This window comes from Phyllostomus hastatus, unplaced genomic scaffold, assembly GCF_019186645.2.
Source record: "Phyllostomus hastatus isolate PE091 unplaced genomic scaffold, TTU_PhHast_1.1 phas_scaffold_93, whole genome shotgun sequence".
Taxonomy (NCBI): domain Eukaryota; kingdom Metazoa; phylum Chordata; class Mammalia; order Chiroptera; family Phyllostomidae; genus Phyllostomus; species Phyllostomus hastatus.
Genome location: NW_025334042.1, coordinates 7,468,692 through 7,540,780, shown reverse-complemented (window position 1 = coordinate 7,540,780; position 72,089 = coordinate 7,468,692).

Sequence of the window (72,089 nt, the reverse complement as noted above, 5' to 3'; positions counted from 1 at the left end):
ATAAGTATAAGCAATGATAATAACGACAAATTAAGATAATGTTCCTCAAATGTATTCTATCTAATAATAAAGTACTTGAAAATGTTAATAGGTATACTGTGAAAAAGTTTTGGAGTCACAGAGAACATCAATGCACTAAAGGCTCTGTGGGGCTGTAAAGTAAAGAAATCAGTTGAATTTTGTTTAACCTAGCTTTTCTCAAATTTATTTGAGGACAATGGACAATCCTTTTTTTTCTTTTTTTTTTACTGTTGTAATACTACTAACATCTGTGGATCGCTAGTGTCCCTAGAACACTAGTTGGACAATGCTGGATTATGAAATAATTTTCAGTTATGTGACTAGTTAAAAATCTTTCACCAGAAAGCAAAACAAGAGTTAAATATAAAGATGCTTAAGTGTAAAATCTGGCCCCAGTGAACATTGGACCGATGCTGCAGCTGGCTCTCGGCCACGCTGGGAGCAGTGCGGGCCATCTTCCCGGCCATCTGCTGTGACAGGCAGTGGGCAGTGTGGCAGATCAGGCTTTTCAACCCTGAATCCCAACTTACTGTTCTGATTGCTGGCCTCACTCTTCAACGGAAGCCACCCAGAGCTCTCTGCTGTCCTCGTTAAGAACACCCAGGCCAAACCCGGACTTTCTTTCTCAGCCAGGAGTGGCCACACATATTTTATACTTTTGTGTATTTGAGTTTGTTTTGTAGGAAACCAGATGAAGTATAAGCCATGTTGGCCTTTGCTGGTTTCAGTGTAGGAGAAACTCCACACAATGATGCATTCGAAACAGAAAATTATAGCTTGTCAAAGAATATGTGATTGATTCCTAAAGCAGAATGACTCATAAGGATGCCTGGGATCTAATGGCTACCCCTCTTGAATAACAGCAGGCTATTCATTCTAGGGACACTTTTTTAAAAGGGGGAAGTTCACAGAGTGTTACAGAAAGTAGGTAGAAGGTCCCAAAGACAGAGTGAAAACAAGTCTTTTTTGCTGGGTAAGGAAAAAATGTATTTTTTAAAATATACTATTGCATTGATGTGTAGCATAATATTGAGTTAATCTAATGTTAATATTGAGTCAATGGAAGGGAATTTACAAGAGACACACGAAATTATGGTACTTTTGTGATAGATAGTCTGTACCTTTTGCCATTAAGAACACAATTTAGTCTCATGCTTTATGCTCTATTACATGGCACAGAGAAGCAAGGAATACTTACCATTCACTTTACGAAGCGAGCAAAACTAAAACTACAATACTAAGTTTTAACAAAGACCACAAAAACAGACCCTTCCCCAAGACAATGAAAACCAAAACTCTTCAGACACAATCAAAATTGACTTAGGGATACAAGTTTAAAGGGAACTGCAATACTGAAAAATTAAATCCAGCAGCAGATGAAAGGAACTACAATCTGACCAAGTAAGGTTTACCCTAGGAATGCAAGAAATGGTTTATTAATAGGAAATCTATAAATAAAATATTTCAGTAAGTCGAAAGAGAAAAATTATATAATCATCTTAGCAGATGGTAACCATCAATGATTTAAAATATACTAAAGTGGGAATAGAGAATAGCTTCTTAGTAGTATTGGGTAGAGATTCTTAAAGAAAACTCAGTAGAGTTTTTCCATTAGAACTAGAAATAGGATAAAGATGTCCAGTATCATTTTTATTATTTTCCTGAAAGTTTTAGACATTGAAATAAAATAGGAAACAAACAAGTAATAGTGTGAGAGTTAATTTTGTATGTCGACTTGGCTAGGCTGGTGCTGAGATGTTTGGTCAAACACCAGTTTTGATGTTGCTGTGAAGATATTTTTTAGATCTGAATGACATTTAAACTATTAATATATATTAAAAAGTAAGCAGAGTACTCTCTATACTCATCTAATCAGTGGAAGGCCTGAGGAGAAAAAGACTATGGTCCCTGAAGGAGAAAAAATCCTGCCTCTAGACTGCCTTTGAACTTGAGACTACAACATCAAATTTTCCCTGGGTCTCCAGCCTGCTGGCCTGCCCTGCAGATTTCAGATTTTCCAGACCTCACAATGTGTCAGCCAGTTCCTTAAAATAAATCTCTGTTTACAACATGCATACAGATTCTATCCATTCTGTTTCTCTGGAGAACCCCAATGCAAATAACAACAGTGAACTACTGAAGGGTTTCTAGGTGCCAGGCAATATTTGAAGGGCCACACATGTATGAAGTCATTTCATCCTCAATAGTTTTAAAAGGCAGTGTGGGTTTTTTCCTCCCTATTAGAAAACAATCAGTATGAAATTCTCTAAGGACTCATAGGAATGTTCTGGGCTAATTAAAGGATAAGAACCAAAAGCCTAAATTTTCTGCCTTTTTACTTTTTAGGCAAATGACTCCTGCCAGCTCTGTCTCAGTAACATCAGTGTTCTGAGACCATGCATTGATGGTGGAATCAATATTACTATCCTGGCAGTAGCCAATTAAGTAGTACACAGGCTGGGGAGCAACAGTACTTAGGAGGCATTTCACTTGTACTTGACTTGCACTCTCACAATCCTGTATTAGTTTCCTATGGCTGCTGTAACACGTTACCACAAACTCAGTGGTTTAAACAATACAAATTTATAATCTTACAGTTCTAGAGGCCAGAAGTCCTGAAGTCAAGGTGTCAGCAGGACAGTATTTTTTTAGGAAACTCGAAAGGAGAATCTATTTTCTCGACTTTTCCAGCTCCTAGAGGACACCTGCAATTTTCAGTTCATGGCTCTTTCCTTCATCTTGAAAGTTAGTAGCATAGCATTTTCACACTTCTCTCTTTCTTTCTGACTTCTGCTTACATTGTTCATGGCCTTCTCTCTCTAATTTTGGGCCTTTTGTCTCTCTTTTATAAGGACTTTTGGATTACTTTGGGCCCACTTAATAATCTCCCTATCTGAAGATCTTTAGTTTAATCACATCTACAAAGTACCTTTTGCCATGGAAGGTGACATATTCACAAGTTTCAGGGATTAGAATGTGGGCATCTTTGGGGGGAATTATTCTGTCTACCATACTTATGGAATTAAGTGAAAGACCTCATCATATCCTTCCTATGCAGAAGTGTCGGTGCTTATAAAACAAACAGAAGCTGGCTTCTCAACACATATGACTACCACAAAAGATGTCAACCTTCAATGTTTTCCTGTCCTTGTTCCCTGGTGAGAAGCCTGCTGCACAGCTCAGTTTTAGGAAAACTGTACCTCTGGAGAGGGGAATTTCTTTGCAACACTGCCTTCTAACCTTCCCATATACATGTAATATAAGAAGAAGCTTCTATAAAACAAGAAAGAAACATGCATTCCTATTTTTCTCATCTTGTTGTTTGGCAAGGCTATTCCAAATGCAAAAACAAACACCAAATTCACAGTGAACAATATTAATAGCTGTGACTTACTTAAAACTCAAAACCCACTTAGGTTTTTCAAAAAACAGAAACAGAGACTTTCAGTTTCTGGTTCCACATGTAAGAAGTCACCACTCTGTCCAAACAAGTACCAACCTGAACAAACTGCAAAAGCAAAAATTTGTCTTGTATCCTTAACAGAGGGGAGGACATAGGGAAGACTGCTGCTCCCAAGATTGGACAAGCAGGCTAATACAGGGAATCAGGACTTACCAGAACAGAGAGAGACTCAGGGGCCAATACACTGTGGGGACAAGTGTCAGGCCAGGAACGCCTAAAATGTAACCAATGAATTTCTGAGCGCTCAGTCAGTGTGGACAACTCTGAGAGTTAAAAACTTCAGGACGACCCAGTTATCAAGGGGGACTCCACAGTTTTGTGAGTTTTGCCTCCAGGAGCCCAAGCAGGAGCAAGGAGAGGAGAAAGGAGCCATTTTGAAGTAGCAGAGCAAGGGGTTCTCTTAAGTAGGTCTGCCCTCAGGGGAAACTAATCAACCAGGGCTCACCCCTTGGGTATTAGTGGAGCCTAACTGGCCTGGGGGAAGGGGAAACACTAAACTTCAGCCCAATCTTGCCATCTTGTCCTACCTGAGTGGGAGAAAAACCTAAGAAACACTTGTAAGTTCACAGTTTAGAGACACAAGCTCCCCAAATGTCTGAGACCTAATCCAAGGACAATGAAGCACTCCCTCCCCCTCACAGGTACATTACTAAAGGGCTATTTACAGAAATTCAATTCACCTGATCCATCATGTTCAACTAGTAAGAAAAATTCAAAGACATACAAAAAGGCAAAAAATAAAACTTGAAGAGACAGAGCAAGCCTCAGAAGCAGACAGGCAAGTGATGTTGGAATTATCAGAGCTGAAATTTAAAACAACTGTGATTAATATGTCAGGAGCTCAAATGGATAAAGCAGACAGCGTTTAAGAGGAGATGGGCAATGTAAGCAGTGATGGAAATCCTAAGAAATAACCAGTAAGAAATATTATAGATGAAAAACACGGTAACAGTCCCAAATTACTGTGTTAATACTCATTAATAGACAAGTGGCTAAAACAACTATGGAATGTTTACACAATGGAATACTATTGGCTATAAAAAATAAGAAAATTTTACCCTTTGCAACAATATGGATAGACCTGGAGAACATTATGCTAAGTGAAATAAGCCAGTGAGAGAAAGACAAATACCATATGATTTCACTCATATGTGGAATCTAAAGAACAAACTGAACTAATCAGGAAAATGGGGACAGTCTCATAGAGAGCAGATGACAGCTAAGGGTGGTAGGGAAGGTTAGAGGGTAGAGGGATTGAGCAAAAGGTAAAAAGGATTCATGGCCATGGGCAACAGTGTGATGACTGTAGGGGCTGGGTGAAAGGGGACTAAATGGTAATGCAAAAAATACAATAAACATTTTTTAAAAAGAAAAAAGCACAATAACACAAATGAAGAATATATTTCATGGGCTGATTAGTAGACTGGACATAGCTGAGAAAAGAATTTCTGAGTTTGGGAATATCTCAATAGAAACCTCCAAAACTGAAAGAGCCAAAAGAGTTAAGAGAGCAAGACTGTGGGACAACTACAAAAGGTGTAAAATGCGTAATGGGAATATCAGAAAGAAAAGAAAGAGAAAAGAACAGAAGAAATATTTAAAACAATGACTGACAATTGTCCCAAATTAAAATCAGAAACCAAAACACAGATTCAAGAAGCCCAGAGAACACCAAACAATATAGATGAAACAAAACAAAACAAAACACCCAAAATTGACATGTAAGCATATCATTTTCAAATTACAGAAGATCAAAGATAAAGAAAAAAATCTTGAAAAAAGCCAGAGGAAAAAAACACCTTAGCTATAACAAAGATAAGAATGAAATCCAACTTTTCCTCAGAAACCAGGCAAGCAAGAACAGAGTAGAGTGAAATAAAATGTTAAGAGAAAAAAACTTCACACTAACTTAGAATTCTGTACCATGTGAAATTATCCTTCAAAAGTGAAGGAGAAATAAAGACTTTCTCAGACAGACAAAAACTGAGGGAATTTATTACCAGGAAACCTGCCCTGCAATAAATGCTACAAGAAGTTGTGTAGAGAGAAGGAAAATAACTTAGTCAGAAATTTAGATGAAAGGAGGAGCAACAAAAAAGGAATAGGTATAGTTAAAATAAAACATTTATTTTTTCTTATTCTTCACTTCTCTAACAAATAACAATTTGTTCAAAATAATAAAACATGTATTCAAGTATTCATGCATATATATTTTATGTATCTACACTTATGCAGACTTATATATAAGTTAAATGAATGACAGCAAAGATACAAAGAATGGAAAGAAGGAATTAGGATTATTTTATTATAAATTCTCATATTACTGGTGAAGTGGTACAGTGTTATCTGAAAATGAGCTTGGATTAGTTGTAAGTTATATTTCAAATTCTATGCCAACCATTAAAAAAGGCAAAAATATAAATTTAACTGATATCCTAAGGAGAGAACACGGAATAATGTAAAATGCTCAATTAAAACCACAAAAGTAGAGAAAGAGTGAAAGACAAAAATAGAAAACAGGACAAGGGAACAAGTAGAAAACAGTAACAAATATGGTAGATCCAACTATATCAATAATCACTCTGAACATCAAAGTCTAAAAGCACCAAATAAAAGGCAAAGATTGTCAGAATAGATCAGAAAACAAGTCCACTATATGTTTCTATAAGAAACCCACTTTAAATATAAAGACACATATATATTGAAAGTAAGTGGATGGAGGAAAACTATACCAGGATAACACTAATCAAAAGAAAATGAGAGTAGCTATTTTAATTTCAGAGAATGTATTTCAATGCAAAGAAAGTTATCAGTGATAAAGAAGGGCATTACATAATGAAACAAGATCAATTGTCTAAAAAGACAATATTCTTAACATGTACGTGCCTAACAAAAAAGTGTCAAACTATGTGAGGCCAAACCTGATGGACCTGCAAAGAGAGATAGATGAATCCATTCTCATAGTTGAAGACTCCAGCACCCCTGTACCAGAAGTGGATGGATTCAGCAGGCAGAAAATCAGTAAGGACTTAGCTGTATTCAACAGTACCATCAATCAACTGAATTTAATGGACATCTACAGACTACTTCATGGAACAACAGCAGAATACACATATTTTTCAAGCTCACACAGAACATTCACCAAGATAGATGACATTATGGGCCATTGAACACATCTTAACAAATTTAAAAGAATATAAACTATGCAATGCCTAATTTCAAATCAAAATGGAAGTAAAGTAGAAATCAATAACAGAAAGATAACTGTAAAATCTTCAAATACATGGATATTAAACAACATAACATATGGGCTGAAAAAAGAAAACAAAATTAAAAGACAAACAATAAACTAGAAAAATATTTGCAAAATGTATAGCAAGGGGCTAATATAGTGTCAATATGTAAAGAGCAGTTACAAATTAATAAGAGGAAAAGACAAATACCACAGATGCAAAATGGGCAACTGAAATAGACACTTCACAAAAAAAGATATCAGATGATTTATACACATGCAAAAATGCTTAGCCTCATTGGTGTAAAGGTAATTTAGACTAAAGTAACTTGACAAATGCAAAAATAAATAACTAATTCTGGAAAAGATGTGGGCACAGTCTTGATTGCTGGTAGGAGTGTGTATGGTACAAAATTGCCAAAGTTACACTGGCAATATGTATTGAAGCTTAAAAATTGTACATCAATGACCCAGAAATTTCACTTAAAGGAATTTATCTAAAGGAAATCAGAAGTACATGCAAAAGTTGAACTTCGAAAATTTTCCACTTGATAGTATGTATATACTTATATTCATACAATCTAAATATAAAAGGAAGTAATCTAAATATTGGAAGAAAAGGTTGGTTAACTTTGGTTAACTACATTATAAACTGCTATAAAATAGAATATAATGCAGTCATTTAAAATGAAAATTTTATCAATTCAGTTTTATTTATTATCTAGTATGTTTATTGTTTTCCCTCACTAAAGAATGTTTTCTTAACTGCTGTACACTTGGTGACTAGAAGAGTGAATGACACTCTCATAAATGTTTGATGATTGACTTGTTATTATAAAATGAGTTTTAAAATAATATAGCAACATGTAAAACACACAATTAAAAAACAAATCAAGCCCTGACTGGTGTGGGCTGGACACTGGCCTACAAACCGAAAAGTTGCTGGTTTGATTCCTAGTCAGAGCACATGCCTGGGTTGCAGGCCGGGTCCCAGTTGGGGAGGCAACTGATCGATATTTCTCTCTCACACTGATGTTTCTCTCCCTCTCTTTCTCCCTCTCTTCCCCTCTTTCTAAAAATAAATAAATAAAGTCTTTAAAACAAAACAAAACAAATCAAGATAAAAAACTTATAGAGAGTGTGAGACGAAAACAAGTAAACAAAAAAGATTAGAACAACGGGTGGAGGGATCAAGCAAAAATGAAAAAGAACTCATGGACATGGACAACAGTGTGGTGATTGTGGGGTGGGGCGGGGGTGGGTGAAGATGAGAGAGAATGTAAAGAGGATAAAGGGTAATAAAAATACAATAAAAAATAAACTATTAATAAAATGTAGGAGGGACTTCTGGTCAAGATGATAGCATAGGCAAACACACTTGCCTCCTCACACAACCAAATCAAAATTACAACTAAAATATAGAACAACTATCACTTAGAACAATCAGAAATCAAATTGAATAGAAGTCTGACAACTATGGAATTAAAAAAAAATCAGTCCAGACTGGTAGGAGGGGCAGATGTATGGAGTGGCAGGTCCCACATCCACATGTGGTGGATAAAAATTTGGGAGGGATATTTCAGGAGTGAGGAGTTCCAGCCTCACACCAGGCCCCCCCAGCCAAAGGTTCCAGTGCCAGGAAGATAAGTCTGCATAACTACTGGCTGTGAAAACCAGCAGGGATTGAGTCAGTGAAAGAAACCTCTGGAGTCCTCAAGCAGTTCCCTGTAAAGAATCTACACATGGACTTACTCAGGTTCACTCCCTCTTTCAGCACCAGGTTAGCAACTTGAAAGGCACCAGTGGGGCCCTGGCTGGTGTGGATTAAACTTCGGCCTGCCAAACGAAATGTTACTGCTTTGATTCCCAGTCAAGGCACATGCCTGCGTTGCAGGCTAGGTCCCCTTGGGGGCATGCAAGAGGCAACTAGTAGATGTTTCTTTCACACATCGATGTTTCTCTCCCTCTTTTCCTCCCTCCCTCCCCTCTCTCAAAAAATAAATAAATAAAATATTTAAAAAAGAAAAAAGAAAGGCACCAGAGGCATACAGGGAGGAACCGAAGTGTCTGACATCAAGGTGAGAGCTGGAGGACAGTTTTCTCCCAGACAGAAACAGGGCAGAGAGTATTGTCTCTCTTCTGAGCCCTCCCCCCCACAGAGCCACAGAGCTGGCAGGTGGGTGCCATATCTGAAACTCTATCAACCTGGCTAATACTGTTTGCCCTCCTTGGAGATCTCCTGAGGCTTCATCCTGCCCAATTTACAGACCCACTCAGACTGTTTACTGTGACTTTAAATGAATGACTGATCTTGGCTCCTGCTTCACAACTTCCTAAATTCCATCAAACAAGCAATAGCCAGCCTCAGTGATTCCCCAGCCCCATACCTCTTGCTGAATGGCCCCAGGCTTGGCACTAGCAGCAGCTACGCTGATTCACAGCTTGGCTTCCTTAGGAATCTCCAAGCCCAGCATGAATAGCAGCCATCTCAGATTGCTTTATAGCTCATGCAGGGTGGCCCCAGGAAGAACACTGGTGGGGCTGACTTTGGCCAGCACCACCCAGGAAACCTCAGAACCTGTGCACACAGTGGACAGCTACAGACCACGTTGGAGCACCTCCACCTTGCCCCTGCACTGCTGATCCTCCATAGAGAGCAGAAGTTAATGGTTATTGGTCACAGCCAGTTCTTACAGTTGACTGGCTTGGGTAAATCCCTTCCATTAATCTACCAACAGAAGTCAAGGCTCAACTAGAAGAGGAGGGTGTGCTCATCCTACACAAAGGGGTCACTTCAAGTACCCGGCTTGGGTGATAGGGGAGGCTGTACTACTGGACCCTATAGGACACCTATTACATTAAGCCACACTGTCAAGACATAGAGTCAAAGCAGCTCTACCTAATACATACTAACAAGCACTGCCAAAATGGGGAGACAAGGAAATATGGACCAAGTTAAAGAACAGATCAAAGAATTCCAGAAAAAGAACTAAACAGAATGGAGATATCTATCAGATGCAGAGTTCAAAACACTGGTTATAAGAATGTTCAAGGAACTTAGTAAGGATCTCAACAGCATAAAAATGATCCAGTCAGAAATGAAGGGTACACTAATTGAAATAGAGAACAATTTACAGGGAAACAACAGTAGAGTGGATGAAGCTGAGAATCAAATCAATGATTTGGAACATAAAGAAGCAAAAAAAAAAAACTAATCGGAACGTCAAAAAGAAAAAAGAATAAAAAAAACAAACAAGGATAGTGTAAGCAGCTTCTGAGACAACTTCAAGCATTCCAACATTTGCATCACAGGGGTACCAGAAGGAGGAGAGAAAAGCAAGAAGTTGGAAATCTATTTGAAAAAAATAGTGAAAGAAAACTTCCCGAATTTGGTGAAGGAAATAGACATGCAAGTCCAGGAAGCACAGAGAGTCCCAAACAAGATGGATACAAAGAGGCCCACCTCAAGACATATCATAATTAAAATGCCAACGGTTAAAGATAAAGAGAGATTCTTAAATGCAGCAAGAAAAAAGTAGTTAGTTATCTACCCAGGAGTTCCCATAAGATTGTCAGCTGATTTCTCAAAAGAAACTTTATAGGTTAGAAGGGATTGGCAAGAAATATTCAAAGTCATGAAAAGCAGGGACCTACAGCCAAGATTGCTCTACCCAGCAAAGCTGTCATTTAAAATCAAAGGGCAGATAACAAAAAACTTCCCAGAAAGAAAAAAAACTAAAGGAGTTCATCAGCAGCAAACCATTATTATATGAAATGTTAGAGGGACTTATTTAAGAAAGAGATCAAAACTATGAACAATAAAAAGGCAAAAAGTACATATCTATCAATCAAATCTAAAAAACAAACTAAGCAAACACAAGTACATAGACAACATATGGGAGGGATTTGGAGGAATAGGTGAAGAGGTGAGGTGATTAAGAATTACAAAGATATAGTTACAGAATAGCCCTGGGGATGCAAAGTACAGTATATTAAATGAAGTAGCCAAAGAACTTATAAGCATGACCCATGGACACAAACAATGGTGTGGGGTTTGGCTGAGGGAGTTGGGGGGCTGTTGGGTGAGGGACTGCAAAGGGGGAAATTGGGACAACTGTAACAGCATAATCAATAAAATACAATTAAAAATTAAAAAGGATTAGAAAGAAACACATGAAATGTTTACACTGGTTATCTCTGGATGGTAAGATTAAAAGTGATTTAATTTTTTTCCTTGTACATTTTAGAGTTTCCAAACTATGATGACCATGTATTAATTCCATAATTAGAAAGTTTTCAATAAATAGTAAAAACATAAAAGGAAGAGTAATAATGTATTTTGTCAAAGTCACAACTATTCTTCCTGGTCTCTTTCAGAAGTGGCTACTCAAAGTGAGGTCTGTGGACCAACAAAATCTGGAAACTGATTTCAGATACAGAATGTCTGCTTTATCCCACTGCTATATCAGAATATGAATTTTATCAAGATACTCACATTCTTGGTATATACATTAACATATTATTAACTAATCATTTCATTACTGCATAGGGTTGGCTAACTACTATCAAGATGTAGTATTTGTCATTCTGTACAAAGAGGTTAATAGCATTTTAAATACCTTTCCGGCATGGAAAAAACTTCAGCATATTTTTAGTAGTTTGGGTGTCAATGATTCAGAAATGCCTTTGGGAAATTTGCCTTAGGACTAGTCAGTGTCCTGGGCCTTGCTGCTGGCTGGTTTACTCTCTGATTCAGCCACTGCTCCAGGCCCTCACTGCCTTCTCTTACTCACCTCATTGCTTCCATTCACTCATCCCTGAATGAGCTACCTAATTCAGCTTTTGCTGGCCTGCTGAGCCATGCTCTTCTGTATGCTCCTGTTCCAAACAGTAAAATATGCTGTCACTTCTGAGATTGCCCAAACAGAGATTTATGGGGTTAGGTAGACAACAGTTGCTTTGGTAGAAATTGATTTATTTCAATCATTGAACATTTACCAGGTAATTGATGAACAGGACACTCCACGACCTTGAAACCCTTTTAATGAAATGGCAGGGATGGCAGGGGTGGAGAAGCAGCCTGTAGAAAGACCATGCAGTGAGCTGATGGGATATGTGCCTTTGAGAAGACATGAGAGTGGAGCAAAAATGGTGCCTGGGGAAAGTCAGGAAGGATTTGGGGAGGAGGTAGCATCCTTCTATGATCCCCAACCCCCCAAATGAGGTTATTCCCAAGGCAGATACATGTCTGGGTATGCATAGATTCCTCTTTCAATTGTCATCTTACCAGGTAGACTGATAATCCAATGAGGGCACACTATGCGGGTGCTTAAGTCTTATTTGTTGAAAGAAAGGATATGATCTGAGTCTTAGGGAGGGTTGAACTTGGCCCTGATGATGGGTGGTTTCTCCGGGGCAGAGGAAGTAGACGGCAAGAGGAATAGTGTAGTACAGTATGCTGTAAGGATTGTTGGCATACCTTGTCCAAAATGGATATCAAGTGGATCAAGGAAACATTTCCATTTTGAAGCAGACTTTTGTAGATCTACCATAAATGGAGGTTAGGGAGAAGAAAACCTTTTGGCCAGTGAGCTGTGACAGATTTAAAGTTAAACTGCCAGCCACAAGTACAACTGAGATATTCTGAAATATGGTTTCCTCATTCAAAGTAAGGACTGCAACCGTGCTGAAGCCTGTGCTGAAGCCTGGCCAGGATTCCCCACCCTGTGCTTTGTTTATGGCTGTTCCCTTCAAAGCAGCGTGCACATGTGCTCTGAGTGAGTAGGCAGCACAGCTTGGAAGCTGGGCACCTCGACTTTTCAGAAAAGGAAGCAGAGCTGGAGCACTGCCAAGACAGTAAGTGTCTGCAGCATGACCAGGAAAAGGAAAAGCTAGGCTTCTGTCTCCAGCGCCTCCTCACCAATTCCCCAATATCCTTTGGCGTTTGGACAGGATGCTGTTGCTTTGGGGGAGGGTGACATGCACAGTGACATTTGTATTAATGTTTTTCCAATAAGTGCCTTGTGTTTACCAAGCCATAACAGAAAGGTGGCATTATTCCAGAAAACTTAAAGTTTATGTGTGCTGAGGGCGAAGAACTCAGCAGGGTCACATGGGAGATGTGTCCTGTGGCTTCTTGAAAACAGCCTATCACACAGCCCTCTGTGCCACCACCTATTTGCCTGATGGTTGGGCCACTGGGCAGGTTTGTTATGAGAAGTTCTTTCTGTCAGCGAGCACTGTGTCATCAGGAACGGCCAGCTGATGGTGAGCAGGCCAAAGGGAAGTCTGCAGGATCCTGAATTGCTGGTTTCAGGAACTGCTCCCTGGTGAAGGCAGCCACTCCCCAGGGCTGTACCACACTGCCTAAAGGCTCATGGGGCTTTGACAGACACAAACTCCAGGTCACCCCCCAAAAATCATACCTTCTGATTCTGTAGGGGTCATTGCCTCTAATTCCAGTAGCAGGATGTGAAAAGAACAATTGAAGTATAGGCATCTGTGCTGAGCCCAAGGACATTGCATAGGTGTTTGCTTCAGTCCCAAACCAGTGTCATTGAAACTTGTGGTGAGAGTGATTCCTTCTATGTATGTGTCAAGGTAAAGTTCCCAGCAAAGTATGATGGGCCCAGGACATATAGAAACCAAGGTAGGGAGGGAGAACTTTCACTTATTCTTCACCCAGAGCATAAACTACCTTTTCTTGTTTCTCTTCAGTACACTGAAGAGGTCACAATGTTCAAATATTTTTGGAGCATGGCCCCCAAACTCAGTTCTTGATCACGGGGAGCTAAGAACTGTTTTATAGAAAACAGCTCTGTTTCATTGAAAATGTTTTATGCACTCTTAAATATTTTTATGTATTTTCAGTCTCCTTGGAAAGACACAATCCACCCATGAGGTGCCTGGGCTCTATAATGTGTTCCTTCCATGCATGTGGAAATGAAGGGAGCTAGGGAGAGCCTTATCTGTGATAGACCCAGGACTCCAGATTCTGGTGCCTCCCACAGCACCATGAAGACTTGTCTTCACCCTGCATCAGAACCCTAGAATAGTGCTGCCTCTGGAGAAGGCGAAGACAGCATGGTTTGGCAAATTCACTTTCTCTACATCTGTGACTCACACCTCAAGCTTTTGGTGGGATCTTAGGTGCTATGTCTTTCTTGGTTTGGTTTAAAAATAATCTTCAGTAGGCAGAAGAGAAATGCTTAGAAAGTATACAAATTGCTGATGTTAGGGTGGAAAAGATTTAATTTCTGTTATCCCATATAATTCAGCTTTTATTCCATTACTCATATTTGTTTATTCAGCTGCCATTGTTCTAATTCTCATCTGCATACTGCCTAAAATAATTAATCTTTGGGTCTTATAGTAACTACCTCCTTTGGCAACCCTGCCAACATATTCTTGGAAGAATCTTATTTCACCAGCCTCCAGGGAAGGATGGTAAGGCTCTGAAAAGAGCTCAGTACAAAAGAAAATGACTGCATTCTAGGAAGGGCATTCTTCAATGAGGGCTGCTTTTCCTAATTTACACAAAAGCCCCCAGTGGGCCAATGGTGTCCCTGGAAGAAAGAGAACTCTGGCCTGTGATTCATATACATAATTCCTTGTCTGTGAGTACGGTGCTTGTGAAAGGGAGAGCCATGCCTTTTCCCAACATCCAGCACCTTTTAATTGTTAAAATACTATAACAAACATGCTAAATTGTCTTGAAAAAAGAAAGAAAATTAATAATGCCACAGTTACTCACACATATTCTGTTGTTCCTATCCATATGTAATTTGCAGATTATATCATAATGTATTCACAATTTCTGTGCTCCTTTTTTTTGATTTAACATTATACCACATTTCTATGGGACTGTGTTTTTCATAATTATAATTCTAGTAGTACATAATTTCCACTGAATAAAAGAATGACAACAAACTTAGCTACTGCTGTATTTATACTTTGACATTACTTGTGCTGTTTTATCTTCATAGAAAACACACTTTCATAAGCATCAGTGGATCTATAGCTTATTCTTCTTTTGTATTTGAATAAATTCCTAGGAGTGGGTTAAAGTATTAACAATTTCATGGTCTTTGATATATGTTGCCATATTGATTTCTTAAAGAACTATGAAAATTTGCATCCCATGGATTTTTTGTGGTTCAGTAATGCACAAGCCAAGGCAGGGATGGTACTCAACATATTTCAACTAGTTGCAGCATTGGTACTTCCTGATCCACACTGAGGCCAGCTGGTCAACCTGCCCGGGCACACTGCCTGAATAGGGGCCCTGCAAGGACAGCAAACTGAGTTGCCTTCAGGGCACCCTTTCCCTCTATTTTTTTCTGTCAACCTGAGTTTTCTTCTCTGTTTCTTATCCTCTAGTTATTGTCTGTTCTAGTTCATGATTTATTGAGTGTTTTTTTCTGCCTTTACAAGAGTAAATTTCATGTATTAGCCAATTAAGCCTTGGAACAAGCCTATTAGGTGGTTTAGTTCCATTTTATAGACATAAACACAGAGGCTTGGAAGGTTAAACTACTTTCCCAGGCACATCCTGAAGGAACATGACAGAGCTGAGATTCCAAACCAGTCTGGCTGTCTCCATAGCTCTTAGCCCAGCAGCTGCACAGCCTGCAGGGTGTTGGGCTGTTGGCTGGATGTGAAGGCAAAAGAGGGAGAGAAGTTGAAATCCTGAAGGGACTGAAATGTTTTTTTTTTCAGTTTTCTTTTTTGCTGTTTTACTTCCTGCATTATTAAATTTTTTGATTAGCTTCTCCTGGTGTCATATTTATTTGCAGCTGTTAAACATTAGAAGACTTTCGGGGGGGATTTATTTAAAGCATAGTTATTAAAATGTCTATTTTGATTTAAGGTTTTCTTCTGCTTTATATTACTTACTTGTCTCATACTGCTTTAATCTATAGTCATTTCTAATAAAGAACTTTCAGAACCTACCAGCCAAAGCACTTTAAGTGATTCTTGCCAAGTCTCATTTAAGCATATTATTTCTCAGCCGAATTATTACTCAGCCATACCCTATCCTTTTATCATTTATATATACTTGGCCATGTGTCCATTCAAGTCCTTTACAAAGTCATTTATGCACTTTGAGACTATGTCTTTATAGTATCCCATAATCTTATGACTAGAAGAGGTTCCCGATTATTTTTTCCTATAACATGCAATTGTTTTCAGTTGAATTTTCATAAGCTGGCTATAGATGTCAACCTTTGAAGTGGGGACGGATGATGGATGTTTTGGAGGAATTGAGAAAAAGCTCTGTTTTTGGTTGTAAACCTCAGAGAAAATTGGAAGAAAATTAGAAACGGGTATATGAGGATTGTATATTCTGGGTGTTTCCCTCAAGAGCTTTGGGCATGCAGAGAGAGCCATGGCTGCTGAGGGGCAGACCTTGGTGGCAAGTGAGGAATAGGTAGAGTGGTCAAATTTCATACCATTGTTTGAGTTCTTCCAAAGCACAGACAGAAGCAAGGAACTGAATGATGCAGTTTATTTGGGAGGTAATCCCAAAAGTCAGGAGTGAGAGAGTGAGGAGAGCAAGGGAAGGAGGACAGGTTAATATGAGAGGGTGTGTTCAAGGTGGTTGATGGAGGTTGGACTTCTGAGAAGTACATGGTATGCCTTCTAGAATCTTCCCCTTGAAAAACAGAAGGCTGGTGCCTTTATGTGGCTCCAGTGCCCTGGTGGTTGAGGGTTGCCCCAGTGTAATAATGTTCCCAGCATGCCCTCCCCATTGGCACTTGAGAAGTATCACAGGTGAGGATGGGTTCCTGGGAACTGTCCTTCACAGACACAGCTGACATCAGAGGTGAGCCAAAGGCACATGACTTAGTCACCAGAGGAGTTCACTACACAGCCACAAAATGAGATTTAATTTCAAAATATATCTCGAACTTGACTACTTCTCTTCACCTCCACCATGACCGCCCTGGTCCCAGCCACCTTTTTCTCTCATCTGGATCCCTATGAAGCCTCCCAACTAGTCTTCCTCCTCTTGCTCTTGCCTCCTTGTATTCTTTTTGCCTCAGCATCCCTTAAAACACATCATATAAATCTTCAGTACAATATCCTCCAATGCCTTCCTTTCACCCCAAGGGTACAATACAAAATTTGCACCTGGCCCATGTCTCCTCTGACTTCATTGCCAACAACCCTTCTGCATGCTCACTGCTCAGAGTCTCTCATCCTCCAGAATGATTCTCCTGTTTTCCTTCCCTCCTGCCCAGTATAAACTTTCCTCCAACCTTCACTTGACCCATTGTCTCAATTCAGTGCCTCCTCCTCAGTGTGGACTTACCTGAAAACATTTCTTAAATTAAAATCTTGTACTAAATACCCAAATTCTGGATTTCTTTTTCTTCATAGCATATTTTTTTTACCACCTGCCGCTGGCTTGTATATTATTGCTATGTTTGTTGTTTTTTTTCCTCACAAAAATAAAATTCCACAAAGAGAGCAGATGACCACTCTGTTGCCAGCATCAAGAATGGTCCTGATGTATTACATGGTGTGAATAAATGAATGACTCCAGAAAGAATGGTGCTGCCTCCTTTAAGTTATCCCTTCAGAATGTTCCTGTTAATGTGACCTTCCCAATGACTCAGGAGGGCATTACTTCGGTATATAATTAATCCTTTATATTAGTGCTGTAAGAACCCCCATGGGAACTGGTAGCCTGGGGTGGGAAGGAAGTGGGTAGTACTTCATGCAGGAGAAGAAGGGCAGGCAGGAAGGCACAGGCATGGGTCCAAACTTTAACCACTTGCCACCCCATGGTCGGTTTGGGCCCAGCCCAGCTGGGTGGGTGGTGTGAGAGCCAGGGCTGGGACTGGCAAATTCTAAGTTTCTTACCTCTTCTCTAACTCTCTCCTGTCTCCCACCCCCTCAGAAAATGTCAGAGAAGGATAAGCGAGACCATCTGGGGCTGTGGGAAGGTCTGGCGGAGAAGTTACTTGACAATGATAGTACTTGGGAGGCCTGATTTTATCTTCTTGTATCCAAGCACACAGACAAGGGCCATTTATGGAAGTGAGAATAGAATTGCAAGAATGTGCTTTTAGGAATTTTGACAGAAATCTGCATTTTGAAGGAGATACAGGGTTTATGTTAGGAAGCAAAGCCTCTTTCTGTGCCCTTTCTTTCCTCATCTGCACACCAGATGCCAACACCAAGGAAATGTGGCATTTCCCCCAGTGGTGCCCCAACATCCTAATTCCTCTATAGTTTTCTCTTTAAAACTTACCTGTTTCCCTTAAGGCTCTGTTGTTATTTTAATGGAAAAAGGCCATTACCCTATTCTTCTACTCAAGTAAAAATGTAACAGGAGCATTCTAGAAACAACACCTCCAACTTCTTTTTCTAGGTCAAGAAATCATTCTAAATATGGACACCCAGGCTTGTGGCAGAAGAGGATGGAGCATTTGGAGCTTGCAAGATGTCATGGTGTAGGCATAGCTCTGGGCAGGCTCTTGAGCCTGATTTCCAAGGTCCAGATCCCGGTTTTGCCATTTGGTTAGTTGTGGAACATTAGGGAACTGTTAATCTCCTCATGTCTCAATTTTATTTTCTGTCAAATGGGGGTGATAGCTGGACCTTTCTCATAGAATTGGTGTGAGCATTACATGGTAATAACTGGACCTTTCTCGTGAGGTTTGCATGAGTGTCAAATGACTTAATGTGTGTGTGCAAGTGTTTATAAAAATGCTAGTGCACACAGAGCTTCAGAAGTGATGTCAATGATTCCATGGAACTTTGAAAGGGAACTCACAGAGAGCCAACCGTTCTTATACTGGCTTTGCTTTGTTACTTACTCCAAATACAACACTGCCTTCATGCAGTTTTTGGTATGGAACTTCAAAATCCATTGCTTTCCTTAAAAAGCTACATCCCATGACTTTTTGTTGACTGGAGCATAAAGTCTCATGATGGGGCAGTCAAGGCCCTCTCCACTCTGACCTCAGCTATACATTGTGATTCTTGTGGTTACATTTGACAGAAAACAATTTAAATGGGCAAAACAACTGGGGGATGTGTTATCTACTGTATCTGAAAAGTTAAGGGGCAAATTGTTCTAGACATGGTGAGATCCAGATGTACAAATGTGTTGGCCTTTCTCTATAGCAGGTATTCTTCTCAGAGAGACTCTTGGTAACTCCAGATTTTTAACATCCTTATAGCTACCAATCTCATGGAAGAGAATGTCTCTTAAAATTCCAACAGAATTCCTGGGATTTAGTTTGGGGGCATTAGATAACTAGAGTCTTGTACCCAACTCTGAAACAATTACTAGATGCAGGGAGATGGAAGGTAGTGATTGGCCGAGTGATGATCACAGGCCCTTCCCTGACTCCAGGAGAAGGTTAACTCCACTCTTCAGATACTAAGAGTAGAAGAGTTTCCCCAAAGAAAATAGTCACTAACACAAAGAGAAGAGAAAATGGATATGGGGTAGGCAAAAGTAACAGGCACCCACCACAACTTAGTCTTCCTGCACTACCTATCATTCTCGGAACACATGCTGCAATTTTTCATTTCCTGCCCTTATATGGGATGTCTTCTTTGCTTGAAATGCCTGACTCACACCTCCACCTATCAAAAGTTCAAAGTACAACTTAAAATTATACTTCCTTTACATTGCCTACTCCTTGACAACCATAATTTATTACCTTTATCGTAGCACTCATCATCATCCAACTTGTATTTTATTACATTGTGTACATGTCTTTCTTTTGTTACTGGATTGTAAGCTCCCTAAGGGAGATAAAATCATGCTTCATACCCTATCACACACGTGCACATTGTTTGTAGATCAGTGGGCCTCTTTTGCCACGTGAAAAGTTTTGTGTCAACAGTGAAGTACCATAGTAAATGTTACTTGTTGTCATCATCATTATTTTCTAGTACAGGGTCTTCTATATTGCAATCTTCTAATAAATATTTGGTTGATGTACTAGAATATCTAATTGTAATCAGAAGCAATTTTCAGCAGTCCCAAAATTCTTCATATTCAGTCTAGCTCTTTCTAAACCCGAGATTACCATTTTTTCAGGTGCAGAAGTGTGCCTTTCCCAACATGCTCCAGGCATCTAGGCCAAGTAAACAGTTTTAATTTTATTTTGTGTCTGCATTTAGATTGAATTCTTTGGCATTGCTTTGGTTTTATTTCTTAGCAGAATTTTACACTTTAATACTCTATCCTTTGTATCTCATGGACTTTAATCAAATGCAAATCTGGGTTTTTAAAGAGCTTTCCTAGACCCAGGGAGCACATCTTTCCTTGGCCTGGACATTCTGACAGTCTGTGATGAGCATGCCTGGCACTGGCCCTTTGCTACCCAGGCCTGTGAGCTTCATTTGACCCTACTGGCTTTGACTTTCCTCTGAGCCTGCAGCCTACTCACCAACCTAGAAATGAGTGTTGAGTGTCACTAGGCACAGGAAGGCTGATCCCTGGCAAACCTGAAGTGGGCTACCCTTCCTTCTCTGTCTTCTCTGCCCCTCATTTTGTGTATTCCCTTCTTTCCTGAGACAGCCCACAGTCTACCATCCTTTTGCTGCTCAGGCCACATTTTGAGAATGTCAACTAGCTCTTGGTTTTGTCCTCTGTACTTTCCCCTTTTTTATTCATAAAAATTCTACTTGATGACCCTTTCTTTGGGGCCAGTAACCTTTTATTATAATATAGTTCTTGGTCATAAGCAGTAAATTATGGTCATGTGTGACTTGATATGTCAATCCTTCCAGATCACACTGAATTCATACTTTTAGGGGGGTGTGCTAGAAATAACACTCAACTCAAAGAAAAGATAAAAATGAGTGGATCATAGGCAGCAAAGCAGCTGTAAAAAAAGGCCTATATATGGACTGGAGCTGGAGAGCAGGACAGGGTGGGGTATGCCTTTAGCAGCTCATTATGTCAAATGATCATCCCCAATAAGACTGAGCAAGCAGTAGTGAGAAACCAGAGCAGAATACACCCATCATTACTAGTCTGAGAAAATCACTGAAAATATGGGTCACTCTGTCCTCCTGGGAAGCTTGTTGTACTGCTCCCAACTATATTTGAAGAGGTAAGAACTTTGGGCTCCGTTGACAAGATACAGTGTGGACAGTACTTTTGACCAGTTTGACTTTTTAGCATTTCTTTTTGGTAGTTTTAATAGCTGCTAATTTAAATCATGTGCTTGTTGGTTATTTTGCATCTATTAACCTATTTAAACCATATCTGAACCGTCCAAGGAAGTTGATGGCTGAAATGATCCCATTTTTGGGGGGGTGAGGAGGCTGAGACTCAGAGAGGTTAGGTTATGTTTCCCAGCATTTCTCAAGTAGCATATTATAGACTTAATATTCAAATCAAGGTCAACCTTACTCCAAAGTCTTTGCTATAACCACTTGTTTCTCATACTCAGATCTGTCCATAAATGACTTATTCATCTACAATGTGCCATCACTGTTTTGGGGGCATTTTTGAGCATGTTGCAATCAATGTTAGTTGTTGAGAATCCCACGATATGTAGCAAGTGCCCTGGGAACAATGGTAAGGATGGAGCAGTGAGTTACACCTGGGGGTTAGTGCATTTGAGCTTAGTGTTGAAGGAGGAGTAGGAGTTTACAAGCACAGAACAAGAGGAAGGATGCTTAGGAAAGAATTATGCTGTTTCCCTTTGAGATTCTCAGAACATGCCCAGCCTAAGAAAGGGAGCATTGGGTATGTTAAATGGCCCTAGCCATGGGGCTTCCCAACTTCTTGTCCCTGGAAGAGATTTATGAGGTCTCTGAAGGGAGGGGGAAGGGTGAGTGGATCTGGGGTGACATGACACAGCAAGGAACAGTGTGGGGAGCCTGAAATCTGTAGAGGGAGAATAAGAAACAGTAATGGGGATTTGGCTTTTGGAGAATTTGGAGAACAGAGAAGTCAGGGAACAGATTATGAGGAAGGTAATTTAGGTCAAAACAATGTGAAGGAGGGTTCAACTAAAGTGAAGACCCTTAAGTAGAGGTTTAAGGGAGCTTATCCCAGTTAATTTATCTTACCAGGAAAAAATTAATTGGTTTGCAAAAAGTGCTATTAGTCAGTGGCATCTACAATTCCCAATATCTAAACATAGGAGAATTGTTGGGTAAAATTTGGTTCATCATTTCAATTGGATTTTACACAGCTATTTAGAACAACTGGGTAGGGATGCCAAAACCACTTACATTAAAATAGCACAATACAATATTATATTCTCACTCTGTCTTAGGACCTAGAAGTTAATATACAGAAATGGAAGTGGCTGTGTTGGTCGGTATCATTATTTTTACTTTTCACAGTGTAAAAGGGAAAGATGATCTCAAAGTGATTTTTCTGAGTCTCTGTCATTACTCTGAGAGTAACAGTCACCACCATGTATTGAACGCAGCCTGTGTGTCAGACACTGTTCTGTGTTATGGATCATCTCATTCAGTTCTTACAGAAGCCCTAGAAGGTGAGTGTGGTTTTCTAGGGAAGGCCACTGAAGTCTCTGGCCCAGGATCTCACAGGACATAAACCCAGGTGGTTGGACTTCAGAATTTATGCTTTGTCCACCAGGCTATGCTGTCTCATCTTAACAAGAAGGTCATTTTGACATGAACAGACTTGTCGGGTCAAGGTGGCCTAGTGCCATTCTGAATTCCTCTCTAGGGAAAGTGGTTTTGTGGAAGTAGACCTTTAAGAAAGCCCATGCCTTTGGGACCAGTGGGTGGAGCACCAGTCTGCACATAAGAGAAGATGGATTCCCTGTTCTCTTTAACCATAGAATGGCCCAGATAATTTAGTAAATTTCATCAGGTCCTTGCCCCCAAAGCAATTAGTTAATCTCTCTGCATTCTGCTCTAGCTCCATTTACACACAAACCAATGTAGCTACTAATTCAACAGAATGGATTTTTCTCCGTTAGTGGAGGTGAAGCAATCAATTACTAGGGATAGATTTAGAACTAAACAGAGCATCCACTTTAAAGAGTCCCTAGACAAGCTCTGTTAACATCATTTCCTGGCCATCTAGCCATGTTTGGCCACGTTCTGCCTGGGTGCTGCCACGACGTGGTTATTAGGGGCTTTAAGATGTGCTAATTTGGGACAAACACAGACACTTAGGTTCCATACTCCTTACAAAAATGTAACAACACTTCCATGGATATTATTTTAATTGATCTCTGTTAGCAGTTGAATTGTGTCCCCTGAAAATTCATATGTTGAATTCCAACCCCAGTATGTCAGAATGGGACCTCATTTGAAAAAAAGGTAGTTTCAAATGTAATCAGTTAAGATGGAGTCATACTGGTGGAAGTTGGACCCCTAATCCAGTACGACTGGTGTCTGTACAAAAAGGGGAATTGGGGGATAGACAGGCACACGTGGAGAGCACCATGTGGAGATGAAGGCAGAGATTGGGGTGGTGCAGCTGAAGCCAAGGAAGACGAGCCTCGGAACACCAGCTACTGCCAGCAACTGCCAGAAGCACGGAGGGAGGCTGGGAACAGATTCTCCCTTACAGCCCCCAGGAGCGATCGACCCTGCCAACATATTGATTGATCTTGGACTTCTCCCTAAAGAAAGGTGAGACAATAACTTTCTCTTGTTTAAGCCTCTCAGTGTGTGTTACTTCATTACAGCAGCTGGAGGAAACTAACATAGTTTCCAAAAGTAGTCTCTTAAGACAAGTAACTATTATTTTCAGCCATTATGTAAATATAATCGTGCACCACTTAACTCTGGGATTATGTTCTGGAAAATGTGTTATTAGGCAGTTTTGTTGTTGTAAAAACATCGCTGAGTGTACTTTAAGTAACTCTAGGTCATATAGCCTACTATGCTCTTAAGCTATATGGTAAACTTAGTGCTACAGACCTGTGTACCATGTTATTGTGCTGAGCACTGTACAAAATTTTAACACAATGGTGAATATTTTTGTATCTAAAGGTATTTAATAATAGAAAAGATACAGTAAAAATAGGCTAGAAAAGATAAAAAATGACACACCTGTATAGGGCACTTAACATAAATGGGACTCATAGGACTAGAGGTCGCTCTGGGTGAGTCAGTGACTGATGAGTGGCCGTGAAGGCCGAGGACATTGCTGTGCACCACAGTGAACTTATAAATACCGTGCACTGGGCTGCTCTACATTTGTAAAAACAACACGGGGTTAAATCCAGCACAGGGGAAAATGACACAATCAGGAGACGATGTAAACACCAGATGCATGAGGCTGCCGTGGGTATAACACAGCATAACGTTTCACAGCAAACGTTTTTATAGGAAGAAAGAGTATACTCTAAAATAATGATGAAAAGTATAGTACAGTAATAATACCTATAAACTAGTAATATAGTCATTTATTAGCATTACTAGGTATTATGGACTGTACATGATTGTATGTGCTACATTTGTGTATGACTGGGAGCACAGTAGGTGTCTTTACTCCGGCATCACTGTAAACATGCTGGCAATGTGTGGTGCTATGGTGTTCCCGTGGCTGTGGTGTTAATGTGGCTGCGACGTCAGCTCAGCTCTGCTATAATCTTACGGGCTCACCACTGTAAAGGTGTTCCATTCCAGACTGGAACGTCCTTAGGTGGCACATGACTGCACTCACCGCCCTCCTATGAGGTGAGGGAATTAATTCTTCCATTTTGTACATAGAAACCAAAGCACAGAGAGGTGCCCCTCAGATACAAAGTACTAGGGCCAAGATTTCAAATTGAGTGTTTTTTTTTTTCTACTGATGCTACATTGTCTCCATGATAGGAAGACAAGGACATGTGTGAGCCGTGTGGAGAGGTGGAAATAAAATGACGATGAGTCGGGTATTGATAAGGAAGTGGAATTTGTGGGCAGAGTGAGACGTGAGTATAGAGGCAGAGGACGGGAAAATAAAATGTTAGGGGCACGTTTCGCAAAACATATATCACAGAAACTAATGAAGAAACGGCCCAGGGCCACTCGCGTGGGACAAACGCTGCTCACTCCAGTTCCTGCACAGAGATGCACAATACCTGTAGCATTTCAGATGCTCTGACAGGTTTTGCAGAAAAGAACTTTACACACTGATTTTGTCTAGCCCACCATTTCAGTTATTTAGGCACGGAGTCTTTTTACTACGGTTGGTGTCTAACAGCACGGAGCTGGTTCTCTGGGCCAGCCGCGCGAGGCAAGCGGCCCCACAGGGGAGTGTCATAGGGGTCAGCGTCTCAGTGTGTTTTTCCTTCCAGCGCCACCACCTCTTTTTCTCTCTCATAGCGAGACTCTTAAATATCCACTTATTCTTCAAACTAAACACAGACACGTAAATAAGGTATGGAGATAACAGAAATCATGTTGACAAAACACCATTTGAAAAATGTTTCGGATGCAGTTGAAAGCTCCTGTGTACCTTCCCCAGAGACATTCTCTTCCTCGCTACCTCGCCTGCTCTTCAGAGGTAACTGCCAGCACTGCCCTGGATGTCTGATGTGCCGTTTGTATGCGTAGCTTCATGCTTTTACTACCCAGGTATGTATTCCTAAACAACATGGTGTGATTTAACATGTTTTTAAACTTTATATAACAGCCATCGCAATGTGCACACCTCCTGTGACTTGCTTTTTGTTCGGCATTATGTTTTTGAGATTTTTCCATGTTGATATATGACCTTTAGTTCATCCATTTTGACTGGCTGTAGTGTAGTATTCCATTGTATGAATATGCCAATATATATTATGCATGCTCTTATTTATAGGCACTTAGGATGGTCCCAATGTTGCCGCTACAAATCATCCTGCAGTGAATAGTCTCATGAATGAACTGAGAAAAATGATATTGCCGAACTGCTCTCCGAAGTGGCTGTGCGGATGGAGCTCATGCCTATCCCACTGTGTCTGAGGGATCTCGTGGCTCCACCTTAACCCTTGAGATTGTCATCCCACATTATCCTTGCCCAGTTAATGGGTGTGAAATAATGTTTCATTGTGAGTTTAATTTGCATTTTTCCACTTACTAATGAGATTGATAGTTTTATTACGTGCTTATTGGCCATTCAGATTTCTTTTTCTGTGAATTGCCTCTTCCTTTGCACACTTATTTCCATTTATTTTTCTCTATCAATTAAAAACTTTTTTTTCATTGGTTTTAGAGAGTTCTTTGTTGGTTCTCAATACTAATCTACTTTGGTTGTTTGCTTTATAAATAGTTTCCTGAAGACTGGGGCTTTTCTTATCACTTTTTACAGGCTTTTTTGCATAGAAGTTATAAATTATAATAGAATTTGTCTACAATTTTATTATGGTTTGTAGTTTTTGTGTCTTATTTAAGATTTTTTTCAACACTAAATCTGTAAAAATACTCTCCTATATTTTCTTCTAAAAGTTCTAAAGTTTTGTTTTTTACGTTTAAGTCTTGAATAACTTTGGAATTGATTTTTGTGTATAATGTGAGGTAAGAACCCCCTTTTCTGCATTGAATAGCATATTGTCATAGCATCATCTATTGAATGCTCTATTGTTTTCCACGTACATAATCTTCAGTGCCACCTCTGTCATGATATTTTATTATACAAATCTCTCTTGGATCATAATACTACATCATTTTGTTTATTTCTGCACCAGTATCATACTGAATTAGTAACTATAGTGCTATAGTAAGCTGATTTCTGGTATGGTAGGTCAGTTGCATTGGTAGGTATAATTAATAGCTTCCTTGTATCTGTGTCCTTAGCAATATAACTTTGAAGCTCATCGCATCAAGAAGTTGAGTCTATTTCTCCATCCTTAGAATCAGAACTGGATTTGCTACATGCTTTGGCCAGTAAAACATGGTGGAAATGACAGTGTGCAGTTCCAAACCTAGGCCTCAAGAGATCCTGCATGCTTCCACTCCCTCTTCTGGAACACTGCCCTCACTGTGGGAATAAGCTCGGGCTAGTGTGCTAAAGGATGAGAGGACAGGTGATGCACGGAATGGTCAGTCTGAGGTAAGACCATTCTAGCCCAGCAAGTGCCCAGCTAACCTACCAGCTGCCTGTTTGAGTGAACCCAGCCAACATTGCCACTCTGGGCTTAAAAGCAACATATATGCTTATTGTGTTATTTCGAAATAAAGGCTTATTTTGTTATGCCACTGAGGTTTTGTAGTTGTGAGTTCCATACCATAATTGTACTAAAAGATTACTGACATGTAGGGCAAGTCTCATGTCTTGTTCTGTTATTTAAAACCATCTTAGATGATCATAGGCTTGTGTGCTTCCCTATACAGATTTTAAAATTGGTGAGTCAAATTTCCATGACTTGGTTACCCTTGTGTATAGAACTCGGGTTCTAGGACAGCATCCTCTGAAGCACAGAGCCCCTTTTGAGGTTTCAGTTAGATTATCCGTAAAGGTGAGGCCAACTGGACCAGTTGTTGCTCCATTTCCCATCAGTTGTTCATTTATTTGTGTTTGCTTTATCTTATTATAACACCATTATTGTAAAATGGGGGTTCTGTTGCCAGGGCAACCAAATGCAATACAAGAGCTTTCAGCTTTAACTAAAACCTTCACTCTCTCTGGCTACATTCCATGTGCTTTCTTGGCTCCCTCCATTTCTGACACTGGAAGAATGGAAGATGTCCTACAATTCTGCCAGCATCTTGTTTTATATGTTATCACCTCTATGCTCATTGACATGTATGATGTTCTCTAAATTTATTAATTTAAGTAATTTCATTCCTGCTATGAGCCCTTGATAGCTCCTCTCTTTCAGAATAATACTGCCCAATATTCATTCAACATGCACTGAATGGTCCCCTAGCATATGCCTGGCCCTGGGGTTACAAAAGTAAATGAGGCAGATGTGGCCTGTACCTTTCTAGAGTTTACCAGTTTAGGCAGCCAGGGACATGACAGATAGAGACACAGACACTTTACCAGTATGATAAGTACTGTGAGAAGTAAGTGCAGGCCAGCAGGTAGGGGCCTGATCTAATTTGTATCAGTGAGGGTTTCTGTAAGGAATAAACCACTAAGGTCAGAGACAGCTCCAAAATACATCCATTTTTTACCCCTATTTCAATTCCATGTCCCTGTTCTTACCACCGGAAAATTATTTCAACTTCATGCACACCTGCTCTGCCAAGTCCCCCTTCTACCTTGGCTTCCTTATCATTTTAAATGCGGTGGGTTCAAGAAACAGAATTTGTATCAGTTGCTTTCCCAGAAGAATTGAACTGCCAGGGACAATGGTACCATCATAATTTGGTTAGGATTCCTTGAAGGAAATGGTGCTGAGATATCATAGGCACAGAGGGAAATCCAGCTGGCATCAGTGAGAGCTGTGTTTGAATAAGGACTTAGAACCAGGGTAAAGCAAAGATCCTCATTTTCGACGGAACTCACACTGGCCGTAAGTGGGAAGCGGTTGTGGCACAGCAGCGTTCGCCCAGCATCACTGTACGTCCACAGCACCTGAGCTTCAGGGGCCTTCAGAAAGAGAACGTGATGGCAGCAGTCATCTGGGTTCCCTCACCACCTCCCCTGACTCTAAGATTCATCACCAATTGTTTAAAAAAGTCTGTTTCACAATTCATCAAAATGTTGTCCTTCATATAAATTTGTCATTCAAAAATCTACCGAGTACCAAGCCAGTGCCAGGCACCCTATTGGATATCATCAGATGATAGTGATGGAAGAATATGCAGTCTGGTCCAATGAGCAAAAACTTACCCAAGGAGTAATTTTTAAACTTATATTATTAATAATGAACACAGTTATCATTTGCTGGATAACTGGTACATTCTCTGGACTATGCAAGGTGTTGACGTATGTGAGAATCCTCCTGGCAAGCTCAGCATACTGAGAGTGGAAAACCATGCATCGTTCTGTGCACACCTTTGAAGTTATCTGATTCTGATCCGATGGTGTGTGTGGGGGGGAGGTGTAGTCTGAGTCTTTCATTGGCTTTAAGCTATTTTACAACTCTGTGGGTTATAGATAACTGATGGCAGTGCAAATGATTCTTGTGTGTAGATACACAAATATGCAGGGTCTGGCACAAATAACACACTTTTTATTACAAAAATTTTTATTGCAAAATAATAAGCATGTAATTCTGTAATATAACAATATCACACTCAAGCACATCACATAACATTTTAGATGAAATGTTCAAATTAGAACTATAAATTATTCCACCCATATGATTACTCTACCAACCATACTCAAGTAGGCATTACTTCTGCCAGGTCCTATATACCAGCTGGATGGGATTAAATTGGCTTCTCCACCCACTCATTTTCCCCACCATTGGATTAAACCAGTTTCTGTCTATTTGTAAACTTATTTCAACATTCCTTTATACCAAATAAATTTGTTACTTTTTTTCGCTTTTGAACCAATCTAACATTTATCTGCTAAAATATTTAGCATGTGTTCGTTTTATATCTCTAAGAGTCATGATTTTATTGTTTTTAAAAATACCATTTAACACTATAGAACTCTATTTTACAGTTGAAAATATTGTGGCTCAGAGTGAAATGACTCTTTTAAGACCACTAATGTTCAAGTGACTTAAGGGGAAAGCCCTGTACTTTCTATAGCACATCTATGTGCTTTCTTCGAATTATGTTCCTGCTCTGTTCCAGGCATGTGCTAGAACTGTGGGTACATTCTTTTAAGTCATTCAGCCATTAATAGCCTCTTCTATGCTGGCACTATGGGGCTATGAAATATTCATGATAGAATCTCTACTTGCCAGATGATAATCGAGGTACACAAAAAGGAAGAAAAATATGTAACAGGAGAGAGGAGAGTAAGCAAGTAGTAAGTGTACAATGGAATTAATCTTGAAAGCTTTTAGGAAGTGATAGCTTCTCAATCTGCATTGCCTAAGTGGGAAGGGTATTAGGAAGCCGCCTGCAAATGAAAACCAACAGTGTGTAAACTTATGTCCTGGAGCCTCAAGTACTGTCACTTAAGGAGCAAGCAAGGAAATAAGATTATATCACCGATTGTACATTTCTTACCTAACAATGTAAAAAAAATGTGGCAAATGAAACAAAGCACCTATTCTAACATCTTAATCATTTGCTTATACAAGTACTTTGCATGAAATTTCCATTGGCCCAAATTTGACAGGTTGTGCTTAAAACTGGTTATTAGCTTTTCTGTGTTTGTAGCCTAAACTCTTCTATGGCATACAACTTTGATGTGGCCTTTACTTATTTTTCATCTCTTCTGGTATCCAACAGCATTTCTCCACCGGCCCCCCCCCACACACACCCCTCACAATCTAGGTTCCTGACTCCCTGAAGTGCTTGCAGCTCCCCACGCCACCATGCTTTGCTGCACCTCAGCCTCTGTGAGGTTTTGTCTGTAACACCAGCCTTCCCACCCCACCCCACCTTGGCCAGCACTCGCTCAGCACTCAATGCTCAGTTTCACAGTCACCTTCTTTATGAGACACCAGTTATCCTGATTTGCAAAAATTGACTTCCCCCTAAACAAATGCATGTATTTGTAAAACCCTTGCTTGTGCCTGTGTTTGCACACTTGCTCCCTGGGACATGTCTGGCCTGCTTTGGTCTCCCTTCTCTCCCCAGTTTCCCACATCATCCAGTGTGTAGGGTATGCTCAGTAATTGATTGCATTCAGCATCCCTGAATCATCAACATAACTAGCAAGGAGATGGGGTACTGGAAGGGATCATAGAGACGAGTGCATTCAGGACCTTCCCTCCACAGCCAAGGAGACTGAGGAACACAGAGGTGAAGTCTGCCAGCTTACGCAGAGAGGAAAGTTGGAAGTATTAAGAGAACACAGGACTTCTGCCCGTGGGTTTAGGACTGATTTCAATATGCCACACTGCTTTCTGGGGTGCTGGAGGGTGGGGAAGGAAAATCTCCCTTGGAGAGCAGGACGGTTTGTGCCTTGTTTGGTTTTTGTGGTGCTTTATAATTTTGATAAAGATATTTTTAAGCCAGAGCATGGGGTGATTCAGTTTTCATGAACCACTTGGCATTTTCCTCTTGTACACAGTGCAGCTCCGAGCCCGTATCATAGCCCTGTAACCACATCCCCTGCTGGGCCTAATGCTAAATCAACACTGTCAGTTGAAAACAAACACTAACAGGTGTGCAGCACGTTGAGCGAGGGAAGGTTAGTGAGCTGGAGCAGGGCATAAACCCCGTCCGGATATGGCTGCACCCCCCAGTCCCCACAAGCCAGGGGCACCGGGAGGGTTGCCAAAGGCTGCTGTGGGCTGCCATGGCTTCTCAAAAATCAGGTCTGCTTGTAATAAGGCTGTAGAAATGAGTTTTTGTGATTACACGAAAAGCTTCCACCAGCCGCTTCTTAAAGCTCTGTGGGGCTCATAAGGAGAGGTCCAGACAAGCGTGGCTGACCTACATGACTCCCGGGTATCCTTAGCCCCAGCACAGGGTGGGGCCTGGCGACCAGCAAAGGTCACATTCAGGACGGGCACTTTCAAAAGATCTTGTTTCAGAGGAAAAAGAGGACCTTGCAAACTATCTATAGCCTGCCATCCTACACAGCAGATCCAACTCTGCCCAGAGACAAAAACTTCTGCTCCTTTTTTCCTAGGGCTGCCACCCCGGGTCCCCTGAGCTAGGCATATAGGGTGATGAGGAATAATAACTATCAATCAGAAGAACCAGTGTGAATGGAGCACTTACTGTATGCTATGCTGCTCTAAGTACTATGTAGGTGTATTGGTATTTAATCCTCATCAACCCTGTGAGGAAGATAACACTATCAGCATCCTCTCCACTTTACAAATAAGGAAGTGGAGGGACAAAGGGGTATGTTCAATTGCCCAGGGTTATGCAGATAACAGGTTTGCGGGGAAGCCATCATTCAGTTTCAGGCGGTTAGTTTCCAAGCCTTCACGACTTCACCTTAGCTTTGTGGGGCTGATCTGACGACTCCCAGTCTGGGCTGTATGTGACAGTCACCTGCGTAGCTTGGAAAGCTACCAGAGCTGGGGCCCACTTCCAAAGGCACTGATTTATGTGCTTTGGGGTAGCCCTAGTATTAAATACACATGTTTTGTAAATACACAGGTTACACATGTTTTGTAACCTGGTATAACATACATATAAAGAGTTACATGTATAGGCACATACTTTAAAAAGATATATATGTTAAAGATGTATATAACATGTTACTTTAAGTATATGTGTGGTCACCTGATTATCCTTAGGTACTTCAAGAGTGCAGCTGGCACGGGTAGTAGTTCCCAGCATGTTATCCAAGGAAAGTACGAGGAGGAATGGGCAGACAACATTAGAAGCCCAGCCAAGGAAAGTCTGGCAAAGGCGTGGTGCAGTGACTAAGGCTTGGGGAAGACCGCCAGAAAGAAAGCAGAGATGGCCAAAAGGGGTGAGAGAGTGACAAGAAAACCAGCAGAGGCCTATTTCCTTCTTTGCTCGTGGGGGAGACCATGGAGAAGCCCACGGGTGGAGAGTGTGGGGGGTGACCACCTTCACTGCTGATGGTTCCTGGAACTCTCCAGGACTCCAGAGAATTAGAGTTCCCAGAAAGGTGTTTAAGGAGAGAAACCTGCCCTGTAAATCACATCTGTTGGAGCTATGAGTGGGGTAGTTAGGGATCTGAAGCGCACAGTGCAAGAATGCATTGCAGCCAGGGATGGGGGCTTGGGATGTAAGTGCCGGGAAGGGAGGATTCCCGAGACCTTCAGTGGCGGGTCTGGAATGAGCCTGTGTTAGCTGCAAGTTACATTCTCACCCTGTTGTAGGGGCAGCTCACATTTTAGACTTATATTTTAAAATTATGGAATTTATGTCCTTTAAAGACAAATTAAAATATTGTAAAAAAGAAAAAATAATCACAATTTTATCACCTAAAAATAACAATTATTAATTAGAATATTTCTTTATGTTGTCATTTTTCCTGAACCTAATTTTAACGCAATGTTAAGTATAATATATATGCAATATTATAGCCTGCCTTTTCACATAAAGTTATAGAAGGCTGTTTATTTCTTGTATCAATTGCTTTATTTCCTTTGTAATAATTATACTCACAGCAAGCAGTTATTACTAGATTACTGAAAGTTGAATAATCTATGAACTCATATGGGGAAAAAGTTTGCATGAACGTCCACTGTTGAAAAGAATTGTTTTTATTTTTACTCAGATATATAAAACCTAAAACCAGTTATAAACCTCTTTGCTGTCTGGGAACAACCATGAAGTCAAAATGATTTTATATGTTAGAAACAAAATTACAAAGCCAATAAATTTCAAAATAATGGTATTAATGAAATGTGACAAGCGTGCTTTGAGTGTGGTGCTCACTGCTATGGGGCAGGTGTGCGGCCTGCCTAGCGCCAACCGCATAAATGCTGTGAGATCCCTCGGCTCTCCCTCCACTCTTCTCTGCTCTGGGCTCTCAGCACTTTCATGCACACCACCCGCAAGCACCACGGGCCTTCACTTGGCATAGGGGCTTCCTTCTTGTCAACTGTTTTTCTTCTCATCTCCGTAGCACACCACAATTCAAGTAGTGCCAATGTAATTGGAAACCCTGACTCCAAACTGAGATGTAAAATCTAACCCAAATGGGTCCGCTGATCTAGAATATGGCTCTATTGATTTTTAGATTGTGATTGAAAGGTAAACCTAAAGGTAAAAATGTTTTATAAGGAACTTCCAGTTCTAGAGAATGCCTTGTTAGACCCCTGCCTTTTTGAGAAATATTGGTTTATTGCATGCTTCTCTTGTGCCAGGTGCTGTCTTTGCAGGTGCCTTATCTACAACCACGCATTCACCGTAACAACATCTAATTGCCCTTTCACGGATGAGGTAATTGAAGTTTGCAGAGGTTAAGAAACTTGCTGACGGATGCAAAGCTGTCAGGTGGAGGAGCCATAATTCTAACCTCTGTCTGTATCATTCCCTGGTCCGTTCCCTGGACCATGATGTCATGTAGCCTCCAATAATCTTGCACAAGGTGTCCTTTCCCCATCTGGGGCTGAGTATGTTTACACTGACAGGGAACAGGGTTAGAGATAAAAGATTGTTTTTTTTTCCTCTAGAGAAAATGTAGCATCTGTCATTTGCGTTTTATTAATTTAGTTATATAACTAACCTGACAAGGATGGACCCCTTAAGATATTTCAGTACATTTGGCAGTAGCTTAGGTGGTTGGCAGTAGCTTGCCAGCTATTAAATGGCTCTGAATATATAAAGACTTGTAATTTCCTTCTTCAAAGGGCTTTGCCAAAGAGGCTAAGCCATGTGGCATAATCTCTGAACACACATTGGCACAGGCAGGAGTTCGGTTTGTGCAAGTGGATTGTTGGAACCAATCAGGCTAACTTGGTATTTCCTCTTTTGGCCCAACACCATAAACTGGCACAAATAACATTAGCCCTGCTGTGCACCAAAGTTCAGACTAATAAATCAGCCACCCTGTAATTATATTGGGGGAGCCAGCTTTATTCTCTCAGTGAGCAGACTGATGTATCTGTTTCGACTGGATGCCTTAAGGCTCCCTGGGAACCTGGGCTGACTTCCTAGTGCCCAGGCAGGCACCGCCCCAGATCCCAGCGCGCATCGGGTTGAGTTCCCACTGTGCAGGTCTGCTGGGACCAAACTGGTTTCCAAACCTGTTTGGCTTCTCCTCAAGGTCCAGAGCTGTCAGAAAGTGAAACACAACAAAAGCCTGGGGATGACAGTAGAGCACAATCTCATTCATCACGCTGTGTAAGCAGGAAGGCTCAGGAGGCCAGGGTGGATAGCCTGCCCTTGCTGCATGATCCTAGGTGGCTATTAACTTAGCATTTGAGGACAGTCTCAGACAGAAGGGGTTGGACCAGGTAATCTTTTTGTCTGAATTCATGCCATTTCTTCAGCAGTTGGCAGAAAGGCTTTGGAGCAGAAGATTTATGTGGGCAAAATAAGACATAGAGGAAGGCCATTTCATAGAAGGGAAAAATGTTACTTGTCCTTTTTCCTGCCTTGGTTTAAAGCACATAAAAAAGATCATATTAACATATTAAGGAGGGGATGGGTGGGTTGGAAGGGGGAAGGTATACTTCTTAGTCCTGTTGTTAAAATTTGCAGGCCAGTCACATTGGAATTTAAATGTATCCTTACACGGCAGCCTCAAGCTCAATCAGTCAGTCCTTCGCCGATACCTTCTAAGGCTTTCTCCCGCAGGTCTGTTCCAGGACTAACTCCTGCATGGCTTAATTTGGCCCTGCATGTCTGACTCATAGGCCTTCCCCACATTAAATTAGGTGATTTCTTTTCTGAGATCAAGTTGGCTATGTTGTCTTCATGGTTGAATCGCTTTGCTTTTGGGGTTTTCTCTGCTGGGAGTCTTCACACTCCAGCTCCTCACCTGCCCGGCACCTTTCCAGTATTCAGGCTTCTGTTCAAATTTCCCCTTCTCAGGGGAAAGTGTTTCCTTACCGCCACTCCTAGCCACTCTCTGTCACAGGTCGTAGGTCTTTGCTTAATACTCAAGACATTCTATGATTATCCCATTTCTCTGTTTCCTTGCTTATTTTCTGGCCCCCCACAACCCAAGCACGGATCTTGTCTCATTTTCATTGCATCCCCTGTGCTTAGCAGAGCACTGAGTGCACAGCGGCCACACAGGCAATAGTTTGAATTATGGAATATGTCCTCATGTAGCAGTGACCATGGGCCAGACTCTGAGTCTTATAAATATTAGCTCATTGAATCCTGACAACAAGCCTGTGAAGTAGGTAGATCCTATGCTTATCTCTGTTTTATAGATGGGAAAACTATAAGCAACTTGCCCAGTTAGGATTTGAACCGGGGCAGTTTGACTCCAGAGCCTGTGCTCTCAACAACTGCTACGTGCTGCCTCTCTAGCGTTTTTGCTGGTAAGTGAAGGAGCATCTGTAATCATCATTACCTGAAGGCTCATAGCTTCCTTCTAAGCTCTAAGTTTGACAAACACAAATATCAGGATCTTAAAAATAAGTCTTCAATGTATGAAAGATGGCATACAAGGTTAAGAGTCACTAGGTTTAGGATGTCACTGTCTTAATGGGTAATGGGTACACAGTCTCATTCTTTGTTGTTCCTAGCTCACCGGAGATAGCTCTGGAACCTCTGGTAGAGGAACAGGAAATTATAAATCCTGGAGTGAAGCCAATACCATAAAAGGCAAATGTTTTTCTCTTTAAGTTGCCATAGCCACAGACAGATCGGTCAAATGCTAGAAGATGCAGGGAGACGCAAAGATGTTGAAGAATTTCAGTGGATTTTTAAAATTTGTTGAGTATTTTAAAATGTGTTATTATTCCCAGAGCTCTACCACATATATTTTGGTTGAGTGATTTGTTTAAATTCATTCATTTTAAATCAATATAGCAAATGTTTGTACATTTATTTAAAAAATCAATATACTTAGTTTGCATGCACAATTGGGAAGTTCTTGAGAATCTTGGATTTCACACTTACCCTCTCATTTTATTTCAAAACACCACTGAAGTAGGCGTGCTGAAATAGTCTTATTTTCTCCAGCCTGGTGGACGCCCAGATCACTGGTCTGGACTCTCGTTTTCTCCTTGCCTCTGTGGCTGCTGCCTCGAATCCCCTTTGCTGGGAATTCACCATCCAACCCTGAAATGCTGGTGTGACCCAGGACTCAACCTCCAGGCATCTTTCCTCCACACTCATCTCCCTGGTGGTCTTATTCATTCTGTTGACTTTAAATACCGTGTTTATGCTAATGATGCTCAAATGTATATTTGCAGCTCTGCTCTACCTCATTAGCTCAGGACCGTTAGTCTCTTTGACCTCCGACATCTCCATTTGGTCATCTAGTGGGTATTTGAAACTTAAATACTCCAAACTGGGTTTCCAAAGTTGCTCCTCTCAGCTTCCCCCACCTCAGTAACTGCCCATGAGCCTAGTTCCAGGCTGAGGACATGGGCCCATTTCTGACCATCCTCTCTCTGACACTCTCCATCTGATCTGTCACAAATTCTGTTGTTTTCACTTTAACATACACTGCATCCAGAAACTGCCCCCCCTTAAAAAATTTTTCATTGTTGCCACTCTGGGCCAGACCACAACTGCCTTTTGCCTGATTGATTGCAAGAGTCTCTTAACTCATCTCTTCACTTCTTCTTTGCTGCCCTTTGGTCTGTTTTCAACACAGCAGCCAGAGTGATTCTATTGCTGCCAGATCATGACCCTCCTGTGCTCAAAATGCTCCCAGGACTTCCCCTGTCACTTAGGGTAAAATCTGCAGTCCTTCAATAACCTGCAGGACCCCCGTGCTCTGGCCCCTCCAGCTCTGGTGGATCTGAAACTGCCACTACTCCCTGGCTCACCTCCCTCCCTCCAGGCACACTGCCGCCTCCTCTGCCTCCTCCACTGTCCCTTCAAGAGTTCCCACCCCAAGCCCTTTGCATATGCCCTTCTCTCTGACTGGAGGGCGCTCCCTCCAGAGATTTATTTGCTTTCTGCTCACTTCCTTCTGGTCTTGTTTTAGAACAGCGATCTGAGTCAAACTGAACTCAGTGAAGGTTCTAAAAACTGGAATGGGTTTCCCCCAAAGAGAAAGCTGTTGCAAAGGAGCATGACCTTTAAAGTGTACTCAGTAATAATGCCTTCTGAAGCATTTATGCAATTAGGTGTGTTTCATTAATTGTGTTTTCTGAGCAGAGCAATGTGAAAGAACATGTTCCCTTCTGTCTAACTGTCATGTTCTCATCAGTCCTTTCACAAATTAATCTGAATAAAAGCAACTTCCTCTCAGCGGGGAGTTAAAATAAGCTACTATTCACATGATTATTACTTCATTGTGCTCCTAAGCACATTCCTTGGTGCTTTTTAATTATATATAATTACTAGGAAAAAAGGAAGTAAAATCTGTTTAATCTGAAGTGAAACATGCTAAATGATGTTTCCAGTCCCTGGGGTTTTTGTTTGTTTGTTTGTTTTGTTATGACTAACTTAAGGAGGCCAAATTGAAAAGCATAGATCTTGCAGAAAGGGCAGCAGCCTACATGATTAAACATTATTTATTTTATCTGCATGCTATTACTTTTAAAAGATTGTGATGTAACTTGGTGACTCTAGTAGTGACATCTGGGGTACAATGATTTCAAATGCCAATTTTTTTCTTCTTATAAAATCATGGCAATGAACTGCAAACAAGAGTTAAACTTGATGGTAGCATATGGTGACTTGGATACAATGATATGTTTTTACTGCAGTTTTCTATGTGTATTTTTTTATGATGAGAAATGTTATTAAAGCTTGTTACAGTGATCATATTAAAATGTATGACACGAGTCAAGAGGCAGCATAGCTCAGTGGCTAAATCTCAGGCCCTGGAGACACACTTCCTCAACCAGCATCTATTTCCACCATTGACATCAGTTACGCTATCTTAGGCAATTTATGTAACCTCTCTGTGCCTCTGCATCTCCATCAGTGCCATGAGGATACAATACTAGCCCTCTCAATGGGGTGTTGTTAGAATTAAATGAATATATCAATAATGCTTAGAATAGAGCACTCATTGACAATTAATTATTGTTATCAGTCAGAAAAGTCAAGGTCATGCTGCAATGACAAATAACTGTAAAATCTCAGGGGCTTGAAATAACAAAGATTTACTTCTTGCTCAAGCTATATGTCCCTCATGGAGGGGTCATTGTCTCAAATGTTGCCAATTGCTGGGGTAGAAAGCAAGATAATTCTGAAGAGTCTTGCACTAGCAATCAAATGCTCTGTGCTGGAGGTGTCATTGTCACTTCTGCTCCTACCTCATTGGCCAGAATTAGTTTCATGGACACCCTTGACCACTGGGAGGCCAGGGAGTGCCATTCTGCCATGTGCCTGGAAAGCAGAGGTCAAGCATTTCTGGCAAGCAGAACTTACGACATCCACAGTTTCTGTTGTTGTTATGCTTCTGCAGTGAAAGCATTCGGTGCTCTCAGTCTGAGTGGCCTTAACCTTTTTGGCTGCTGGCTGTCACTGTTGCTTAAGGAGAACTACAGACTTCTGGGAAAGGCTTCAAAAGGATGGAGCGTGGGAGTGTCTTGGAGTACAGGAGGCTGAGCAGAAGGCTCTATTTAGCTACCCCATGTCAGTCTGAGTGACTGAACCGTCTGGAATAGAAATGACTTATAAATGTTCTCCACTAAAAATTTTAAAAAATAATTCTAACACTTTAAACTGTCAGCTCAAAGACAACGTTGGAAATACTGTCCACACCCCTCATTGATGTTCACATCCTCTACTCAAAGCTCTGCACAGTTTCTCAAGGCTTAGTAGCTCTTGGATGTGGTTTTATTTAGACATCCCCAGGGCTACATTTGTTTATTTGTCTTGAATTCCTCTAGGGTCATCCAAACACCAAAAACAAATGACTTACAGTTAGCTTTTGATTATCCATGCAAATGGATGGTAATTTTGAATAATGTGTGTTTGCCTTTGATTGGGCATCTTCTCCTTCTGTTCTGTGGCCAAGATCCCTGTACCTCATCCTTCAAATCCTCCTGAGGCTCCTTATACACAAGATTTTATTGTCCTCTGGTCATAATTCAATCCTCTCTCAGATGGGCATTTGCTTGGGGGTGGGAATGATGGTGCGTGAGGGCTGCTTTTCCTTTTCATCTCTAAATACCTTGATAATTTATTCTGGGCTTTCCATTGCGGTAGCATTGATGGAGAAAAGAGCAATGCAGTTCAGATTTCAGAAGTCAGGAATGATTTAAAGAAGGGAGAGCAAGTTGGACTCTCTTTCTGTAAGAATGTTACTGGAAAGAAAAATCTCACAGCTATCATCACTCCCAGCTCCCACCTGCCATGATAATACATACCTCCATGCCTTTCCTTACACCAGCCCACCCTGGCTTTGAAGGCAGAAATATCTGCATTCACATTATAAGCCTACCATTCATTATAGCTGTGTGACTCAGGGAAAATTACCCGATTGCTCTGAATTTCAATTTCTTTATCTGAAAAGTAAGGTTTAATAACACATATGAAGGGGGACCCCCCAAAACCAGAATTTATTTATTAAAAATTGTGTATTTATTCTTACATGTTTAAACTTCAGTTACCTTCAAAGTACTCTCCATTTGATGCAATACACCTATTGAGACATTTTTTTCCATTGTTCAAAACAGTTTTTGAACTCATTGGTTTTCATGCGTTTTAGTACTTCTGCCATTTTTTGTTTCAACTCTTCCATATTGGCAAAATGTTTCCCTTTGAGGGCTTTTTTCATCTGGGGAAACAAAAAAAATTGTTTAGGGTGAAATCAGGCAAATAAGGAGGGTGGAACATGGGGGTCATGCCATTTTTGGTCAAAAACTGCTGAACACTCAGTGCTGTGTGGGCAAGTGCGTTCATAAATCACCAATCATGAAATGGGCAAACACATTGAAAGAGTTCTAAAAAATTCACTAAAGCTGAATTCAGCCTCTCACAACAGTGCCAGCTAGTATAATGATAGAGATGGGTTCCTAGAACACTCACCTAATGGGGGAAGACTGTGCTACAAGAGGCCTGCCCTCCAGAGATAATTCTGTTTTTTTTGGGGGGGGTCCCCCTTCGTATTAGCCTACATGTAGTGTGTAGAGGTTTATTTCAGTCCAGGAAAGATGTTTTAGGTTGTGGGTAGAGGGTATGGGGAGGGGGGTGTCTCTGCTGTGTACAATCATTTAGAAACTCAAGATGGTGTTGCTCTGCTATCCTCAATATGTAGCCTCTAATGTCACTCCAGTTATTTATTGTCTTTGTCATTGCATGCCAAGGCAATGGGAGATATATGGAGGAACACATGTGGGGTGTTGTATGACCCAGGCACCCAACCCTGTCACTGTCCACTGGGGAGAAGTTAATCACAGGGCCACAGAGTGCTATAAGGGGTGCTGGGAGATGGACTGCAGCCGGGCTTCCATGTGCCCCACTGCCACGAGGTGATCAGCTCTCCTCTCTGACCCCTTTAGATATGTTAGGTATGTTAGAAACATCTTTTCAACTAAACTAGCAGCTCCTTGAGTTAGAGACCTTGTTTTAACTTTAAACTACAAAGTCATGTTCAATGATGAACATGCAGCAGTCATCCTAAAAATGCCTTTCACATTGCTAATACTCCTGAATGAATGGAGCTATTCTTTGGCTAATGATCTCATACTTGATCTCTATTGAGTCTGAATACAACTTACTTTTGAGCAAAGTGAAATTGAAATCAAGTTTTAACAGGTTGGTTAGGGATTAGATGTCTTTGACAATTCATTCTTTGTACAATAATAATTTAAACAAAGGTAAAAGCAACAGAAACATTGAGAATTTCCCAGGGATATGTGGATTCCATTAGCAATTCCCATTACTGAAGTTATTATTATAATCATTTACCGATGCATAATAGAATCCATTAGGTTCTCAGTGTTACCTTTTAATCATCTTTTACAATTATGGATTCATATGTATTAAGATATGTATTTTCTTGAAGATAAATAGCATTCATGAAAATAAGTATAGTGGATAAATCGTAATTTTGTAGGATGTCTGGGTGAAAAATCTGGTGTTAGGCTTTAAAAAAAAACCTCTGATTTTCATCTAAAAGCCTAATAAAAACATGTTTGGATTTATAATATGAAATATGCAAATAGGAGCCAAGAAAACTATAGGAAATGGATTACTAATTTTCAATACTTAATTTACAATTTTTTAATGTTATCTTTTCCTCTGTTAATATAACTGGCATAGTTTTTGTCTCCTGACTGGGTCCCAATTGATATAATACTTGGAAGTTCCTTCAACAAAGATCACCAGAATGCTATATATTTGAATCACATCATCTTAACTGTTTGTAGATGTGGATCACATGCCTTTTAGTAAAAGTTAAACTTAAAAAACAGCTAGATGTACCCTGGATAGTGTGGCTCAGTTGGCTGGGCATCATTCTGCAAAGTGAAAGGTCATCTGTGCAGTTCCAGGTCCGGGTACATGCCTGGGTTGTGGGTTCAGTTCCTGGTCAGGGTGCCTATGAGCGTCACCTCTCTCACATTGATGTTTCTCTCCCTCTCTTCCTCTCTCCCTTCCTCTATCTCTAAAAGTAAATAAATAAAATTGTAAAAAACAGCTAAATGCATTTGGTTTTGGATGCCACCTTGAAAATGAACAGATATTTAAAATAAACTTTGACACTAATTCTATTATCTTGGATCCAAAGTTTCTCTGTGCCTCATTTTCCCCTAGCTGTACTAAGGGAAAATAGGGCTTGCAAGGGTAGACTTGTCTGTGTGCCCAGGCAGACTGCATGGCCTTGAAGGCAGAGTAGAATCTTACCCACCAGAACGTGTGTACTCAGTGTCTAGTGGGTGCCTAGCTCACGGTGCGATTTGAGTGTCTGTACTGAACAACTGTTGTCTCTGGGAAGAGATGCACATGTTAAATGGTTACACTTAGCTCTCTATTATAAAACAAAAGAGGTTTCCTTTAATAGTATTTTGGATTTAAGGAAAACTTTCCACCTAAGTTGGGTTAATCCTTGCAAAACCCAAAGAAAGAAAGCTGTCTGTGACTCTTTTCTTCATGTTGCAGGCCTGGCATGATTCTGATATTAGTGAAAAAATAAAAAACAAAAAACATTATGTCTTTTCTGGATGCCAAGAATAACTGATGGAAATGAGGCAAGTGCAAATGAAAAGAGATTTACTTACAAGAAGGAAAAAGGAAATCAATGCAAACCACAGTCTTACTTGAGGTTTAGAGAACCTGCTGGAATAATAGAAGATGTTTCTTTTTTTTTTTTAACTACAGGCATACCTCGTTTTACTGCACCTCACTTTATTGTGCTTTGCAGATATGCATCTTTTACAAATTGAAAGCCAGACCCTCCACTAGCCAAAAAAATTACAACTTGCTGAAGGCTCAGAAAATAGTTAGTATCTGTAGAAATAAACTATTTAAAAATTAAGGTATATATGTATATATATTTTAGACATAAAGCTATTACACACAATAGACTACAGAATAGTGTGAACATACTATATTTTTTGGACCATAAGATGCACCTGGGTTTTAAAGGAGAAAAATAGAAAAAAAATTTGAAGCAAAAAATATGGTAAAATATTTAATAACATAACATAATACTTCACCAATGTAAATGTAAACAGAACTCAACAGCAGCATTAACAACCATTATTCCTCCCAAATTTGTGGGTTGGGGTGCATCTAATAGTCCAAAAAATATGGTTATTTTTATATGCACTGTAAAACCAAAACACTCAGTATCTGAAGTTATTGCAATGTTCACTTTATTGCTGTGGTCTGGAACCAAACACACGGTATCTCTGAAGTATGTCTGTATTCTGATTTGTCTCTCATTCCCAAGAATTTCCATGGAAGAGAATTAGAACATACTTTATGAAACCAAACTGAACAAAGTTAATCTTTTCTTTATAATTCTGAAGATAATTTAGGATATTGTGCACCAGAGTAACTATTATTGTGGATATTATATAGTTTTGTAAAAACTATTCTGATTATTTGGACATACTGGATGTTCATATTTTAGATAAATAAGAGTTTATTATGTTCAGATTTTGCTCCAAATTTTAGGATAATAAGAAATTATAAAATAGCCACTTACAAACATGACATAGACCTGGAAGGAGATTTAGAGATAATGTAATGTTGAGAGCCTTAATTTTCTAGGCTCCCACAGGAGAAGGAGCTTGTCCAGGTCTGACTTCTGACCCGAGCCTCAGGGCTCTGTGCTCAGTGCTCTTTCTCTGCTATAAATATGCCTGACTTAAATAGTGAGGCTCTGATCTGCTGGGGTCTGATGTTGGTTATTCTAAATGAAATTGTTTACTCATCTGCAATGATAACTTGGAGGAGTCCAAACCTAACTCTATTTCTTCAACCCTTCTATCTTTCCCCCAAATATCAACCTGAAGAAAATGAAAAAGAAGGTTGGTGTCAGACATAAGTGCACTTATGTTCAAATCAGGAATTGCAAAGTCATTTGCATTTTGGTTTGCCCATATGCTATGGTAAAAATGTGAAGGTTTTAGAGCTTATTTTACATCTGTACAGAAACACTAAATCTAAATGCAATTTTCCTCCACTGAACTAAGTAAGTAATATTTTTAGGTAAAGTTAATTTAATGTCTCTGAACAGAAAACCAATTAAGAGCACCTTTAACCATGCTGAAGTAGACCCTTGACGTTCATAAAATATTCCCTTGGTTCCTCATGCTTGGTACCACCCATGGTGAGAAGACCTCTGTGTGAAGTCCTTCAGGTGTTTGTACAAGTCATTCCCCTTCACTGGTATCCAGGCCACTTCTGCTTTTCCCACAATCCTGCAGGGAGGTCAATAAAGCTACAGAAGGCTCCGAGGTACTACAAGTACTGCCTCATGGCTCTATTTCTTATTTTCTAATTTATAGTCACTGCACTCAGTCTTATCAAATGGAAGAGCAAAGAACAGCTAAAATTCTGTCCTTGTCTCCTTTAGTTCAAGCAAAGGCAGGGATTAAAGTTTAAATTGATGCTGTCTCTTCTTTATTTATAATTCCATTTGCCATATTAGAGCTTATAATACTCTTCTGACTGTTATTTTCCTTACCAGCCTGCTGATCTGGTATTATGTGAAATGCAAACTCTACTCAAAGGGCAGTTGATGTAAGGATACTGACCTGACCTACCCTGCAATATGAGTCAACTAGCTGGTTCTGGTGGGCCTGAGACAGATTTTTAGTACCTTCTCAGTATTTAAAGCAACTGAGGCAATTTGACAGGGAGCTTATTAATTTAACAGTGACTTCACAATTCCATTGGCCTTTTGCTGGTCCATTAATCTCTCTTAGGTAACTAAGTGGGGTTTTACTCTCCAGCCTCTAAATTTTTTCATGGTCATCTGAGATGGTCAATAGTTGGTGAGCCCAAGGAAAATGTGGCTGAGATGAAATGTACCCCAACTTCGCCATTGTTAGAGAAATGCAGAGAAAAATGATCAATGAAGAGAGAAGTCCATTTGGATAAAAGCAAGAGGTGTTATGTGAAAAGACAAGTGTAAAACCTAGAAAGGGACAGGCTGGGAAAATAGCATTGTATTAGTAATGGTTCTTCAGTTGCAAATAACAGAATGTGATTAGTTAGGCAAAACTTTAAAAAATTAAGTTATATTTGGTAAACATTTGATGGATATTGAAATATCTCACTAGCATATGAGAATAATTACTTGAAAGAGTTGCTCTGACCAGAATCTAGTTCCAAAGTCTCCTTCTCTCTAAATTTCTCATGGGTGTGTGTGTGTGTGTGTGTGTGTGTGTGTGTGTGTGTGTGTGTTATGTTTTGAATGGTCTGCATTGGATCTGGCATCCACTGGATCTATCAACCAGGACACAGTGCAGTATGGCTCCTGAGGGTCCACTTCTGGGCTCAAGGTAGATCCCAAAGAAGCTGGGAAGCTGCTCTCAAAAATGTCTAAGACATACCTTTCCTTGTTGACTTGACCATTGAGTATTCATAGCAATTTGTTTTCTAGAAGAGTTTGCCAGTTACAGCTGGGGCTGGAGGAAAGGGTCCAAGAGTCAGTTTCAATGATAAAGCATAGTCATTTGCCAACTTTGTGATCTTGGCTTTACCGCACCTCAGCTTCCTTATCTGTAAAATACCTACTTTGCTTGCTTTACAAAGGCATTGTGAGGATGAAAGGAGATGGTAGATGTGAAGTGTAACTTGTAGCACACCCAGACAGCACTTAGCCTTGTCATGATGCAATTTTGTAAGGCGTGCTGGTTATCTTGGGCTGTGCAATCTGGGCAGTGAAATGCTGACCTCACTTGGCAGTGGGATCTATCTAGGCCTATCAGATACCTATCTCAAAAAAGCCTGAATGGATTGTTTACTTTGGAAGTTTATTTAAAAAACATTTTTATTAATTCAGAGTAATTACACAGAAGCTATGAACTACAAATCATGTCGCATTTACTAAATAGCATCTTTAGTATGACAATGATGATAACCAATAATGTGAAATATATTCCTTTTGATTCTTTCTCATTAAGGAGGAGATGAGAGTATCTTTGATTTGGTCCAGGTTTTACCCTTTTTTTGCTTTTTATTATCTAATTCACTGTACCCAATGCAGTTTTTGAATGTCCTTTCCTCATGAAAGAACTTCCTGTAACATTCACAAAGAATTCTGTTTCTTCACCTCTCTGTTTAAAGCTGTCTTACTTTGTTTGGGCTGCTGTAATAAAAATACCACACACTGAATGGCTTACAAACAACAGACATTTACTTCTCACAGTTCTGAAGGGTGGAAGCCCAAGATCTAGGTGTCTGCAGATTCGGTGTCTGGGGAAAGACCACTTTCTGGTCCACAGACAGCTGCTCTTTGCTGGGTCTTCATGTGGTGGACGAGGTGAGGGGTCTCTGGGGTATCTCTTGTAAGGGCAGTAGTGCCAGTCATGAAGACACCTCCCAAAGTCCCTCCTTCCAAATACCATCACATTAAGGATGGGCTTCAACACATGAATTTGGGGGTGAGGGATTCAAATATTCAGTCTACACCAGAAATGTTGCCTTGTGTTAGAAATTCTTACCAATCTTTTTCTGTTTTTCCAGCTGCTTCTGTTTGGAATTGCAGTGAACTTGGGAGGTTCTTATTTCTGTGATGTGCTGTTTGGAATGTATGTTGCTGGTAACTAATTATTGTGGGTATGACTTCTCTGTCTGGGTGGTGTCCAGTTCTCCATCCTCCTGAAAAGTGAGCTGACTCTAATTTATGTCTGTGAATCTCTGCTGAGCTGTGGAGGTGGTGGTGAAGGGGAGTTGGAGCAGAAATACTACAAATGTATTAGAAACAGTACAATTTGTCTTGTTTTGAAGCTTGAAAGAGAGTCAAATTTTGGCTGCTGTTCAATGTCAGAGTTTGGGCAGAGGAACAGAATTAGGTCTTCTCATACCCAAATGTGATTTTAACTAGAGTCCATCAATTCTCATTACTGACTAAACCTGCGCCTATGAGGATGGTTTCTAAGTTGGGAAGATGCAAACCTGAACGTTCCCCGGGGCCTCAATGACATCTCCCAGATGCTGGCGCAAGGATTCACACACACTCCACCCTTTTGGAGATCGAGGAGTCCCTTCCAGATGTAGGCAGAGCATTAAAAACAGAAATTTCTTCCCCTGAAAATCCCTTCCAGCTTTTGCATCTAATCACCCCAGACCCAGCAGTATTTACATCGCAATGCCGCCTTGAGAGAGCACAGTGCCTTACAGAGTCACTGGCACAGCAGCCTCTCCAGACATGAGGCATAAACAGCATTCCTAGGCTGCACTAAATGGGATTTGGGTAAGTTTTTACTGGCTTCCCACTGCACTAACCTTTCAGCATTTCCCTAGGTCAAAGCCATTCTGCACTCTCCCACGTCACTTTCTGGCAGCCCAGCGCTGCCACTTGACATGGAGCTAACTGACTGAGAGAGATGTCATGGATGAAATACTGAAGCAGCTGTCCCCACGAGAACCCATTCTGTGGCCAGGACTCCTCTGTTAGTGGAGAAAAGATCACACTAAAACCCTAAAACAGAGTGTTTTCAAAACAATTTTCACACAACTCTTTTGCATTTCCTCAAGGACAGAGTGAGGAAAAAGTAGGTTTACAGTTGTGAGTACGTGAAACACAAGTTTATTCTTGTATTATTATTTATTAATTATTGTATGACCATATGACCATATTGTATTTACCATATGAACAACTGTAAACCTACTTTGGCCCCACTCTGTATTCATCCTTTCTTTTCAATCCCCACAGCTTGTCCCTTTTCATTCTGGGATATGGAAGGTAGAAAAAAAATTGTAAATGTGAATCTTTGAGGGAATGGTTTGGTTATTTTTTTTCTTCTCTGTTTCCCAGACTTTCAGATGAGAGACTATGCTTAACTTTTAGTCTTAGTTGGGTGAGGTCTAGCTAATTAAAAATTAAGATCGTTTTTCCACTAAAAGAGTAGGTCTGTCTAAAAGAGAGGCCACCAATACATCAGGATAGACTGAGTAGTACTGTGGTAACAAAGCCCCTCAAGTCCCAGTATTTACTACAACACAGGCCTGTTTTTTGCCCGCACTATAGATCCATCATGGGTAGACTGAACTTTCTTCCATGTTACTTTCATCCTGAGACCCGGGCTGATGGAGCAGTATCTTTCTAGAGACATTAATGGTATTGTTACAGAAAAAAAAAAGCATAGGGAGCCACTCATTGGCTCTTAAAGCTCCTATTCATAAGTAATACATGTCATTTCTGCTTATACTTCATTGTCTAACACAGGTTATATGGCTACACCTGAGTTCAGTAGGATATGTTTTATCCTCCTGCCAGAGGGGAATCACAGACAGGGGCTCTAGAGCATTGGGCAAGATTGTGGTGACACCATCTGCCACATCCACATATATAAAATAAAGATTCATGTTTCATTATTGAAGAAATGGACAAAACAGTAAATGGAGCTGGAATAATCAGTTAATTATGTGAAAAAGTAAAATAAAATTAGATTTTCTCTTGTCATACACAATAGTAGAATAAATTAGTGCTAAAGAATTAGAAGAAATACACATCAATGATTTATCATATTGGATGTTGGAGGCTTCTTTTTGTTTAATACCAAAGGTTTTGGAAACTACCAAGTCTAAGACTGGTAGAGCAGACTATGTGAAACAAAAATCCCGTAGTAAGTAAAACAATCAGAAATAGAACTAAAAGGTAACATCAAACAGGATAAAAGTATTTGCACCTTAAACAGCAAAGAATCACTATTATTACTGATAGAAGAGTTTTATTTGTCGGCAGTTGGTTGTTCTAGATGGCAGATACCAGGAGGGGACACCCTACCCAGGACTTCCCTCCCTTTGCTATCATCTCACACTCTCGGGTCTTTCCAAAATGTCAGAGAACTACCGCCCCCCCCCAACCAACGCCCATGAGATGGAGAAAGGGACCCCTGAGGCCTCCAATTCTCCTTTCCATAAAATATTTAATGCAGCCCTCTGGAAGCATTGTCTCCACCTCTGTAATATGACCCAGATGAGGAATTCTAAGTCAGAAGGAAGGGTGGGACCTTTACCAGAACCTTCCTTGTTTTCCTCTCCTCCCTGTCCAAATGGCTCTTACCATAGAAGACTCTGGGAGAGTGGGGTGGATGAAGCAGAAGGGTAATCAGGGCTCTGGAGTTCTCAGATTCTCAGCTTTCCTCCTTCTGCCAAAGAAGATTTGTCTTTCTTCCAATACAAAGATTATTGCTAAATAATCCCTAAACAACTCTTGTCCACTCTCTCATGAAGAGTTTTTAACAGCAGTTGTATTTCAGACTGGGAGCTTCCCAAGGACATGCTTTCCTCCATTTCATATGCTATTAGATTTGCTCTCCATCTATCCTGGGCAGAATAGAAGTCATAAGCAAAATAGTGTCTTGTATTAACATTAGCATCATCCCAAGGATTGCAAATGCTTTCAGCCTCAAAGGAGGACAATGGCCTCAGGCAAAAATACAGCCAGATGTTACTCTTTTCAGTGAAATGTCTGGAATCCGTAGCAGTACTCCAAATTCCTCCATAGTAGCCTCAATAATTTTCTCCTTTCTTCTCCTAAATCCTTCTAGAAGTGATTGCTCAACCCACACAGAGTCTAGATTTTCATTTCTGTTTAGCTAACACACTTTCTTGCACGTTCTGCAATTTTCTGGTTAACTATTTACACACAAATTTTGTGTTGTTGTTCTCTTGTAACGAACCATCTGTATCCCTACTAACCTGTAAGGATCTTGAAGGCAGGATATGTGGCCTTGTTCCCTGCCTCCTTCAGTGCCCAGTGCAGTGCCTAGCATGTAGTAGGTCAATAAATAGTTTCTGAGTGAATTTGTTGCTAAGTGTTTCCTCATCATGAAGGTAAGCAGTACCTTGTTTAGAGCTGTGTTGTGACATCAGGGGACCAGCAATTTCTGATTGTTGAGGCCTGAGCACCTTCTCCTGAGGTCTTTTGTTGGCCCTTTCTGCCAGCCAGTATATCAGCAGTGGCCATAGTGGGAAAGGTCATGTCCATGAGGATGGCACCAGCACTGTGGCTGTACATCTTAGAAGGATTCACTCAAAATGGCCAGGTGCTCTTCCATGCAGGACAGCCTTGGGTTGCCGGGTGAGGGTTCAATGCCTTCAGAGTCATGGGAGCCCACTCAAACTTAGCAGAAGAGAGCCTTCAAAGTAAGAATAACCAGGTTTAGTAAGTTAGCCTCCCTGTGCCTCAGTTACCTCGTTTATACAATGGGTATTATAATCTTACAACTAGACTGGTTATGAGATTTAAAAGAGACAATAGAAGTAAAGCATTTAGTGCTTGCTACATGGGAGGCCCTGTGTAATTGTTAACCACTATTGGTATCACACAGCTCACCAGTGTGTCCTGTGGTGTCTCCAGGGCTGTGCTGTTGTACAGTCCATTACCATAAAAGATATAATCTTACCCATGGTGGGTCCTGAACATACCCAAAGTCCAAAAAATGAAGTTTAGTAGGTTTTTGATTTTTGAATCAGATTTCCCTTTAACCATGCACAATCAAGGAGAGACCATTGTTTTGGCCTTCTCTTTTTGTGGTTAAGATCCTCTGCCCCTTCCCCAGGTTCAGGCTGCATCTTACCCCCAAAGTAACAACCATGTGGTCAGGGTCAAAAGACCACTGTTTCAGCCTCCATTCTGCATAGATGAGATTGGATTTCCATAGCTTTCTGTAGAAGCAGGTCAAAGGTGGTATTAGAATCTAATCACATCTCACTTTCTTCTCCATTGCCTCCATTATCTTTCCTCTGGACCTTTGCAATCTCTGCCAAGTAGCCTCTCTACTTCTATTCTTGCCTCCCACAATGCATTCTTCCCACAGCACTAAATCAATTCCCAGCACTACTCTGCCTAACACTCTCCACAGTTATCAAGTTGCACCTAGAATTAAATCCAGTCTTTTGCCTTGGTTTACAAAGTCTTGTGTGAGCTGACCCCTGTCTAACTCTTTGACCCCTGATACTCTCTGTGTACTCTCTGGGCTTCAGCCACCCAGACCTTCATTCTATTGCTTCAAATGCAAGACATGTGCTCTTGCCTCAGGGAGCTGGCCTTCCTCTCCAGAGTTCCCTCTGCCTTGGATGCTCTCTTGCTCCTCACTTGTCTGGCTCCCTTCATGCCTTTCCGTGCTCAGAAGCCTTCCTCAACCAAGCTGTTTATGCACCACTGCCTTCCCCCATCCTTCTTGAGTCCCTTGGATATTTTATGTTTTTCATAGCAGTTGTTGCTATTCAATATTGCTTGTTTGTGGTTTCTTGTCTTTCTTCTCTACTAGAGGGAAAACGTCTTGATTGTATAGCCTTATCTTCTCCCATGTTCCACACTGCATTTCCAGTTCCTGGGACACAGTAAGTACTCAATCAATATTTGTACAATAGATGAATTCCTCAGAGGATGACATCTATTTAGCAAACCTCCATTTTCTATCCATAACTTTGATAGCTTTTTGTGCTACAAAACTTTCTCCTTAGGAGGGGAAAAAGGGTAGAGGGGTATGCAGCAGAAAAGGGTACCCTTGCCACAGCTAGAAGCTGATGTTTCTGGCCATGGTTTTTATGGCATTAGCCTCTAGAAAGATGTTTTATAGGCCAGGATTCTGTGTCTCCAACAAGAATGCAAGTCCTAGTTCAGAGATGCCTGTAATACAAAGATGGCTGGTTACTTTTCAAGGGTGTCATGTTTTCTTCTGGCTCCAGCTCGTACCCAGAAACCTGGATAGAATTCTACACTGGACAACCTGGTAGTTGGCAAAACTTCCTAACTTGTAAGTGAGCTGACTGCAGCACATCAAAAGAAAACCTTTCTTTTAAAAAAAAATTAAACCTTTAAGGGACAAATTCAAATAGCCTACAATTCCACAGTCCATGTCATTTCAAACAAGAAATTTGCTTGTTACAGTGAGAAAAAAGTATGGACTTCACAAGCAAGCAAAACTCAAACAGAGGTATTGAAATAAAGAACAAACTGACAGTAACCAGAGGGGAGGGGAGGGGGGTGATGGGGGAAAAAGGGAAAGGGTTGTCAAGGAACATGTATAAAGGACATGGACGAAGCCAAAGGGGGTAGGATCAAGGGTGGGAGGTGGGCATGGCTGGGGTAGGGGGGAGTGGTGAGGAGAAAATGGAGACAACTGTACTTGAACAATAAAAAAAAATTAAAAATTTTTAAAAATCCTGAATTTCAGTTATAGTTTCACCACCAAACATAATGGGTGAATAAGAAAATTCATTTTAATTCTCTAATGCCTTGGTGTGGCAACTGTGGGAGCTTACTCAGGTCTTCTGCAGCAGGGGCATAATCGACAGATCTGTCCCCTCTCCCCACTCCCCACAGGGGCTGCCCTTCTGTATCTACCCCAGCCAGACTTCCACGGGCTCTTCTGAGACAATGATCCAGCACAGTAGGGACCCATTCTGAATGCACTTGAGATTTCTTCAGTGGGCAACTTTGGCTTGAGAAAACCCCCTTCCCCAAGCCTGGCTTTGCCTGTCTTGAAACTGCACTGTAGTCCTGGACTCTTCCTACTTGACCCCCAATCTTTCCCCCTCCTCCTCACAGGGGTCAGACGTGCATCAGTTCTGATGGTTCCCCCGCCCACTGCTTTTCTTTCCCTCAGTAAATCACTGGCATGTCTAACCTGTCTTGGATTCTGCTACTTGGTGGACTCAACCAGCTCATTTGTTTTTCTCATTTGTGAGACATGATCCACGGTCTAGGATGGTGTTGCCAAACTCTTTGATTTATTCTCCTTTGGAGGGAATGGGTAGAATTTATCCCTAAGTCACCATAAAACTGTAGAAAATGAGGTACATAAAATTGCTGAGGGTGGCATCTGGCATATAGCTGGCACTCAGTAAGGGATAGATGAATCTGAATAAGCATCTTCTATTTTCAGGCAAGTTCCTATATGAGGAAAGCCTCCTTTGCCTTGAACCTCCATGCTGCTCCAATGACAGGCCAAACGTGTGTGCATTTACGATGCTAGCAAGTCAGAGGCACTGTTATTTTTTTTTCTTTTCAAATTATTTGATGTCCTAGGGAAATATATCAGAATTTCTTGGATTCTTATACTTATTTTATGGCTTAGCACTTTTTATTGAATAATTAACTTTATGTGGAACAGAGCACTGTATTCTTCTCAATGCCTTGGGCCTCTATAGGTCTTAATTGGTCCCTCTATCTTTGCCTCCCAGAATGGGCCCCTTGGCTGCCGTGGTCAGCTGTACCCTGTCTTCTGCAGGGCAGCAACCTGTCCCCTGGTGCCCACTTAGTGGGGGTTTGACCACATTTCGGTTTGGGGGAGTTCACTCTGGCTACACTATGGAGAATAAGCCTCTGAGTGCAGGAGTAAACGTAGGGAGATGGTCAGGAGGCCCCCTGTTGGAGTATTCAGGTGATAACTTGGACTAGGAGATTTGATGTATTTAGCAGGTACCACCCACAGGTAAGGTGAGGACGAGGAAGTGTCAGGGATGACTTCTGGGTGTCTGAACTGGATAACTGACTAGGCAGTGGCTGCACAGCCTGTTTGCCTTTACACTCTCTTTTTAGGTATGTTCTGTCCCATTCTGTTTTAATGCCTGAAGAGTTTTCCTTCAGCATCCCAAGAGACCCCATACCTGTCACTCATCAGGCCTGGCTGCTCTGCGCACGGTTCCCAGTGCCACACCCTGTCTGTGGCAACAGGGAGGAGGGGATGAGGCAACAGTGGGCACGCTCTGATTGGCTTCCCTTAGATTTTGAACAAACATATTTTTGGGGGTAATAAATTATTTTGTTTAATCCCAAATGTCGTGCCAACATGTAATTGACATAAAAACATTAATGCCACTTTATTTTTTCACAGTGCAGCATATCTGAGCCTCTAGCCCACACATGTCTGGAGCTCAGTTGGCCAGTGCCGCTCCAAGAAACATTCACCCCTAAACCTACGTTCTTCCCGGCTTGATTGTTCTTTGTACGCTGTGGGGCATGGGCCAATGTTTTTTTTTAAAAATGTGGACATCCCACTGACCCAGCATGACTAATACAAAGACTGGCTATTCATACCTTCTCTTTATTCTTTCACGTTATTTCTATTTTTAAAGAATCGACCTCCAGCCTTGATGAGTCTGGAGGACTGACTTTGTTTCATTGGCTCTGCTCACGTCTTCGCTTCCCTCCTCCCCCTCCAGGTGAGCTGGCCCTAAGGCAGGGACTAGAGGCTCTGCTCTCAGGTCTGTGTGCATCCCACCAGATACTCTTTTTGTTATCTTTCAGCTAAAAATCTCTAATCTCCATTACAAATCCTTCTTTGTCCTTTGGGTTACTCAGAAGTGTATCTCCCAATTCCTAAATATAGGGATTTAGCTTATCTCTGTTGTTGATTTCTTGTTTGATTCCCTCTGGCCAAGAACATACTCAGACTGTTTTGGTTTCCTGAAATCTGTTGAGGTTTCGGTCAGTAAATACTCCATGAGAGCTTAGAGAACATGTGTAGTCTGCTGTTGTTTGGTAAACTATACTGTATATTAGGTTCAATGTGTGAATTGTAGTTTTCAAATCTCTCTGCTAGCTGGCATGTATGGTTAGGGGACAGCTTAGCTGAGCTTCTGTGACAATGAGTCCCCTCCCCCTGCATGAGGGCAGGGCTGGTAGGTGGGTTCAGCCTCCTAGCACCTTCCTGGGGCCCTCGAGCAGCTCCACATCCTCCCAGAGGGCTTCCTAGGGACCCCAGAAAAGTAGGAACAAAAGAAGGGAACATTTTTTTCTCCCTGACAGTTTGTATTGATGTATGCTACATCATTCACCTATTTAAAGTATACATATAATGGTTTTTAGTATATTCACAGATACAGCCATGAACATAGTCAATTTTTGAACATTTCTATGTCCTCAAAAATAAACCTAATATCCTGTAGTGATCATCCTCTCTTCCCCTCTAGCCTTGCCCTCTGCCCTGGGCAAAACCATTAATCTAATTTTGTCTCATAGATTTCCCTGTTCAGGGCATTTCATCTGAACAGAATCATATGTGGTTGTATGATTGGATTTTTTCATTTAGTGTAATGTCTACAAGATTCAGCCATATTGTAGCATATATCAGTACTTTGTTTCTTTTTATAGCCAAATAACATTCCATTGTCCGGATGTATCCACATTTTGTTATCCATTCTTCAGTTGATGGATATTTGGCTTGCTTCCACCTTCTGGTCATTATAAATAATGCTACTATAAACATCCATGTACAAGTCTTTGTGTGGACATGTCCGTCAGCATTTTTATAACCTGTCTAAATGCTCTGATCACATCCAGGGCCAAATAAGCAGCAGGATGTTGTATGGGGTGAGGTAACCCCACATTTGCTGTCAAGGGAAGGGGCTCAGTTTTATGTATAAGAACCACAGTACCTTGTTTGTTTTGCTATAAAGAGTTTCTTTGTTTTGTTCCCTCTAGCTCTGTGTCCACTCACCATTTTCTCCCACCTGGTGAGAGAAAGAAGGAAGACAGGACAAAATTTAAGAACCTGTATATATAACCATTCCTGGTTTTAAGCTTAAACTGTTCTCTGTCCACTAACCTTTCACTCATTTCCATTGAGGCCCTGCATGTCATATAAATGCCCCCATCCCTCCTGGATGCTTATGAGTATGTCAGATAACTGTGCCTGTAATCACCAGCCTTCCCTATTTCTCATCCCCTGGTGGGGACCTGGCCTCCTGACAATCACAGCAGAGTGCCTCAGTTCCTTCAGCACACATTCGAGGGGTCCCCTGTGTGTGCAGCTTCAGGCATAATTCTGTGGTCAGAGCAAGAAGAGCAGAGCTGCTTCCCAGCTTTCCAGGCCATCAGGACGGGGGTCAAAGCTTCGAACCTGACATTCCACCCAAACTGTAGCTCAGCCTGATTGAATATCTGGGCCTTATCAAATCTTCACTGCAACATCTGTCTAAACCAGCTCCTTCAGGGCTGGGGTCACAAACTGTGTGATCTGTCAGGGTACTCGAAGAGGTGGCCAGCCTCCTGCAAAAAGCTGTCCAGGGCCTCCAGAAGTTAGCTCCAATGACCTGGTGGTCACAGTGCCCTAGCTACCGGTTCTTGTCTCCGTGGCTTCTACTTTGTGAAAAAATGCCCACACAGGCAGTGGAGAGCTGGGATCCATTTATACCATTTCCTGAGAGCTGATTGCTGCATCTCTTGCCAACTCTGCATTTAGTTATATTATGGCGAAAACTTGAAATCAGCTGGGTGAGTATTTACACTACAGAAATTGGCACGTACTATGAAGCAGGGGTCTTGTTTTCCTCCCAGAGAGCAGGTTGTTAAACATTTACCAGCATATAACTGCACACAGGTCCCTGCCGCTCTGGTGTGAGAAAAGGGCTGTCTCCCTGGTTTTGATGGGCACGTTGGGACCTTTGGTTACTAAAATGAGAGCTGGATCAAGGTATGAGGCAAGAATGATCAAATACAAATTTTACAAATTATCCCCAAAGATCTCCTTCCCCTTCCCTTCCCTGCTTCCTTTTCTTTCCCCACTTCTCTCCCTTCTCTCTCTCTCTCCTCCCTCACCCCACCTTTAGATGCTTTATTACTAACTACCAGGCTGTTTGCCTATAAACCAACTGAGCTGACAAATGCAGGACAGACTCCCTCCCTCTCTTTCTCTTTCCCTGCTTCTGCCCCTCCTTTCCTCCCTTTCCCTCTTCCTCTCTCTTTTCTTCCTTCTTCCCTTTTTTCCTTTCCACTGTGTGCCAGGAGTTGCACTGAGTTCTGGGATACAAAGATGCATATGTTTAACTTCTGATCATATCATTTCTTATAGTTCTCTTGCTCCTATGTCCTTGCTCACAAAGGTCCTCCCACCTACCTGGCTAATGACAACTGCACCTCTGAGATGATTTTCAGACATTCACTCTTGGCACCCTTTCCTGAGCCACACAGCAGCGTGACTCAGGCCATCGCATGCATCCCTGTAACACTGCCTCACCACAGCAGGTTCTCCTTGATTCTCTCTCACTGTGTTGTCATCCTGCAGTCACGGACTGTGTCTGACTCATCCTTGTAGCCTCAACACTATGGCTGGGATACTGTAGACAACATATTTTACTGAACTGAACCGGATACTCAAGGTTCTTACAAAAGGGAGAAGAGAAAGTACACTTACAGAGCACCTTACTGTGCACCAGTCACTGCAGTAAGCACTTTGTTTTATTAAACCTGGTCCTTAGCAAACAGTAATCACTATCCCCTTGCAGGCTGTTGTTGAGCATGAGGTGCTGTGGAGGGGCACATAAACCAGTCTCTGTCAGAGAGCGTCCCAAGGAGACAATAACTCACCTGAGTTTGGAGTAAGTTAGGCCACAGAAAAAAGGAGGGACAGTGGAGCAGGCAGAATGACATGGGTTAAGTGTCAGCAATGTGAGATGGCTTGGTGAGTTCTGAAAACTGGAAGCAGCTGAAAGAAGTTGGTGCACTGAGTGAAGAGTGTGAGGGCTGAGCCAGTAGGTCTGGAGACTTAGATGGGGCCAGATCACAGTCTCTGTAAGCGAAGAAGTCGAATTCCATGCTGATGAACTGCTTGGCTCTGTGTCGCAAATTCGAAAGGGATACCCTTGAGCTTTTCTCAGTGGGAAACTCACAGAACATGGTTAGTTTGCTGTGGCTGGCTGATATATTCCATCAATTCTAAGACACACAGTTGTTTTTTCCCTCCGTGTTCTGAGTCTGTGAGATCAGAGTTCATCTTCCAGTTGATATCGGTATAACCACCGACCACCCACACTGAAGGTGGGGTCTTCCAGGGTGGATTTGCCTTTGCCTTGGACAGTCATGAGGGCACCACCAACCCCAAACAACAGCATTTTCTGCCTCAAGATTTGGGGGCTACAGTGAAAGCCCCCCAAAATAAAGCCCCCATAACTAAAGACAACATTGCCCCAGGAGCATCTTGTAGTTCACATTCCCCAGGGAGCTCCCCCCAACCCACTAGCAATGTCCAGACATGTAGGTTTTCTTGCTGTCTCTTGAGATCTGTTCATTTCTCATGTATACTTTCACTAGAGATACAGCTGGTTGGTGTCCCAGCTTTGTGGAGAGATTTCCTATTAAGCTGTATTGTTTGGGATATTATATTTTCTTAATGGTACCTGTATGTTTTATAATCAATAGCATCTTAGATTCAATGCAGTACAGCTCTTGGCTCATCAGTGGATGCCCTTCTTAACATCCACTGATTTTTTAAAGGAAAGTAAATGATTCATGATGTTCAATGTGCAATAACCTATTCTTCTTTACCTATGGTAATTATTACAGGGTTCTGTACAAAAAACAGAGGCCTCTTTATGTATTCTATGCATCAGGGTAGTTTCTCAAAAGTTTTCCACAAGCTGCAGCAGTTGAGGCATTGTAGAGAAGCTCCTTCAACCACTTCAATCTGCTGCAGCAAAGCTCGTGGTTTTTGGGAGCTCCATGGAAGGAACCAAGAAGCTTCCCACTGCCCCCATATCTACCTGCAGCCACCTCTGGAGAATAGTAATATCTTCTGCTTCGCTTCCATGTTCCCAACATCCATGAGCACCTCTCATTGGCAAACTCTAACCCAGTGATCTGTGCCCAGCCATGGAACTGTGGGGTGTGCCGCATGTGCTGTGTGGAGAGGTGCTGGAATACCTGAGGGAGGCTGGCACATCAGGGCTGGGGAGATGCTGGGAAGGGCTCAATAGCCAGAGCCCAGTACAAGCCAGCAAGTTTCTTCTGCTCCAAATAGAAAAGGCTGTGATAATTAGATGGTTAATGGAAATGTTGTAACCATCCCCCCCAATATTCCGCAGATTTCTCAAATTTGAACAAAGAAGGAGGGTAGGAGAATATGCCTGACCAGAAACCCCTCTTAATAAGCCAGTTGCTATGGCCCCTGCCATGGTGGGGCATCAGTATGTCCTTCATTGTTCTAAGACTGCAGAGGTAATCTATACCCTGAGCTCCACTCATTATTTCTATTTGGTCTTTATTTTAGCTTCATTGGGCTTTTTAATCATTACATATAACTTGGATATTCATCCAAGGGGGGTCAAAGAAAAAAAAGTGTGACTTTCCTACCTGTTTTCCTAAGCAGAAATAAATAACCAGAGATTTTATAGCAGGAGTCCACAAGCTCTCTCCTGTGAGCTAAATCTGGCCTGCTTCCTGCTTTTATAAATAAAGTTTTATTGGAATAAACCATGCTTATTTGTTTACATACTCCTTCCATACTGAGTTGTGTAGTCATCAAAGAGTGTTTTACAGCCAACAAAGCCTAGAATATTTACTGCCTGGTGTTTTATTTTTTAAAAAATTGCCAAACCCTGCTCTTTAGGGATATAATTTATTAGTACAATAACTCAAGTCCAGTTAAAAACAAATCTTCCTGTTTAAAGTTTACCTCATAAACCCTCATTTTTTTTTTGGCAAAAAGCATCTTTTGACATTGATTTTAACCAGACTTAGGTTCTAATCACCAGGTTTGATAAGACATCTGACAACAGCTGAACAGAATTAAAAAATAAAATATTATTTGCAGAACCCACAGCATGACTTTCTTCAGTGTGTGCCAACTATTAAGAGTTAAACATGTTGTGTTTTTAACAGGAACCGGTAAGGAGGGAAATCAGAGTAATTCTAAACCAAAATCATGGCAGCAATATCACGAGTGAGTCTCATACGCATAACCTAGTCAGGGTGGGAGAATTCCTTTCATGGTAGGGAGTGTGGCTCCAAGTCCAGTTAAAACCAATTGACCATTTCAGCTGTTGGTCTATTCTGCTTGATAAAAATAATAATGGGAGGGATTATCTAGTAGATGTGTAAGTTAATACACGTCTTCTAGCCTTTCATTTCCTAAGGGCCAAGTGTATCTTTCTGGTTGAATAGAGCATGGCTAGGTGATTTCAGCCTTTAGCCAGATTGTTAGGTGTCTCAGAACATGGGAGCATGTCTTTCTATCTGAAAGTCAGCTCAGGACTGTCTCAGAGGCACATGTATTAAGAGGTGGATTTTTTGCGAGCATAATAGGTAGACATCGTTTTAATTCCTACTAAATGTCTGACCTCACTTCCTGCCACTCTGACCCTGGTTCTCTGTAGCCACACTGCTTCTCAAGTTTGCCCGGTGTGCTCATGGCTTTGCACTTGTAATTTTCATGCTTATAACCCCCTTCTTAAATATCTGCTTGGCTCTCTAAAGTCCCTCAGGTATCTGCTAAATACCCACTTAACAGAGAAGCCTTCCCTGAACAACCATTAAAACAGAGTACCCTGCCTTCTCTCTGTCCCTCACTATCCACCTTTATTGTTTTTATTTTTTATTTTCCCATAGCATTTATTACCATCTGGCATGCTATGTGTTATTTCTTTTGTACTGCCTGTTTCCTCCTAGAGGTCATATGCTGATACTTTGATTTATTCACCATTAGATTACTAACATCTAGAACTTATACTTGGCATGTAGTAGGGTCTCAGTAAATGGATGAATGTGTGTTTGAGTGTGTAGTGAAGCTTGCTTTTTATTTAGAAGGAAAAAAACACAGGAAGCATCTTGCATTATGCTTACTAAGCCTTCCAAACGTACCTTATATCTCCACCTCATGGACAGCAGTGCAACGAAGCTGTTGGGAACACATTTAGTTCACATACAGACTTGGTTCAGGTCTTTACTCTGCAATTTAAAGACTATGTCTTTAATGTAACCTCTCCAACTCTCAATTTTTTCATCTGTAAAATGAATGTAACAGTAGCACTTATTTTATAGATTTGTTAGAATTAAATGAGATAATAAATGCAAAGCATTTACCTTGACATATAATATGCATTTCACAAATGTTTTAATAATGCACATGTTTCAGTTCAAGGTGACCATCACCAGAGTCCTGAATCAGGGTCAATATCGTATCTAACTGCTGAACTAGAAATTCTACTACGATTTCAAAAAAAATGATTAGTGTGATTAAATGGTAGATTAAATGTGATATTATTATAAGGCTAGGAGAAAACTGGAAATCAGTTCCATTGAGGAGTCATGTGTTTGTATTTTTCACTCTACAGAAAATTTTAAAAATGCACTTAGTCAAATAAATCAGTCTTTTTCTTCATGATTTTAGTTTTTATGCTGCTCTTGGAAAGTCTCTCCCCACTCTGAGATTATAAGTACATTAATATATCATTTTCTTATGAGACTTTTATAATTATTTTTTGCATTTGTATCTTAGACTTTTCTAGAATTTATTTTGATATGTCAAGTTATTTTTTAAATAGCTATCATTGTATCTTCAATTAAATAATCCAGTTTGCAGTGTTGATAATTTGGGACATAGTAACCCCTTTAATGTTTAGCAGGGCGGGTCTCCTTCTTTTGTTTCTAATTCCAGATGGGAACAAGTCTTTTGATTGTTTAATCACTATCATGTTGATTTTATAGAAAAACTATTACAACATCAAATCTTTCCACTAATGGACAAGATATCTATTGTTTTTATTTGGCTATTTTTATGCCCTTTAGTCTGATTTAAAAATTTTTTAAATGTAAGTTTTAGTTAGTGTTTTGTGGCAGCAAGCTAGAGATGATCTCAGGCTAACTTAATCATGCATTCAAAGGGTATTGGGGAGTTTACACAGTGAGACAAAAGACTGGAGAATCAGTCTGGGAAATAAGAACCAGAATAACAATGATGTGATTGAATGTTTAGCCATTTCTTTTGTCTTTATATCATTCTGTTCGGTAGACCAAGTCCTAAGAGAAAGTCTGATTGGCTGAGTTTAGGACACATGCCAGCCACTTGGCATCCAGGAGAAGATCCTGGCAGAACAATTTTTGGGGACCTCTTCAATAGGGCAGAGTATATGTGGGATCTAAAGAACAAAACAAACAAACACAGAAACAAACAAACAAAACAGAAAAAGACTCATAGATACCGAGAACAAATTGATGGTTGCCAGATGGGAGGGGGATTGGGGGAGCTGGGTGCAAACGATGAAAGGATTGAGAAGTACAAATTGGCAGTTACAAAATAGTCATGAGAATATAAAGTACACATAGGGAATATAGTCAATAATATGGTAGTAACTACATATTGGTGCCAGGTGGGTACTAGAATTATCAGGGGATCACTTCATAAATAACAGAATTGCCTAATCACAATGTTGTGCACCTGAAACTAATATAAAATAATATTGACTGTCAGCTGCAGTTGAAAAAACTTTACAAAAGAAAAAAGAAGAGGGCAGAGCACACCTGGATTAATCATGAAACTGAGACTGAACTTAATTTTAAAGAGAAAATTTTCACAGAAGAAACAAGATATTTATAGAGAATGAAAATTGCGCATTCTCAGAACACCATTGATAGTTATTGAGATGCTACTCTGAGCTGGTGAAATATAGTTTTGTTTAATCCTCAAATTGTTTTCCTTTGAAGATGTTTGTATCCCCAGAGAGGTTAAGATCATCAAAGAGATTCAGCGATTTGCTCAATTTCACCCAAACAGGAAGTGGCTGCTTTAGGATTAAAACGCAGCTCTGCTTCAAACCTTGTCCCATGTATTTTTTCTTGAAGCGGCAAGTAACCACCAAAAGCTCTACAGTGAAAATAAGAACCCAGTGAAGAAACAGCAAGCAGTAAGAAGTTCGAGAGCAGGTAGTGAGATCCATTCAGCTAACAAACTGAAGTTCAGTGTTGGTGTCCACTGATAGGGTGTGTGGACAGTAAGTATTAATTTATTAATATAGTCATTTGCTTAACAAATGCCCACTGATTCTTACTGTGTGACACAATGATGTTGGAAGGAGTGGTCTAGTGGTAAAGATAGATATTTGTTTACTTTTCAATGTATTTAATAAACACTTATTGAATGACTACAAGGTCCTACATAATGATCTCAGTTTGGTATGAAAAACCTATGGAAGCTCTGCTGTACTCTTGGAATTTCCCAATCTTCTCTTTGGATAGTGCTATGGACCAAGTTATGTCCCTCCTCTCCACCCTCTAACACCAAAAAAATTCGTATGTTGAACCTTAAGCCCAAAAGAGACAGTATTTGGAAATGGGTTTTGGAGATAATGGGTTTAGATAAGGTCATGAGGTTGCAATCCTCAGGACTGCATTAGTGCCTTTAAAAGAAGATATGGTACATTTACACAATGGAATTCTACGCAGTAGAGAGAAAGAAGGAGCTCCTACCCTTTGCGACAGCATGGATGGAACCGGAAAGCATTATGCTAAGTGAAATAAGCCAGGTGGAAAGGGACAAATACCATATGATCTCACCTTTAACTGGAACATAATCAACAAAAGAAAAATGGAAACAAAATATAACCAGAGACATTGAAATTAAGAACAATCTACCAATAGCCAGAGGGGAGAGGGGAAGGGACAAAGGGGAGAAGGGTTTTCAGGAACTACTATAAAGGACACATAGACAAAACCAAGGGAGAGGGTGGAAGCAAGGGAGGGAGGTGGGTTTGGCTGGGGTTGTGGGGAGTGGTGGGGGGAAAATACAGACAACTGTAATTGAACAACATAAAGTAATTTCAAAAAGAGAAGACATACCAGAGAGCTCTCTCTCCTTTTCCCACTCTCCCTCTCTCTGTCATGTGAGAACACAGGGAAATTGACAGCCATCTGCCAATCAGTAATAAAACTCTCACCAGAAACTGACCATGCTGGCAGTCTGATCTTAGATTTCCAGTCTTCATAATTGAGAGAAAATAAATTTCTTCCATTTAAGCTGTCCAGTCCATGGTGTTCTGTATGTTAGCCTGAGCTGACTAATACAGGTTTGTTGCCTGAGGAAGGCACATATCTGGAAGTGGATGTTCTGCTCTTAAAGCTTAATCTGAAATATTCAAAACTTTGGTGATAGAAATCTCAGAGAAGTTTCATTAAGAAACTACTTTTATCCTGAATTGTCAGGGAGTTGGTCTGACAGATCTTTTGATAACTAATTTCTCTAGCTTCAAATTTGTTGAAAAAGAAAATAAACACACTGATATTAAATATAAGGTAATGGAATTCAGTAGTAAATTGAGACTAGAGCAGATTAGGACTAGTAGGAAGACTGGTTATTAAGTGGCAGAAATGAACATAGTTGCATGAAAACTTAGAGGCATAGAAAATATTGAGGCTATGTATTAAAAAATGGTATATAATATATAACAGCAGGAGAAGTGAGAATGCAAAAAGACTTCTGGAAAGAAATTATAATATGAGACTAGAGAGAAGAGTTAGTTTCATTATTGGGTGGCTAGAGGTGCAGAATACATGAAGTACGTGAGGTTATCTACAAAGTAACAGCTGATTAAATGACACAGAACAAGAAGAATTGACTGTTGGAGGGACAATTTGGTCCATCGTCAGAAACTCACACCCTGTAGGCTGTACCCCTTCCTCAAAAGTCATGCCCTCTTGGGACTTAAACTTTAACTCTGCACAATGGAACAACCAAAGTCATACCTTTTTTGCAGCTGGTTTCATACCTTTGCAGGTGCTCTAAGAGCATTGTAGCTATCATGCTAACATTTGGATGATGGGAATGATGACCCTATATTCACCATTTTAACCAATTCTGGTCTTGTTACAGAACAGAGCAGTGGGGGGGGCTGAATGATACAAAAGACCCCCCCTTTTTTCTCCAGGGGTTCCTCCCCACCTACTGGGTTCGTTTTGCCTGCTGCCTGAGGAAAGATGCCTCTTAATACCAGAGATCAGTGAAAAGAAATGGAATTTATTATTTATTTGAAATAACACAAACTAAAGTTCCCCACATATGCACACAGTCCTCCCAGGACCCTCCTTGTGGCAAAAGAGAACACTTCCAAAGCCTCGTGGTTCTGACTCTCACCCAAGCCGCAAGGTCCCAACCAAGACACCAAAGCTGTGTGGTCCTAAACAAACTCGTGGTCCCCAAAAAAGAGAGACCCCCAATGGCCATCATGCCCCCGTTTAAGTCCCAGAGCCAATCTTCCTCTGCAGCCCCATTTCCGGCTCCTCTAACAATTGGCCACAGCTGCCTGCATTCTGGGCAGGTGTGGCCCTGTGGTGTGGAGCCAATTATCTCCAAGCTCTTCTGGACCCTATTACAAATTCCTATTTGGGGCTCCCCTCTCGGCTGCACCCTGTTTCAGTCTCTCTTCATATGTAATGTAATTCTAATAATATAAAGAAATTTTCTAGTTCCTCCATTAGTAAATTTATTAGAACTACTCCACAATTTCTGTGAATAACTTTATTAAATTATGCACATGGAACCAGATCCTAGTGACTATCCCCTCTCTTTAACAAACCTGACATGCAAGGCAGAATAATGCCCCCCCAAAGATGTCTACATCCTAGTCCCTGGAACCTGTAAATATGTCATATTACACAGCACAGGGGAATTAAATTTGCAAATAGAATTAAATTTGCCAATCAGCTAACCTTAAAATAGGGAGATTATGCTGGATTCCTTGGATGGACCTAGTGTGATCACATTTTTTAAATGTGAAGGTTGGAGGCCAAAATGTTAGTATTCAAATGATATGGGTGAGGACTTGACCCTCCATTGCTGGCTTTGAATATTGAAGGGAGCCATGAGCCAAAGAATGCAGGCAGCCTTTAGAAGCTGGAAAAGGCAAGGAAACAGATTTATTCCTAGATCCTCCAAAAAGGAGAACAGCCCTGCCAACACCTTTGTGTTAGCCCATTTAGACTCATGTTGGACTTAGGATTTCCACAAATGTAAGATATTAACATTTTGCTGTTGTAAGCCACTAAAATGGTGGCAATTTGTTACAGCCACCATAGGAAACTAATACACTTGGTTTACACATTTTGTCTAATACTGCAAAAGCAGAACAGGTAAGTGGTTAGAGCAATCAGGAAATTCAAGGATGTGGTCATACACCTGCTGGGATTCCAGTCAAATACATTCAGGAATACAGCACAAGAATTTGGGTTTCTCCAAATACCAAGATTTAGATCACAATTTTGATAATTCATGTAATGATTGAAATAAAAATTACAAAGGCTGGTGAGAGAAGTATCTTTTTCTTTAGAAATAACAGCTTAATGGAAGGTTGAAAATCAATTCTAAATTTTAGTTTCTTTGTAAAGAATGGAGCCTTTGAATCATTTTGTCTTTTACCAGATTGGAGGACATATTGAATGAAATGTGAGAAAAATTCTACATGGGAATATAGATATTTTGAAAATGTACTAGTAATTGTTCTGAACTTCAAGTTCTTATGCAAAATTCCAGTACACATACTTAAATTACAAGTCCTGCTTATTGGGAATAATTGGAATAATAACAAAGCATAACTGCTCATTCTTTCTTATGTCTTTAGATGGACCATTTCCACATACTAGTTTACCTGGAATGTGCAAAACTGGTGCAGGAGTTAATGCCTATCTCGAACTTTTCTGCTCTGACCTGTTACTGTTCTTCCTTCTTTCCTCCCTCTTCAGCTACTTACTGGGCTCAACACCCTTGTTCCCCACCAACAACCCCATGAGATTGATTGATCTACCTGAGACACACTTCCCTGGTTTTCCTTTAGCACTTCAGGGTGCCATTTTGGTATCATTCCCTGATCTCATGCAACGTGGTTGGAGGTAAAACAACCAGCCTGCCTTCCACCCCATCTGCACCTCCCATGGCCAAGCCTGTGGTAAGTGCTGACCCTCCTCCTGTTCAGCAATATTTTTGTCCCTACCTGTGACAAATCCCCTTTGTAGAGAGAGGCCAGATACTCTAACATACATCATAAATTTCAAATTTTATCATCTCCTTGATTCTGTCTTTATGGAGAATGCTGCCTTTATTATTTCATTGAAATTGATAACAATGTATCTGTAAGAACCTTTTAAGGTTTGCAATGAACCCTAGGTTTACTAGTGCTGTTTTTTTCTTTTTTCTTTTTGTACTATCTTTTAGTGCTCAACTATGAATTCTTTTACCTTGGGGATTTTCAGAAACCAAATTTCCACAGTTGGTGAGAAACTGCTGTATTGAAAATATGAATTGATTATAGCATGTGATATTTGATATTTTAGTTAGGTGTTACCTCCTAAAACACCACATTAATATTCATTGCCTTTTTAATGAAAATTATTTTTTAAAAAGAACCATGGAGAAGATTTCAAGGGAACTGCTCCCAAGCAGCATAGCACAGATTAGACACAATTTATCATTTTGTTAAAATAGAGCACAATTGTGTTTTAGATCCAGTTGGGAAACAGATGTATCACCGAAGTGTGAGCTGAGATACACATACAAGACTGTCAATACAGAAATCTCTACACTGGAAGCACTTTTTCTCCCTATACAATTGTATCTATAGTGGGCTATGAAGGATCTGGAGATTTCTGACCTGCACCTAAAGAAGTTTGTGGATGGCAAAAATAAAAGTCTCTGAGTAACTCGGGAGGCATACTGATGACGGTGATGTTGTTTCCTTGACTGCTGAGGGTGCCCCAGTTGCTTCTTCCTCTTAAATGTGGCTGTGCTATGGTTAGTGTCAGGAAATCCAGCAGCATTCTTGGGAGCATAAAGAGGATTGCAGATAAGTGAGAACGATTTGGGATAGGCATGGCCTAGAATCTGTCATTCTTTGGTGAGGTGCCACAATGGACAATCAGGTCCTTCTGCAGTATAATTAGCTCCTTTCAGTGGGGTGACCAGATATGCAAAGAGATAGCTATAATAAAATAACATTTATATAACAATTTATAATTTACAAAGAGATTTCACCAAGACTTTTACTTAAAAGTCTTTATTTGAAACCACAAAGTAGATAGGGCAGGAAGAATTACCCTCTTTTTATACAGGGTCCGACACAAGTAATGTCCCCTTTTTATTACAGAATCACAAGCATGTAATTCTGTAATATAACAACATCACACTCAAGCACACCATATGATATTTTAGGTGAAATGTTCAATTTGCTGTCCATCTTGTATGAGACATTCATGTACCCTACCAACCACACTCAAATGGTGTTACTTCTGCTGGACCCTGTAGATGTAGAAGTAGAGATGGGTTGACTTGCCTCTAATGACACAGCTGTTCTGTGGGATGACTAGGTCTCCTGCAGGCATTCTTGCCACCATACCTCACTGTACTGGTGTAGAGAGAATAGCTATCCAGCTCTTCAGACTCACAGCAAAAGAGGTTGCGAAATCCACAGCAAGGGGGCGGGGCAGTATTTGTTCTTATGCTACTTACAGAGATCATTACAATAAAAAATGCTTTTTTTTTTTTTTACAAGAGATGGCAAGGAGAGAAAGTAAGAGTGAGGACTGCGGGTAGGGATGGGGCCTGAGGAGACAGAATGAGCAAAAAGGTGAACCATGGACTAAAACTGACAAAAATGAACCAAAATGTTTGGAGGAAACCATAGTTAAAGGAAGAGAACCCAGAGATATGAGATCACTCATGATCCCAGCCCTAATGTAGCATAACAAAACACTGACACTAAAAAGTAACACCCAAAAATAAGTACACTGAAGGAACTCACAGGTGTCCTTATTTGAAAGACTCATTCATCTCAAAGAAAGAATGACATTCTGTAGAGCATGCGGGAGACTGCTCTGGGGGGCAGTAGTGTTTTCCAGGATGGGCAACTCCTGGAGTCAAGTACAATACAAAGGACAGAGCCAGTGGACCACCAGCTACAAGAGGCTGGGATGCGGCTTTCCGCCTCTCATCATCACGGAGACTCCCTAGCCTTGCTGTCTCCCAAGTGTTTAGCACAACATAATGGGGTGAGGAGGAAACTTGAATGTGTTCTCTGGTCCTTTTGTCACTGTGACTCAGCCACTTCATTACAACCCTTTGTCATTGGGCTTTGCTTAAGGTCACTTTCCCCGGTCGGTCGGTCGCAGAGACTATGTAAATCATCTCAAGAGGTATCCTCTGAACTCTGAGAGTGGGGAAAGGAAGAGCCTCATGTGAGTGGAGTGCCAATGAACCCATAAAGAAGGTATCCTGTTTTTATTCCCCCTGGATGTACTTATTCATCCAGTGAATAGAGTCCAAACAGCACCTTAGAACTGGGAAGGAGGGAAAATATTAGCCATGCTCCTCACACATGTTCAACATCACTTGTCAATCACTCTCTTCCCACTAAGCATGGACATGGCCAAGCCACTGTCATCAATCAACCAATCTGAATTGATGTGACAAATGACACCTGTTTGCCAACCCTCTCCTAGATACTTGGGTAACTTTGCATCCCTGTAATCCCTTTGTGATAGAAAAAAGGATGGGGTTGGGGGTAGTGGGAGGTGGCATGCAACATTATGGGAAACTGGAGCAAGCTCAAGTCCCCCAGCTGAATACTTGCCCCCATATTTCCATGGGCCCAGTGTCATTAAAAACTTTAGTCCCTTGACAGATGAAGAGGCAAGAATAGGGAAGGTAAGGAGAAGGATCACTCAGGTACAGAAGCCCCGGAATGACACAGGTGCTCTTGGAAGCATACCTGGTGATTGTGAACAAAACAAATTGACCAGCATCAACCACTCTGAGGATAAGTTATCATAACAATTTAAAAAACTCAAAACCAAACAAACAAGCCTTAAAGACAATGGTCAAAGTAAAACAAGGAGAGGATCACTGGCTGCTTGGAATTCATAAAGAAAAGGAGGTAGCAGACACTATTTTTACATGTCTGGCTTATTTCTAAAGCCAACATAGGTTGACAATGATTTACTGGCTTCAGAACATAATTTGTAGCTGCTTTGTATCTCAGACTGAGTGTCAACTTAGCAGTGAATTGAACTTAACTATGGTAAAATGGTAAAATGCAAACTTCAATTTATTGTTAGGCTAGAGCCTGGAGTCAAAACAACCACTTGTTTCTTAGTTCAATCAAATAATTGGTTGATTTGGGGAAGAAGAAAAAAATTGTTTGAGTGAGTTGGTTGAAAAGATTGTGGCAGAATCCCAGCTCAGTCCCAGCCACGGAGCCCGTGGCCACATCATCACGCTTTTACTCCCCCTGCCCCACAGACTGTGCTCTCTGAATGGCACCAATGTTTTGTGATTATCTGATGAGACCATTAGAAACTCTGAATGGCTGAGTTGTCTTTCCTGCCAGTCTCTTTTGCTCATAACTAAGCCTTATTATGTGTGAGAGAAAAAAAATACATTAAGTGGAAAGTGATAGAATTGAAAAGACAATGAACAGCTGAATTTAAATATATCTTTTCAATTTAGTGCTTTATTTAAGGGGTTCAACTCAGAGCTTAAAGACATTATGCTTTCTCCAGCCCTCCAGGAAATCATGTCCGTTTCAAGAAGGTTGTCTCACTCGAGCCACTTATTTGCATAACCATTTAATGGAGAAGATAAAAGGCTGCATTAGGCTGCATCACTACTTTGTCCTTAGTGGGACTCCATCCATTCTCTTCAGTTATCCACACTCTTTATTCCAAAGACCCATTGACTTCAGAGAGAGCTATTATTCCAAATGCAATCCTGTTAGATGTACAAAAGAAAAACACTTAAATATCAGAAACCACTATCTAAGATAATTGCCCTTTGAGCACAAAGTAATAAAGCTGAGAATCTATATAGCAAAATTAGAAATGCTTCCAATGTGTTTAGCCTCAGGTTAAGGTCAAATTATTATTGCTACCCATAAATAAACTTTTTCCTCTTTGTTTCACTGTTTAAAATTATAAGGCACATTGACTAATTATGTAAATATTCTGAATATATAATATTCTGATACAATAGTGTGGGGTTTGGGCAGATATAAAAGGGCCCAAACGCTACCTCCAAGAATTATATTCCCCCAGTACGTTCACCTACATTTCCTTTTATATTTGTTAGTACTTCCCACATTACCTTGGGGTAATTACCCTTTGGACTTCTGACAGTGTGGATCCTCTTGGGGCAGCCTTTGGGTAATTAGCCTTTGGACTTCTGAGAATGTGGATCCTCTTGGGGCAGCTGACCAGCACTAAGGTGAAAACTAACAAATGTTCACAAGTTTGTTACACTGTCTACGCTGAAGTGTTTTAAAGTACATTGCATTTAACATACAAATCTCTTGAGAAGTCAAAATTAAGAAATAAGGTAAAAGTCAGAGGGACTTCAGGAAATCTTATTGATCCCATCATCTCTCTTTAGTTTCTTTCTTTTTAGCCTCTTCCACTATCCTTCAACATTCTAATTGATAATGAACAATCTTAAACATAACTTATTTCTCTAGAAACATGTGGAATATTTTCCCCATTTTTCTTATGTTAGATTCGTCATAACTTACTGCATTTAGTGGAGAACCTACCAACAAACTGAGGACATGGACCAAACAGAACCACTGGGAAGATGGTGTAAGGAGAGGATGTCTCTGTGTCTCTGGAGGCAGGGCTGATCATTGTGAAGCAGGTGATGTTCAGAGTAAGTGGAAACCGGTAGAGATGGTGGGGTCATTTTAGGACTGCCCAGTAAGAAGGATGAAAATGACACTTACAGTGATTCACTTTGTTTTTTAACCTACCATGTTGGCAAAAGAAAAAAGTTATAACATAAAGATACATGGGAGTAGGCACTCATAACCTTTGGGCAATCATGTAAATTGATATTTTGTACAGAGTTCACTTTACCGATATCTAGAATTATCATTGTGCATACACTTTGATACAGAAATCCCAACCCAAGAATTCTTTGTACAGATTCAGGTGTGTGCCAAGATATATGTACGAAGATACTCCTTGCAGCATTGTTTATAGTAACAACTGAGATAAACAGTAGTAGGGCGATGGTAAAATAAATGAAATAAGGCATGCACAGTGTAATGCTGCCTGTAATCATTTCATAAAATGCGGCAGCTCTATATTTACTGATATGGGACAATTCTTGCTTCAGTTATCTATTGCTACATAATATCAAGTAACACATCATTTCACTGTCAGTTGCTTAACATGATAAGCATGTATCTCACCCACGAGTCTCTGCTTTGGTGACACAGGCTGGACATTTCTGGTCTTAGCTGGTTGTTGACCAAGGCAATCAAAGGGAATTTCCTCCCATTCCACTACCAAATGTACCATCATACCTGCATCAGTGCCCATCCATCCTGCCTTCCTTTGGGTCATAGGGGGTGCACTGTGCTGGCTCCTGTCTGAGGCTCACCTCTCAGGGAGGTTACCTATTCAATGAATTTGACCCTGCAATTGTCCCCTTTCTCAAATCATCTATTTCCCCTTTATGCTATACCATTAAAGAAAACACATGCTGCATTGATTTTCTTGTAAAACAAAAT